The sequence below is a fragment of the Phyllopteryx taeniolatus genome, chromosome 1 (genome assembly GCF_024500385.1).
Source record: "Phyllopteryx taeniolatus isolate TA_2022b chromosome 1, UOR_Ptae_1.2, whole genome shotgun sequence".
Lineage (NCBI taxonomy): Eukaryota > Metazoa > Chordata > Actinopteri > Syngnathiformes > Syngnathidae > Phyllopteryx > Phyllopteryx taeniolatus.
This window is the reverse complement of record NC_084502.1, coordinates 15054733-15126821: the sequence shown is the minus strand read 5'-3', so window position 1 is coordinate 15126821 and position 72089 is coordinate 15054733. Positions and strand designations below refer to the sequence as shown.

At 40.6% G+C, this 72089-nt stretch overlaps 3 protein-coding genes across 7 annotated transcripts; 2 read left to right on the top strand and 1 right to left on the bottom strand.

Annotated features, from left to right (window-relative positions):
• Window positions 1–19495: 19495 nt before the first annotated feature.
• On the top strand, window positions 19496–22075 carry tac3a (tachykinin precursor 3a). The gene is made up of 7 exons (XM_061786183.1): window positions 19496–19801; window positions 20029–20144; window positions 20237–20342; window positions 20450–20479; window positions 20559–20612; window positions 20717–20783; window positions 21253–22075. Exons 2-7 carry the CDS (start codon window positions 20043–20045, stop codon window positions 21269–21271), a joined length of 378 nt encoding a protein of 125 aa, XP_061642167.1. The 5' UTR covers window positions 19496–19801; window positions 20029–20042; the 3' UTR covers window positions 21272–22075.
• A 5585-nt stretch (window positions 22076–27660) lies between these two features.
• On the top strand, window positions 27661–51434 carry b4galnt1a (beta-1,4-N-acetyl-galactosaminyl transferase 1a). 2 transcript variants are annotated; one of them, XM_061774706.1, is made up of 12 exons: window positions 27661–27844; window positions 31374–31424; window positions 31634–31848; window positions 31921–32103; window positions 37084–37190; window positions 38133–38170; window positions 38262–38442; window positions 40577–40669; window positions 40760–40947; window positions 41025–41165; window positions 46580–46817; window positions 48717–51434. In XM_061774706.1, the coding sequence occupies exons 2-12, from the start codon at window positions 31389–31391 to the stop codon at window positions 48929–48931; spliced, it is 1635 nt and encodes a 544-aa protein (XP_061630690.1). In that variant the 5' UTR covers window positions 27661–27844; window positions 31374–31388; the 3' UTR covers window positions 48932–51434. The 2 variants fall into 2 exon arrangements, with proteins under 2 accessions (XP_061630690.1, XP_061630699.1); XM_061774715.1 differs by lacking the exon at window positions 31374–31424 and having other exon boundaries at window positions 27662–27844.
• An 801-nt stretch (window positions 51435–52235) lies between these two features.
• Window positions 52236–64756, bottom strand: slc26a10 (solute carrier family 26 member 10). Of its 4 annotated transcripts, XM_061774672.1 has the most exons (18): window positions 64294–64753; window positions 62298–62408; window positions 62052–62209; window positions 61779–61943; window positions 61062–61214; window positions 58772–58854; window positions 58539–58686; window positions 58359–58472; window positions 55832–55909; window positions 55658–55753; window positions 55245–55351; window positions 54916–54985; window positions 53761–53943; window positions 53604–53658; window positions 53161–53249; window positions 53033–53087; window positions 52815–52921; window positions 52236–52736 (listed from the first exon to the last, which is right to left on the bottom strand). In XM_061774672.1, the coding sequence occupies exons 1-18, from the start codon at window positions 64559–64561 to the stop codon at window positions 52698–52700; spliced, it is 2079 nt and encodes a 692-aa protein (XP_061630656.1). In that variant the 5' UTR covers window positions 64562–64753; the 3' UTR covers window positions 52236–52697. The 4 variants fall into 4 exon arrangements, 3 of the variants coding, with proteins under 3 accessions (XP_061630656.1, XP_061630664.1, XP_061630678.1); XR_009788704.1 differs by lacking the exon at window positions 53033–53087 and having other exon boundaries at window positions 64294–64755; XM_061774680.1 differs by lacking the exon at window positions 55832–55909.
• Between the last annotated feature and the right edge of the window lie 7333 nt (window positions 64757–72089).

Here is a 72089-nt window from a genome sequence, read left to right as displayed (position 1 = left end):
GCCCACTGTGTCAGCATTGTTAAAGTCACAGAGCGCCACTGCCCTTTCCCATTTTCAATATCTACAGTATTCTCCTGACTAAATGGCTTCCTCACTCATCACTTTGCTGCTTTGACCTCTAAAGAACAAGGAAGCACAAGCAGTTCACTCACACAGGTCACACTGGAATCGTGACACCATGTTGTAAATGATCAATCTTTTAGAGACAACCCTTTCTACAACATTACAGTATATGATTGTGCTCCTAAAAAAGTAAAATAACAATATACTGCACCACAGTAATGATTTTATTAGCATAAAAACATCAAATTGCTCATGTCTCTGTCCTCTAAGACAGTAAACTGTGGATTAAATATCTCTTCCTTGAAGTTCCTCATAATGCCAGTTCATGTGCGTGGGGACAGACATCTGAATTAACCTCAGCTGAGAGCAATATCTCTTCATGCCAATCATGTTGGAATATCTGTGTTACACGCTCTAATTAGAATTTGCATGCTGTCGATTGTTGGGCTCAAAGACCTGAACATGCAACAGCTTGATTTAGCTGCCTGACTCCTGTTTTGGAGTAGTTGTTTTTTGTTTGTTTTGTTTTTTAATTTATTTTTGTTTGTACCCCTCATTTCCCTCTTTCTTTCTATTTGCATAATGCGTCCTGTCGATTACAAGATGTCCTGTTCCCTCACCTACAGCGTTAGAACTGCAGATGATTGACATACACACACACACACACACATATATATATCCGACTGTACTGTGCCAATCATGATTGCTGGGTGTGGGTCGTTTAGTTTGACCTTTGGCAATGATCGTGTATACAGTCAGTGCTGAAAAGTCAGTGTCATTTCAAGCGTGATTGGACATGATTGAAAAGCTGCAACCATGACATTTATTAATCTAATACACAACTCTATCTAAGGGAATTACACACAATTATATTCCTGCTTTGCCGTTCACAGCAAAAATAAAACTCACATCTTAACAAACAGAAGTCTTGCGAGGGGCACCAAAGAACATTTTATCTTCTCCCGGGTGCAATATCCACTTAGAGGGAAGTGCTACCGTATACCGACATCTTCAGATTCCATTTGAAGACAAATGGAATTTGATTTTCTCTTTATCACTTACACATTATAATGCTGGATGTCTCCAGGGTGAAGATGCTAGACCTGCCTCGTCTTGCTGTCAACTGCAGAAGCGCCTTACAATATTGTACACACTGTGCAATTGTAATGAATACAAGGCACAAGCATGCTGAAACAATAACAAGATATGCTGTATGGTATAAAATGAATGGTATAACTAAAGCAGTTGTGGCATCTCCGGCTTCAGACCCTCCGATATACAAACAGTCCAAACGGTAGTCTAAATGTTACCTGATACACATTGTAATTGCTTTGCTATTTCGTCCATTTAGCCAAAAGAAAAAAGGCTTTCAGTATTTTCTGACAGAATGATCACCTCCATACATGTATTCATTTAGTTATTAGTTCAATAATTTAACATTAATTTTAAAAACTGATTTTGAAAAACGTAAAAGATTCTAAAAGGTTCACTAAAATATAAAAATTAATTTTTAAAGCCGGGTCGACTTTATGTTGGAACATTTTTTAACATATCAGAGTGGTATTGATCAATTAATGAATTAAAGAGTCTGTGCATGTAACAATATTGTCATTAGATATTTTTTTTCCTTGTAGTTCATTTAGTTTTACAGTGTTGTGACAGCCATGGCAATGAAGACAAGACAGTTTAGCAACCATCTGTCCAGTCAGCATGCGTGTTTGCATTGCACTTGCATCTAAGACCACAGTGCTGTACAGGCAGGAACAAAAATAAATAAATTATGTACGTATGCAGTGCATCTAGTGGGGATATGACTATTAACATGCGTCACGCTCAACTGTCATAATGGCATCAACAGAGCCAGTAAACAGCCGTTGACTCTTTCTGATAAAACTAATCATGATAACCTTGGCTCCAATGTGGTAATGTGTCCAATAAGCCATGACAGTGATATAGATCCATCAACTGTGATACGCTGGCAGCTACATAGAATTCAGCCAGCATTTGTTTTACCATTTAAGTGTGTGTCTTTTCACAAGAAAAACAAATAAAATAAAAATAAGCAGCCTATTGGTGGAGCGGAAGTCAGCAGATTGATGGTGGAGCAAACAAATCTCTCACATCCAAGCAGGTTGCCACAACTCCTGAGGCCGACAAGAGCATTTTAGTGGTGAAATTGAGCAGAATGTTTGCTTTGGGGTCTGATAAGTATGGTGACGTGAACAAATGATAGGTGTAGGTCATCAACAGGAAAGGAATCTTCTCAGGCATTGTCAGAATGGGGGCTGGGTCACCTACACTATAGAGGTCCATAATTATATTAGCTTGGACGCTGCTCATTTTGTGTTAGCACGAGTGTTGCATGGAGATCAGAAATTATTTATTTAGTGAGATGACTTAGGAGTGGCGGCACGGTGGAAGAGAGGTGAGAGCGTCTGCCTCACTGTTCTGAGGACTGGGGTTCAATCCCCGGCCCCGCCTGTGTGGAGTTTGCATGTTCTCCCCGTGCCTGCGTGGGTTTTCTCTGGGCACACCGGTTTCCTCCCACATCCCAAAAACATGCATGGTAGGTTAATTAACAACTCTAAATTGCCTGTAGGTGTGAATGTGAGTGTGAATGGTTGTGTGTTTGTATGTGCCCTGCGATTGGCTGGCAACCAGTTCAGGGTGTACCCCGCCTCCTGCCCGATGACAGCTGGGATAGGCTCCAGCACGCCCGCGACCCTAGTGAGGAGAAGCGGCTCAGAAAATGAATGGATGGATGGATTTACGAGTTTTTCTGAGGTACGAGCTGTCCTTTGGCCTATTTTATGCTTTGACTTGCGACCAAAAAAATTTGAGATACAAGCACTGTATGGTAGGGAACAATTCTTCAAATTAGAGGCTTTAAGATGTGACACGACCAGTTGGAGTTTACTGTCAAACTAAAACATAAAAACACAAAAGAACGAATTACGTGCTGTGTATTTAAAACAACCACATGGTTTTCCCTGAGGAAGGTCTGCTTAGCTTAATGCTATCAAACAATGCAAAACGCCATACAAAGAATAACAAATAGTATTAGTGTCATGTCCTTTAAGCAATGGATATTTGAACAAATGGTCTAGCAACACGTTTAGTCAGACAATGTAACCATACTCGTGTAATATTTCCCCTGTGAAAAAAAAGACTAATGTTACTGCGTCTTACTGAGGAGTTGTGTCCGTCTCATTGTATATCTGTAATGTGTTATTACCATGTTTTTATAAAGTACAATACTTTCGAGTGCTATTTTCCTTGTGAAGAAACGCATTACAATTTTTTTTATTTTTTGCGTGTGTGGGGGGGGGGGGGGGGGGGAGGTTGGAAACCATAGCAAGCCATGAACGGGGACATACCAGTGGATGAGCTGGTGAGGGCGAGTTGTGGGCGTACTCAATTGACGGGAGGAATTAGCTCCAGGAGGTGGGATTGCGTGTGGCAACGCAGCAAAGGGCCAATTCTAGGAACTGTTAGCAGTTACAAAGGCAGAGGGTAGTTTAGGGAGGGTCACGTAATGGACATATTTGGAAAAACGATTGACAATAGTAAAAATGATAGGGTTACCTTCATAGGGGGGTAGGCCAGTAACGTAATCCAAAGCGATGTGGGACCAAGGGCGGCTCGGGATAGGCAAGGGCCGCAACAGACCAGCTGGGGGCACGTGTGAAGACTTCACTTCGGGCACAGACGGCGCAGGCTTGGACAAACTCCCGAGTGTCTTTGGCCAGGCAAGGTGTTGTATGAATTGGATAGTGCAGGTGATGCCGGGATGACACGTGAGCTTGGAGTTGTGGGCCCACTGAAGGACGTCAGAGCGTGCAGAATCGGGTACAAATAGTCGGTTTGAAGGTCCGGTTTTGGAGTCAGGATGAGTCGTTTGGGGGTTTTTGACAATATGTTCAATTTTCCATGTGGCTGCACCAGCAAAGCAGGAGGAAGGGAGGATAGTTTCGTGTTCTGCTGGGCTGCAGGGGGATGAGTATTTGTGGGATGAAAGATGAAAGATGAAGCTGTCTTGGAATTTTTTTTGTTTAGCACCAAGCATACATAACACAATTAGGGTCAATTTACTTTTTAAAACCAGTCATAGTAGAAGCAAGGTCATACACATACATAGATGATTCAGTAAAATATGGAATCATCAATATTATATATTACTGTATACTGTTCCTACAAAGGTTTGCCCAATTTCTCCTCATGTTTTATTTCCTAATATAAATTTAGAGTATAGAATTAATATATGCCCTCAAACAGACTGAAAGATCAACATTGTTTTTGAATTACCTTTTCCCGTACGACCCTTTCATCAAGTTGTTCTTTCATTCAACTTTTTTGAGGGCATGCCCTTATTTTCATTGACGTTGAGAATACATGGCATGGTTAAAAACAATAATGAGCAGAGGAAAGAACAGACATACTGTAAATTTGAATAAATGAAAAATACAAAAGTCATATAATACAGCTCTTAGACTCTTAGAAGTGGTCATGTTTTCAGGCTCAAATCATTCAAGGGTAGCATTGTATCCCTTTCAACCCAAAACATTTTGCTTGATCACAGATAAACTATGATTTAGGGTGATCTTCAATAGAAAAGATATAGATATATATCTAAAACTATAGTAAAGCCTAGTTAAAAGTACAGAATAAATATGAATATATAGTAATATAATATTAAATATCCACGTGAAGGCCAACGGATTTAGATGTCCTTGTCGAAATATCCTGATCGCATGAGGGCCTGCGCCATAATGAAAGCTTGCAATCACGGGAAGAGGTGTGACTAATAACAATTTACGGCAGGATTCCGGTCACAAGGCAAATCTGTAGAAAGGACAACTAAATGGAAATGTTCCACCATTAACATTACAACACCTGTCTCTTTCCAAGCTGTTTGCCAGAACAATTGTTTTGTCATAAGTCAGCATCATGTCAACTGAAGCAAATTGTTTGGAACTGTTATTTTAAACACTAATAAAGTGGCAAGGATTTTACTCTACACGCATCAACTCAGTCCACTTGCCTTCAAATATTGGGTTATAATAAACAAATCATTATAATAATCAAGACGTGATGCAGCACATAGAAATCTAATTACCGAAGGGATTGCAGATTTCTAATGAATTACGGTGTATGTCATCATGAGAATATAATGAGTTTATAATGTCTCACAATGGACTTTAGTGTTCCTCCTCATATCTTATCAGCTTTTATCATCCTTTTCCGCCCCGATGTCCTCTGGCGAGGTCACTGCTGCTTCAGTAGGCGAGGGGAAATAAAGATGAAGCCCATTCGTGTGTGTGAGTGTGTTTGCATGTATGTGCATGTGTGTGTGTGTTTGTTTGCGTGTATGTGCGTGCATGTGTGTGTGTGTGTGTGTGTGTATGTCTATGAAAAGGCTATGTCAAGAAAGCTAAAACACAATGTATAATTTTACACACACTAAGCAATTTGCCTTCATGTCGAGCATGACAGACCTGGTGCCAGCTGTGTTTGCCAGGACGCCAAACGCTATGCACATAATCACTTTACCAGCCCCGGCCTGCCCGTTATGGATGGCACTTGTCATTTACAGAGTAGAGCCCAGGGCCACCTGTATGTATGAGTGTGTTTGTGTGTATGCATGCCACGGGAGTGGGACTAGGTGGGCAGACAGACAAACAGAAAAACAAACAGGTTGGTCTCCATGCATGCAATAAGGGAACAGAAGAAAATAAGAGATGTGCTGCAGTGAGAGCACGCACTAGTAAATAGTCATTTGCACACACAAAACACACACTGTATGTGTGGTCAGACTCATTTTTCTCAAAGGAAATTAGACAAATGTAATTAATTTATTCCAGGGTCAAACTGTTGCCATCATAATACCTATTAATTGTACACGTACCCTTTTTAGTAATATTTTAACATAATTAACTGTCACACAAGTACAAGTAATTAGAGTGAGCCTACTTATGAGTTTTTCGAGATACAGCCGTCAATTGGTTGATTTTTTGCTTTGACTTCTGAGCAAAAAAAATAGATATGAGCGCTGTATGGTGGCAAGGAACTCAATTCAACGCACTTCACAACAAGGACCACTTTGGCAGACAGTGAACATTTTTTTAAAAGAGGCTTCAGGTGGTTTCATTCCACTCCCAGTTGATGTTTACTGTCAAACTAAACATATAACAAAGGGAATTATACGTTGTGAATTTAAAACAACCACATAGCTTTGCCTTAGAAAAGCTAATGTATGCTAAGAAACAGTGAAAAACACCATAGACGGATAAAAGAATAGCATCACTGTCGTGGAGTTATAACCCTTTAAACAACTGATATTTGAACACAAATGTGAGCAACACATGTAGACAGATACCATAACAAACTTAAAGGCATAGATTATGTATCCTCTGCGTCAACTCCACCTCCATGCATATCCATATGTATGTATTCTACTGCCCCCTGGTGGTGATGGTGCGCAAACCAGAAGGAGCAGCACAGTGTCCATTGAATTGAAGCAAAAAATGTGGCAAAAACTATTTAATTATTTACATTCTATTTAATTATGTCTTTATTGTATGTTTTAAATTCCAGGTAAACAGATATTTTTCTCATGTTACAAAAAGTTTTGTTTTTGGGTTGGGCTCGAACAGAATAATGGCATTCCCATTCATTTCAAAAGATGATTTAAGATACGAGTGTCTTGAGTTACCAGCATGCTCACTGATCAAATTAAGCATGTATCTCAATTAAGGCACCATAGAATAAAACAACTGGCAATATGAAAACAACAAAACCTTTTTTAACTTACTGCGTGTCAATGATAAATGATGCGGGCGCAGTCACTGTAGTGTATATTTTTTAAACGTTTGTAGTGTACTTGGGTTAAATAAAAATGTAATTAATTTAGGACAAAAGAATGTGCTGGAAGCAACGCCTGCGTTACGTGCGGTTCAGCGTAATTTTAAATTACAGCGTGAGAAATCAAGCTATTTTATCTATTAAGAGGGGCACCACGTCGCTTTTTATGTTGATAAAATTTAGTAAACGCGACGAGAAATCGTGTTATCAGTCTCGTAATCTGAAGGTTGCTACGCTTTATGAAATTTTGATAAGAGTTCTAGACGGCCAGAGGTTTCTTTCCTCGAACCCAAACACACACAATAATGCAGGTAATGAATTTTATGGAAAATTTAATGATCTAACATTTTCATGCCTTGCATTGTCCCACGCCCATCCTCTTTAATACCTGTAGCGAATATTTCAAATGTTATGTGATTGTTGAGAACACTACTATTTGCAATGTGGTGTGGAGTGAAACATTTCATCTGGTTCAGTTGACAACAGATTCGACATCAGACATTCAAGTTTGCAGAAATACAGCCGCTAGTGGCGCTCGTGTAAAGTTCTTGAAATATTAACTCCCAGCCAAGTCCGGTAAAGACGGTTTAATGTGTCTTGCTTCAGATGATCATGGCTGGTGATTCACTTAGTGTCTGTATGTGAAGTTGAGTCTCGCGGGAAGAGCGAGTCTCGCCGAAGACTGGGGTGCTGGGTGTCATCTTTCCATGGCGTGTCCGCTACACATACATGTGCAAAAAGAATTTAACCACTGTAAATGTAAAAACATGTTTAAAAAAAAACAAAAAACAAAACTCTACCTTATCTTTGATAACAAGTGACAACATGTTTAGCAGCTAAACAGTCAACCTGCAACTAGCACTAACAGGTAACATAAGCAGTTGCTGCTGGACTTCTGTGTATAAGAGCCAACCACCTTTTAGTTTGGGGTCGGAAATGAAACTAAAAGGGCGAAATATACTAACTGTTAACCTCTCTGCATAATAGATTTAACCATAATTAACTTTTCAAAAAGCAAAAACAACTGCAAAACTTTCGAAATCCTGATCTGTACCATTGGAATTCATGGATGTGGCTTTGTGAAAGTTCAATTGAAAGTGAAGCTTATGAGCTGATATCTAACCTGTGGCAGTTGCACCCAATGTGAGATGATGCCAATAGAAAACCAATTTCACATGGCATTTTCGTTTTTTAGGCACCTCCATAAACTACCCCAGCCACCACCCCTATCCCCAGAAATGCTGATATTGCAGATACCAGAAACCAGCACTTGCTCAAATTAAGTGGTAGTAGTTGAGTAAGTGTTAACAAGTGTTACCCGACAGGTATTCTGAAAACTGAATTGCCCTGCCATTAACTTCTTTGAATCTTGAAGTGTTAAACTAGTAAACTTGTCTAGTAGGTTCCACCAAACCCGATTGCAGCAGTTCTTGCCACGCCTAAAAATGTCACTGAAAGACATTTAAAAGTTGCCATAAATAATAAGTTGAAGGAGTAATGCCATTGACTTGACAATCAAAACAAAGAATACCTTGCTAAAGTGAGTAGTAGTAGTTTAACTATTAATCAGACACGCAAAGTTTGTCCTTCTGAATCACTGCTGCTGCTTTCATTTCAGAGAATAAACAGAACTCTGTGGATGTGTCTGAAACAATCAATAGGTGACCCCTCATACTGCCAAAGCAATAACAGCTGTTACTTGAAGGTATGTGGCAAACTTAGGTGAATGCACCATGAATAATGACTTTCATTGCCTGGGTCTCTTTGGGACGGAAAAAAAGAAACACAAGACTAAAAGGCCAGCAGTCATCCAAAGGCATTTTTATTGTCTCACCTTCATGGAAGACTCACCTCCCATTCTACGAAATTAGAACTGGACCACGCACTCAAACCTTGTTATGCATCTGACATTTGAACCTACTGATCATATTAGCCGATGTAGAACAAAGCAATTTATTCAGCTCCCGGAGGAAATAACATCAGACAATTGTGGAATGAGTTATATGCAGCAGATGAATATTTCACTTCGCACACCTGAATAAAAGGTGCTGTTTGTTTTCAAATTGTGTGTCCAAGTTAGGGTTTCATTACATTGGGAGGCAACTAGGAGCTGCCTCCTCAGTGGACATTTAAAGATTGTTTTTGTTTAAGCAGACATTGCTGTAAATCTTTATTAAGATATTTATTTTGATTTGATTTGATCGATTGTGTTTTTTCTCATATTAAATGTAGAATGTTGTGATTTGGTATTTTGTACTGTACAATGCTGCCTTGAGATACAAGTGACCCGACTTACAAGCTTTTTGAGGCACGAGCTGTCGGTCGTATGATTTTATTTTTTTTTGTCTTGACTGAAAAAAAATTGATATGAGTAGTGAATGTTGATAATAAACTCAACTCACTTCACAACAAGCAGCACTTTGGCGGTTCTTCAAAAAAGAGGCTTCAAGCTTTTGAATGCCACTCCCAGTTGAAGTTAACAAGCCGGCTAAAACTAAAACATCGAGAATTATACCTTTAGCATATATTAGTTGAATAAAAATGTAAGTAATTTAGGAGAAAAGAATAAGTTGGAAGCAACGCCTGCGTTACTTCCGGTTTAGCGTAATTTTAAATTGCAGCGTTATAAATCAAGCTATTTTATCTAGAAAGGGGCACCACGTCACTTTTTAGTTGTATAAAATTTCAGGACAAAATGATGACAAACCTTTTATCCTCAGTCTCATAATTTGAAGGTTTCTACATGAATTAGATAAGAGTCCTAGATGACCAGAGCCTCACAGTTCTGAGGACCCGGGTTCCATCCCCGGTCCCGCCCGTGTGGAGTTTGCATGTTCTCCCCCGTGCCTGCGTGGGTTTTCTCCGGGCACTCCAGTTTCCTCCCACATCCCAAAAAACATGCATTAATTGGAGACTCTAAATTGTCCGTAGGTGTGAATGTGAGTGCGAATGGTTGTTTGTTTGTATGTGCCCCGCGATTGGCTGGCAACCAGTTGAGGGTGTACCCCGCCTCCTGCCCGATGATAGCTGGGATAGGCTCCAGCACGCCCGCGACCCTAGTGAGGAGAAGCGGCTCAGAAAAATGGATGGATGGATGGATGGATTTCAGATAACGAGACCATTTTCATTCATTCATTTGCATTGTCACGCACCCATCCTCTTTAATCCCAGTAACAAATGTTTCAAGTGTATATGAATGTTGGGAACACTAATATTTTCAATGTGGCATTCGTGTTGTGGGGTGAAACATTTCATCCGGTTCAGTTGACGACAGATTTGTCATCAGACATTCAAGTTTGCAGAAATACAGTCACTCGTGGCGTTCATGTAAAGTTCTTAAAATATTAGAACCCATTCAAGTCCAGTGAAGAATGTGATCAATTAATCCAGGTTGCAGTGGCTTTCCGCCACCTGTGGGTGTCGCTAGTACACCGTCCATTGTCCCAGCCCGGCTCGACAGGTGTCATGGCACACAGCGGGAAGGAGACATCTTTGTTGGTGAGCCTCTTCAGGCTGGCTGGTGGTGGAAGTGAATTAATTTTGCGTTCTGGTGCGAAACCAGATGTCTTTCTCAGTTTTGATGTTCCGTGGGCTTGTAATTCACTTAGCGCCTGTGTGCGAAGTTGTAGCTGCCGTGCTCCGTGGTCGTCCACCGAGGCGGGTATGCGGAACAGCACAAAACTGGGGGGAGCTGGGTGTCATCTTTAATGGCGTGTCCGTTACACACCTCATGTATTAAACATAAGTAGTAAAGTAAGTAAAAAATGTATAAAACAACATATACAGTAACAGCCTCAAAGCCTGCTAGCTTAATGCTAACACATAAAGGGAAACGCCATAGACAGCTAATGAATAGCATGAGTGTTGCCATGTTACTGCAGCAACAGATATATGAATACAAAAATTGGAGTAACACATAGAGGCAGATAATATAACAATGAAATACTGGAGCATAAAAATGTGGCAAAAACAGTTTAACTTCATTGCATTCTATTTCATGATGTCATTAATTTATGTTTCTTATCAAGTACAATATTATAGAGTGCTATTTTTGTTATTAAAAAGCGCATTACAAACCTTTTTTTTTGTAGACTGGAACGGATTAATGGGATTTCAATAGGGAAAGATGATTTGAGATACAAGTGTTTTGAGTTATGAGCGTGGTCACAAAACTAATTAAGAAGAAGAAGAAGAAGAATCATCTTTTATTGTCATGAACATGCATGCATGCATGCACGCACACGAAATTTGTTCTCTGCATTTAACCCATCACAGTGAACACATACACATGTTAGTGGAACACACTGGAGCAGGGGGCAGCTGAAGCGCCCGGGGAGCATTTCGGGGTATCGGTGTCTTGCTCAAGGACACCACAGCCGTGAGTCCGGAGGATGTTGGCGGATGGTCCCGTCGGGGTTTTGAACCTAGGTCCCCCACGGTGGCAGGCGATGATCTTAACCATTGGGCCACGGCTGTATAAGGCACACTGTATACGTATGACTGCAATATGAAGCACGATGTGAGTCCTCTCTGTGAAAAGAAAGCTATATAAATACAATTTACATCCTAAAATTGCAGTAGCTGAGAATAAAAAACACATTTGACTCATGCTTCACATTGAATCACTCGAGTTCCTCACTCAGTGATGTAATTTTGTGAGCAATGAGGAGCAGCAGAAAGGTGGCACGTGAGAGCATGCGTCGATCAGTTAAATATCCACGTATTATGAACTCAATCTTTGCCACTGTCAGTTGCATGATGCTAGTGATACATTGCAATTCCAAAAAAGATGAGAAAAATTTGCAGCAGTTTAGTGTTGTAGTGTGAGATTAATGAGGTGGACAACACTCCATCTTTCATCAGTGAGGGCTTTTTTCTTTGATTTGGTGAGAGCATTGCTTTGCTCTTGCGGTAACAATATTGATGTGATAATTCCTCAATTAGACATAGCCCTCACCTTCTCTTCACTGATGATGCCTTCTGAAACAAAATGAAAAGTCCTCCCGCGGTGGTGCTTTCGACAACAATTAACAGAAGGCATTCACAGAGAATGCGAAACACAAAGCACGCGTACGGTAATTTGTCAGCAGCCAAAACAAGCACCAGATGAAATAAATATGGAGCGACGGGAACCATTGTATTTCAGCAAAACAAATAGATCAGACATCCCTGCATCATTTTTTTAATACTCCTTATTCGGGGTTGCGGGCAGCGGTCAATCACATCCTCAATCACATGGTACATATTAAGACAGAAAACAATTCATACTCACATTCACATCACTCATAGGGAACTGAACCCACGCTGTTCACCAAGTGTACCACTACAACATGAGTGACCATGAATGGAGGAAACATGTCAGTGCAAAAGAAATATCCGGTCTGCAAGTACCAGATAAGAAATGAAATGTGATGGGAAAATATTTTCCATTCCTAGTTTTTGGGAAATCCCAGTAGGTGAAACAGTTGAACAGTAATATACACTGTTGGATTTTACTGGCCACACAGGAGGGCCTGGGCTGGGATTGAAACCCACAACCTCTGAACTGCTAGGCAGTCATGCTAACCAGTTGGCCATGTGAACTCTCGATTCTAATTTTTTTGGAAAGGGTCTGTACATTATATATATATATATATATATATATATATATATATATATATATATATATATATATATATATATATATATATATATATATATATATATATATATATATATATATATATATATATATATATATATATATATATATATATATATATATATATATACACACACACACTTGCCTCACTTCTGCTTCGAGGCACATCCACTGTGGGCGCGATGGAGGGTTGTAGGCAGCCAGAGACCGGACTGCAGTTCCGTAGCTCCTCAATGAGAGCAGACATTTAATTCCGTAAAAGTAGTTTTGCCTGTGTCGAGCAGCAACCTACGACTGTATCTGTATCAGAGCGGACTTGGTGCGTGAGAGTTAACTGTTGGGATAAACCCGTATTTTAAGTAGGACTCCTGATATAGTGTTGTTTCGTTCGCGAACGTTTTGTTCAAAAGAACAAATCTTTTCAGTAAACGTAATGAACCGAATTAGTTCATGAAATTATTTTGTTCTTTGAGCTCTGCCGTCGTTAGCCAGCCCGCTCGGACCGGAAACAAAAGCGTTCGAGCCGGCTGGAACCGGAAACAGAAGCGTTCTGTGCAGTCTCGACGTGTCAATTGAAATGCGCAGCTGTTGGCAGTTTTATCATTTTTCAAAATGAAACACATTTACACGCGAATTGCAATACAACAGAAATTATATAAATTGGTAATTCTTTCTCTGCGGCCCGGTAGAAAATGCCTCATGGCCCGGTGCCGGTCCGCGGACCCGTGGTTGGGGACCACTGTTTTAGAGGACTTCATGATTCCTTCTGCTGAGGATCTGTATGGAGATGGGGAGTTCGTCTTCCAGCAGGACCTGGCCTCTGCCCATACCGCTAGAAGCACCAAAACCTGGTTTGATGCCCATGCCATCACAGTACTTGACTGGCCATCCAGCTCGTCGGATCTAAACCCCATTGAGAATCTATGGGGTATTATCAAAAGGAAGATTTGGAGCATCAGACCCAAAAACAAAGAAGAACTGAGAGCAAGCATCAAGGAAATCTAGGCTTCCATAACTTCCAGCCAATGGCACAGGCTGATTGCGTCAATGCCACGGTGAATCGAGGCAGTGATTAAAGCAAAGGGATTCCCAACCAAATATTGAAGATCAACATATTGTTTTGAAAGTACCATATTTTGATTGATTGAATGTGACCCTAATTTCAAAAAGGTCTCGGATATGATCATTGAACTTCCATCCACAAACTGATAAACTTACATAGATGTGAGGGAGGGAACAAACAAAAATTGCTTCTGTTTACAGTAATGTCTGCATAAATACAGTATAAATGAAATAAGCAGCATTGCCACAAACACGACCAAAACACTTTTGTGAATGTGCAGGGTGAAACTACAAGAGCGATTCAAGAGTGCAAGCTGAGTGTTGTATTTTCCCCAACAAACGTTCAGATTAAGGTATGGGGGAACAATACTTGGGATTGCTTTAAAACTGTGAAATCAAGGTATCTTTAGTGTCAGCATATCTCAGTTTCACATCAAATGCACATAGTGTCTGGAAGGGGATCGCATCCAGCATCCCTTCCTCTCAAAAAAAAACAAAAAAACACGGCCTTCAAATTTACATTTAGATGGGAGTGACGTTTATGAGGACCTCACGAGTCAAAGCCCAGGGAGGGGTGCATTGAAACTAAAACGGCATCCATCAAAGTCATTTGCCATGCCTCCAAGTAAAGATGAAGATGCATCAATGTTATATCCCACAAAGATGATGCAAGCCCATTAACTCAATTAATGACAGGTACATCTTGTGATCTGGTGGGGCTTGATATCATTTTAATTTGCTTATTTTAGTCTTCATGTCGCCACAAGCAAGAGCAAACAGCAGGGATGGCCTGTGAGTGTCAACGACTGCTTTCCACTTCACACATGTACAATACCCTTTGGACTTCTCGCCGGTAGAACTCAAGAGATGTGCACGCAATGTCAAACAAACAGAGAAAATATGTATTTTTTTTTCACACGTCATTATAGTCTCCAAATTTTCGCATCGCTCTCGCATACTTTTCCCCGCCTCTCTCCAATCACACGTTCTTTCAAAACACCTCCCTTCCGAGCTGTGGCGTCACTCTGCCCTGTCAACGTCAGACTGGAACTCACTTGATCTTCTCCGTCTCAGGCCATGGCAGCGTGAATAAACAAATGATTGCCAGCTCCATCAGGGAGGGCCTTCAACACACGCAAAACGGCATGTGCACTTCCGTGTGCTTACACTGACCCAAAATAAATTGCACTACTTGAGCTTGTCCACGTGTTGTGTATGTAAACATTTTTTTAAAAACAACAACAACTTTACCTTAATGTCCACTAGCTTAACGATAACACTGGCAGACTAATAAGAAAAGCTAATGGACTCATAAAGGACCCGTCTCACTACGGACACTTACTTTTTCTCTCCTGTTCCCTGTGGAAAACGCCACAGGACATTGAAGTCTTCTAGAACCACCAGGCTTAACAACGGCTTCGACCACCAAGCTGTGAAATCCAGCTGTCCCCCACTTCAACTGTAAGAACTAATGACTACAGCCCGCCCACAGCACCCACTCCACACATAAGTGCAATATAATGAAAGGCCCTACAATATTGTCTCAGCATTAACTGTGCAATAACCAAATCCGATAATATAATATGTGAACAATTGTGTAATATGGGGCAATGTTAATGTATGTATTTAATGTATTTACATTCTATTTGATTATATCACTACTGTATGTGGGCGGCATGGTGGACGACTGGTTAGAGCGTCAGCCTCACAGTTCTGAGGACCCGGGTTCAATCCCCGGCCCCGCCTGTGTGGAGTTTGCATGTTCTCCCCGTGCCTGCGTGGGTTTTCTCCGGGCACTCCGTTTTCCTCCCACATCCCAAAAACATGCATTAATTGGAGACTCTGAATTGCTCGTAGGCATGACTGTGAGTGCGAATGGTTGTTTGTTTGTATGTGCCCTGCGATTGGCTGGCAACCAGTTCAGGGTGTACCCCGCCTCCTGCCCGATGACAGCTGGGATAGGCTCCAGCACGCCCGCGACCCTAGTGAGGAGAAGCGGCTCAGAAAATGGATGGATGGATGGACTACTGTATGTTTTTAAAAAATACACGAGTGCTATTTTTCTTATTATAAAACACACTACATACATTTTTGTTGTTTTTTAATTCATGGCATTCCGTTCATTTCAATATGGAATGATGATTTGAGATGCAAGTGTTTTGAGTTGCAAGCGTGGTAATAGAACAAATTAAACTCAGATTTCAAGGCACCACTGTATATGAATATGACCTTGTTAATTCATAATCCTCTGTTGGCAAACACATTTCATAAAATATACCCAAGGTTTCTGTGACACACAAAATGCCTGAGTGATGTTGCCACAATTACCTTTTTAAAGCCTTTTCCCCACCACATATGACGATGAATTGTGTTTGACGAGGGCAAAGACAGTGTGACACGAGCCGCATGAATCGACCCACACGTCCTCATGCGTATTTATATTCACTGGGCTCAGCATGTTGGAGCGCTTTGTCTCCCACCCTCTGTTCTCTCCAGTTATAACTGCAATGTGCCCTCCCACTGTTACGGATCAAGGCATTAGCATCCTGCTGGCCTTTATCGGGTGAGAAATTATCCATTCACCTCACTGACTGTCGGAGCTCTGAGAAGATGTCAGGTGCACACTAAGTATTGAGACTCATCTCTTAATCGATTAACGACTAATTCTCGGGGGATTGACTCGATCGCTACTGGACTGTTCTGTTTGTCTTAGAATACTTTTCGCTTCTCATCCGAGCAGACTTCATCAGTTCATGCAACAAGCCTTAGTTAGGACGCACTAGCCAGTGTTAGTCTGGAAAACTCAACTATTTATGCTCCAACATATAGGTGTGGGGCATGCCTGTAAGTTGGAGGATAAATAGTTGCGTCTTCTCAGACAAACAGAACAGTCCAGTTGCAATCGATTCAATTTCCTGAGAATGAAATCACCTGGCTAAATGAAAATAAAATAAAATAAATATTCACAGGCAATTAACTAATCAATCAGGGGTTAATCAAGGACATGGTGTCCAAGGGGTTTCCCCATCTGATTCACAGTTCTAAGGTTCGGGGTGGACTCTCAGCTTAGGTCTTCCCATGCTTCAGTGGTTTTTCTTCGGGTACCCCAGGTTCCTCCCACTGTCATGGTCTGTGTTTTGGTTTGGGTTGTGTTTAGTTTTGTTCCATGTTTTCCTGTGTTCCATGTTTGTCATGTGCTCATTTGGTTGTTGTGTCCCCCTGTTCTCGTTTACTTTGTGTAGACCAATCAGCTCTCTCCACCCACTCGTGTCTTGTCCAGGTGTTCCTCGTTGTCTCGTCGATCTGTTTGTATTTAGTTCCCTGGTTCTTGTCGGTTCATTGTCGTTGTCTTTGCATTATGTCATTGTCAGGTGTCATTGTCCCTATCTGTTCTACGTCCTACTCACCTGATAGTTTGTTTCCAGTTTTAGGTATTTAAGTGTTTCTTTGTTACTTTGGTTTGGTTGTGGGACTTTGTTTAGTTTTGCTTTATCCACGTTCCTTGTTGGCCTTTTTTGAAGAATAAATATTCTTTTTTTTGAGACTCCCGCACTCCTGCCTTTGAGACTCTACTTCCCTGCACTTGGGTCCTCCATGTTCTTGCCTTGCGTTCCTCGCCTTCGACCAAACCCCAACCGTGACACCCACATTCCTAAAATGTGCACGTTAATGGAAAACTGAAAACGACGTCAAACTCAATCATGCGGACAATATCGAGCCCACATTTTGTGGCCCACTAAAAGCAAGCAATGTGTGTCTACTTCATGTTTGTTGCTAAATGGATTTGATTTTTTCCCCATTTTGGCAGAACATCTATAAATTCAAATTGCAGTTTATTTTGCAGTTTCCCTTTATACAGCTATTACAAGCATTTTTTTTTTTTTGCCAAATCCCTTCTGCAGATAAACTGAAAAATAATATTTATATTTATTTATTTGGTTTTGGAATGTTGCGCAGAAATGGCTTTTAATGCCAAAATAATAATTGTTGCTTTTTTAAATGGCATTCCTCATTCACTATAAACTGCGTCATCTTTTTCTCATGACACACACTTTCTACGAAATGAAATCATGAAAAATGCTGCTCCATCCAGTGTGAGAGTCCTGTCGAGCCAATGGGAATGGATCCTTTAATGGTGGCTAAAATGAGTTTTTTCTGGGGTCCATGAGATATGATGATTTTCACCAAAATTGTGGTGAGACCCCAGTTGTACAACTTCTTGAAGTTCAAGGTACCGGTGTACATAAAATAGCTGTTGCAGGGATGGCTGATCTCGAAACAGAATGTTAGTCTTGGGTCATGTTATGTCACTGAAGGTACCCTATGTGAAAGCCGCTTTGGCATGTGGAAAAACAGCCCCTGGCTTTGGCTTATTCCGCTTTGATTAGCAAGGGTGACAAAAACACTCATCAATAATGTAAAAACACAATTAATGACTTCCCCACTTCTGTCAGATCACTCATCACCAACCCCGCCCCTGAGCTGCTGCCATCCCCTCGCCTTGCCTGCACGTTACTACATGCAGCAACAGGACAGATATGGTAAATGGAAGTCATCACTAAAACATAGCAATGGTAACCTGTTGTGAATTGACGCTTTGTTTTCCTCTACCGGTGGATCAAAAGCTACGTTTATAGGGCAAAAGCAGCTGAGGTTTGCAGTTGTACAGTACATCCTACTGACTGTTTTGTAGCTGTGATCTCAAACTTTGATTTTATGAAATATTCATGTTGCTTTGCATTTTGAATGGGCGCAACAGAAAAGTAATTGCTCGTGTAATTGCAAGATAAATTATGGGTTTAGTGCGAGCATGAAATTTGAAAGTTTGAAGCTCCTACAGAGAGGCGAAATGGCTAAACTTAATTTACATAAATACTGAATATTATTGTCTTTACAGCACATGACGGCAATTTTTTTTTTTTGCTTTGACTTGCGGGTAAAATTGGAGAAACGGGTGATGTATGGTGGCAGGGAACTCAACTCACTTCGCAACAAACATCAGTTTGTCAGATAGTGAACATTTCTTCAAAAAAGAGGCTTCAAATTGTTCAATGCCACTCCCAGTTGAAGTTTACTGTCAAAATAAACATAGAAAAAGAGAATCCCATGTCATACTGTAGCTTTGCCTTTGATAAATCTGCTTAGCGTAATGCTAACAGACAATGTCAAACGCCATGGAAGTGCTAACAAATAGCATCTGTTAGGCAGTGAGTGTTACAACGCTTTAAGGAACAGTTATTTGAACACAAATGTTGCAGCAACACATGTAGACAGACATTATAACAATACTCACAGGCATATATTCTTTACCCTCTGCCAAAAAACACCCAATCTTACAACAGCATACTGAGTCTCTTACAGGAGTTATGAAACAAATGGCGACACCGGGTAACAACATGGCATTCATAAATCATGTGGTGTGGATTCAACCAATGGCACAGCAGTGTATTTACTTGAAATAGTGTCCAGACTTTCTTTTTATTTGCAAACTGTGAAAACATTTTTTTTTTAAGAAATATATATGTATTGTATAGGCTCCAGCGCCCCGCGACCCTAACCAGGATAAGCGGTGTTGAAAATCGATGGATATATGTATTGTTAGTCATTTATTTAGTGGGCAACTCAGCTCCCAGCGCAGCTGTGCGGCCCATCTTGTCACATTCATCACCATCTTGCATTGTGACATGCAGAGGCAGCTGCTATCTTTGTAATGACTTCCTAAAAAGATTAGAATCTTGACAGTGACCATGTCAACTGGTCGATGGAGTGGAAAGGCACCAAAGGGAGCACAGCAGCATCGCTGCAATGAGATGGATGCACGACAGTGAAGACAAGAAAATTGACGTTTTCCGTGATTGTAATGTTCTTGCTCCTCAATTATCCTTCCACAACTGCGTGTGGGCTTTGTGATGATATCTGCGTCCATACGTGCGTGCGCGCGCGTGCCAGGGGGTGGGGAGAACCCATCAATGAGCTGGCTACCATGGTTTTTCAGCCCAGCATGATATAAGACCTTCTACTCCACCTACGTTTCACTTTCTGATTGGCGTTCCGCAGGTATCCAGCTATTATTTATTGCCCCCCAAAGGGTAGACCCCCCCCATTTATCCGGAGCAGCTTTCACTGCACTCTGCGCTTGAGCACGCAACTCAGCAACTTCTCGCCACACACCAGGTAAGAAAAATTACTTTATATCATATTGGTGGTGGGTAATTCTATAAAATTATTACCTTATAGTTAGAAAAGACCGAGTAATTTTGCGTGGGGTGCGTTTGTCTTTATTTAGTGCGTATTTACGCACTAAATGCGCAACAAGTGCAGCTGATTCCAGGATAAAAGAATAGTAATCAGCAGTAAATTTACCTTTATGGCGAGTTAAGGCTTCTAGTGTTGTTTTTCAGGTGTTGCTGGGAAAATGAGAAGGGTTTTTTTACTGGTGTCTCTGCTCCTCCTCGTCAAACTTCGTTGCAGTCAGTCCAGATGCGAGGAGCCCGAGTCACGCAAAACAACTTCACTTGTAGGTTCCCACCCCTCCCTCTTATTTTCCAAATGTTCATGTATTTCAGACTTGTTGACTGATTGATTTTATTTGACTGATCTTCGTTACAGCACCAAACCCTTGGTTTAAATTACCCCAAACCGAACCTCATTAAGAGGTATAGCGATTGGGATTATGACAGTTTTGTGGGTCTGATGGGCAGAAGAGATGCTGCCGGTGAGTCGCTTTGTTTTATGTATGTGTCTTGGTTTATTTAATTATAAGGATTCATTCTTTCGGACGTTGCTTCAATGTTATGAATTTCCCCGAAATCATTGTTTCAGGTGAAAACACTGTGCAGCACCCACAAAAAAGTAAGTCGATTTTTTTTCCTTAAAAAGCTTCTCTCTTTTTTTGTATTGAAGGACGATATGTGATTGTGCTTCTTTTCAGGGGAAATGCATGACATATTTGTTGGGCTAATGGGAAGAAGAAACTCTGAGCCTGGTGAGTGTGCCATCTGACTTCACTGGATCATTTTTCGGTTGTTGTACAGGTGTGCCTAAAGTTATGGCCAATGTCATTTTTTTTTTTTTTTTTTTTACACCCAGATAACGGTGCCTGGAGGAGAACGCTACCTGAGAGGAGAAGGATATTTGTGAACAAGTGTAGGCTGAGGTGAGGGACTTTTCTCTTTCAATGGGTCTATAGAATGCACTCTGCCGAATTGCTGCTGATATATGGTGAATTTACAACAGTATTCTATTGTATTTCATAATAATTGTAAAGTACTGTTAAATTGTCATCCCTTGCAGGTAAATTAACAGTTAGATTTATCATTTAACTAAAACAGCATTTTTAATGAATAGCTGTAAACTAATGGTGGATCCATTCATCCAGCCATCAAGCCATCTTCTTTTGTGCTTGTCCTCATGGCGTCGTGGCTGAGCTGGACTGCGACTTTGGGGCAGATGTGGGGTAGATACTGTGGACTGGTCATAGACAAAGCCATGTTTTGCAGAGTTTTTTGGCAGTAAACACAATAAATAGCCCTTTGAAAACATTTGGATTATGCAACTATTGGTTTGAAATGTTGAAGTAAAAATAAATTCTCATTTCAAAACTGCCTGGTGTGGTTTTGCTGCAGGTTTCTCCAGGGGCTGTGACAGAACTGAAAGCAACAACATCCACATCATGAAGGAGACGACTCACGGAGAACATGAGTAGCGATATACTGTAAACCTGTCAAATGGCCAATGAAAAAACATGCCTTCTACTTTATTACTTGATTCAAAGTTCCAAATAAACGTACTTTTATATAAAATGTATTCTTTTACTGTGATGACGAATACTCAGTGACCAACTGTATTTGTTCTCATAAAATTGCTCCACAAGGATTCATATAATGATTTATTAGTTTCGGGCTTAGGTGCTCTCAGATGAAAATAAACAGAGCCTCATAGAGGAAATAATTTTTTTTTTTGTAATGAAACAATTATTCTTCTCTTCTCCTGCCTTTGGATTTTGGGGCAAATGAACAAGAAACACAACATTCAAGACATTTTCAAGTAAAAAAAACAAAAAACAAATCATACTGAGTGACCTGACCTTTAGAATTTGAAAATCGTACTAATTATGTTACATTGTACATGTCACCTCAATTTAAAGGAGGATTCTTTATATTTTTGGTGTCCCCATCATGCAATGCTCATGAGATGAATTGAGGAGGACGTCCAACCGCTATCCTTTACTCATTTGTGCGTCACTGGTCACATACTGCTTATGACAAATGATGCGAAATGACTTGTGGAATTAAAATGAATGGAATATCACACATGACAAAGAAATCAGGCATGCAAAGTGATAGCGTGTGCCATTAATACGCCACTTTGTGTTACAGTAAGATTGAAATCTACATACTGATGTTGTCCATCATTGCTACGCAAAATCCAAATAAAGTTGCTGCTTCTAAGTCCAAATGTTATTGTGCAATTACTGTCACACCAGAAAAAAGCACCATTACCATCTGAGAGAGAGAGAGAGAGAGAGATCTTTGAGGTACTTCTGTTTACCCAGCTATTAAAAATGGCGACAAATGTCTTCTGTTTTTATATTCGGTTAGTATTATAATTGGACATCAAAAGCCAATTAGTTTTTTTTTTTTTATCTGTTCATCGGGTTTGTCAGGATGAATAAAGTGGCAATCCCATGGGTGCCAGGATCAGTAATGGATCTGTCTCATAGGAATTGCAAATGTATTTAATTGCATCATCAACAAGAAATTGACCAATTATCCCTTTGTTGACAGGGCAGTGTGTCCGCTGCAATCATCTACTTTAAAATGAACTCGTCTCTATGTCGATGTCTGAGATCTGAGGTGCGGGTCAGGTGCACAATTTCAATGCATCAGATACTCACATGTTCAATGAGTTTGTTATCATCTCTATTATAGCAAATTCATATATCATTGCAGGACAACTTCAGTTAGAAAACACAACTTTGCTAATAAAAAAAAATAAATAAATCATTTTCCAGCTAGATGGCAATGATATTAAAGGATTTTCAATATTGTTTTTTTTTTTTTCTGTCATGAATACTGTACTTGGATATTCACGAAATGTGTTCTCTGCATTTAACCCATCACAGTAGTGACCACAGAAAACAGAAGGTTAAGTAAGTGTGATTCCCACTAAGTGAGATCACATTAGTTAAGTGTTTTATTTATTTTGTCAAGGTTTTGAGTGTTTGTAATTTATTTTTGTCTTTTAAAATCCAATTGGTGTCTCATATTCTGGTTTTATTGTATAACACGCACAATACAAATTTTGGTCAGTAGTCTATTGGGCATGCATGAGGCCATTTCTTCATGGCCAAATTTAAGTATGTTGTCATATGATAAACTTTAACGCTACATTTTTGCAGAGAAGGGAAATGTGCACATCGCAGTGATTTTTCATGAAATATTGAGTTTGGCCCGCGACGTTGTCCCAATTTTTTATTTGGGCCCACCGTGAATTTGAGTTTGACACCCCTGGTCTCGGACCTCCCAGAAGTGGAAAAGTTGTGTGATTCTTTTTAATGGCCATGTGAAATCAGTGGTAATGACAGACACATACGCTGAGTTAAAATGAATTATTCTGAAATACAACATCAGCTCCTTATAAAAATTCCTGGGCCGCATCGTCTTGTATCTCACGCAAGTGGAATGGTCAAGTGATAAAAAGGGAAAATATTTCTAATATGACTCTTAAATCAGATATACTTACAGACTGATAGTCAGACAGATTTCAAAAGGCTTAAATTTTGAAATAATAAATGAGATCAGAGTAACTGTTAATGGATCTAAATGCCTCGCTGTACCGATCAGTCACATGTCAATCCAATTCATCCATTCATGTAGTGCGTTGCACGCTGCCTGAACTCGGGCAATAATTAGACAAATGCTACAATAATGTCACATTATCCAGCGTCACGTGTTTAACTCTGAAAATGCAATAAATAAATACATATAATAGCATAAATATAGAAAAAATAATAATTAGCTGGTTAGCGATGACATAAACAACCAAACAGGAAGCAGCCTTTTGTGAATACGAGTACTGTGCTGCAAAAGCATATAGTTGGGGGTTTATGTATTTTTTTTTTAAATCACTTCATTCCAGTTGGAAGGCAGCAAAGGCTGAAGAGGGAAAGCACTAAAATGGTGTTCTAACATTCCTGACCACCAGATGCCCCCCTCGCAAAGCCAAGTAGAACAATTACTCCTACTGTCAATTGAAAACTCTATTTTAGTATAGTTACAGTACTTTTACACAATAAATGAATGGCACAGCTTATACAAGTCAACCAATTAACTCAAACTGTTGCATTAAAAGAGACTTGCTAATAAAGCTTTGTTATATGGAGGATATTGCCCAAGATTACCGTCATTTACACTATTAATATAGGCAATTATTTAGTCAGAAAATTGAGGGGGGCATCAATTACTCGCATTTTTTTCACTATTCACATCAGGGTTCCGTCCCGATCACTGTACTAGAACACAACGTAACATGTTTTCTCCAAAGGGAGCGTTAGATTGGAAGGGAAATTCCACAACTGAATTCAAATGGATCTGCTTGAGTCACATGATGCAAGTTACTTGGCAGGAGTTTCAGTCTTTCCTCTTCCTGTCCGTGTGCTCAGAGCTGCACTGTGACATCTGCTGAGACAAAGGTTATTTGAATTTCCAGGAAAAGGCACTTTTTTTAAAAAAAAAAAGCTTTTTCCTTCCACAGAAAGGCCTCTATCTCAATCTACAGAGAAAAGTCAACCTGATTGTTCACATTTACTCTGACATCCTTTATGTAACAACCAGCTAATTGTTTCAAATCTACAGTATGTGACGTGCATCCTGTGTGAAATTTGTCACAACAACAAGCTGTGGAGACCCGATCAGTCACATGGGTTGACACATCAAAACAGACAACCACAAACTAAACACTGCACCATCTACAGTATATGCTCAATGATGACTTTTGAGACTTCCATTTTCTATTTTCTGTACCGCTTATCCTCACTTGGGTCACGGGCGTGCTGGAGCCTATCCCGGCTATCGCTGGGCGAGAGGCGGGGTACCCCCTGAACTGGTCGCCAGCCAATTGCAGGACAGACTTTCGAGACTTGAAAAATGACATTTTAATTTGACTAAAATCGGATTTGCCATTCATGGTGGACATTTAACAGGTTTTTGTTTTTCCTGTCCAAATGACTTTTGGCAAAAGGCGGGTACCCTGCACTGGTTGCTAGCCAATCACAAGGCACGTGTAGACAAACTACCACACTCACAATCACTATATGGACAATTTGGACTCTTCAATTAATTTCTTTGCATGGTTTTATATCAAGACTGGTTAGCACATCTGCCTCACAGTTCTGAGGACCTGGGTTCAAATCCGGCCTCGACTCTGTGGAGTTTTCTTGTTTTTCCAGGTACTGCGGCTTCCTCCCACATCCCCAAAACATACATGGTTGGAAAATTGAAGACTCTAAATTGCCCGTAGTGCTATGGTTGTTTTTTTTTATACAGTATGTGGCCTACGATTGGCTGGTGACCAGTTCAGTGAGTACTCCGCCTCTTGCCCGGGGTCAGCTGGAATAGGTGACACTAGTGAGGACAAGTGGTATGGAAAATGGATGGATGGATGTCAGTCACAAGTGTGTCAGAAAGGTTCCAGGACTGGTGTCCCAAAAGATATATTTCAAACCCAAACTATAAACTATGATTTTTCCTCTTCGATGTGGGCCAGATGATCAAGCAGTAAATCCACAGAGATATTGCGATGTTTGCTTGGTCGAGTGGACAAGAAGAAGCGATAGTTTTGGCAGAACAACTCGTGGCTGCTCACAATGTCGTGAGCATCTGACAGTTCCTGGCTGAGAAGAACATCTGGAGCAACCTCCCTTTTCACCTGATCTGGATCTGTGTGATTTTATCCTCTTTCCCAAACTCAAGGGTCTCAGCAAGGGGACCCTTCTTAGAGACGTGGATGCAGTGGCGTTATTTGGTATGTGCGAACTGTGCAGTTGCACACGGTGGAAAAAAAAACAAAACAAAGCAGCCGATTGAAACATTCCATAATTGACCAGGTTAATTGGGAACAGGTGAGTGTCATGATTGCGTATAAAAGGAGCATCCCCAAAAGGCTCAGTTTCTCACAAGCAAGGATGGGGCGAGGTTGACTACTTTGTGTACAAATATTCCAACATCTTAAGAACGAAGTTTCTCACCGTACAATTGAAAGGGATTTCAGCATTTCATCATCTGCGGTCCATAATATCATCAAAAGATTCAGAGAAGAGATAGGTTACCTGTTGCAAACGTAAATTACGGCCAGTATCCTTTCTCCCTTCCAACTAATTGACCTCATGACATTTCACACATTCAAACTACAGCAGCAGAAAAGGCTAAAATCATCATACAAGCCATTTCCCCTGTGTTCAAAGTCGCTCTGCCTTGGCCGAATGACATAGAAGGGTTTGTTTACTAGTGTTGCCATCAAGATCGCTTGAGCTTTTGCCATCCAGAAGTACATGAGACATCATGGTGAAAAGTTTGATTGGAAAAGAGGACGACTTTCACCACCTGCCACATACTCTAGTGGGGATGTCCCTCAATTCCTTCATTTCTATTATTATCTTTTTTTATATATATGTCTATTGAAATTGTACGTTATGTCTTCACTTGGTTACTTTGCTGTGTATAACACACAAGCGCACAACTGCATTGAGCCAGACTCACAACATACAAAATAACAAACAAAACAAAACATATATTCACAGCTACACCCATGGGAGACAGATGACACAGAAGCATCTGAGATACCAGAGATGCTGCAGCATAGCAGGACACACAAAGCTGCAGCCTAGGGCCCTGAGCTGAAGTGGGGCCTTAGATACAGCTCACATTGGCCCATAACAATGACAAAAATATGGCACTGCTTTAGACACTGCAACAACAAAATTTTGGGAATGTGGTAGCGAGTAGGAGGCCCTGACAGATAACTGATATTGGTCCATATCAAGGACTACCATGTTTATCGTCACGTTCAGCACTCAGGTGTCACCAATCTGGTATCTGCGCAACCTGCATCCGCATTGTGCAAAACTGGTCTCAGCCCTTCCTCCCGGTTCGGGTGACAGGAGAAGGGACCAGTGACAAAGCAACTTTAAATGTCTACAATTTATTTTCTTAACACAAGATTTCAGCACAGAGCCACCAAAAATGTATCACTTATCTCAGGTGGCTACTCGCTGCAGAGGCATTACAGCGATTGAGTTCAACAAAACAAGCCTATATACAAATGTAATTAACCTCCCAATTTTCACTCATTGTCTAAAAAAAAAAAGTTTAAAAAATCCACTTTGAATATAGGCGACAATTACACCCCAGGCTTGTGACCCAATCAAGTATATTGCCTAGTATGGGAAAATCAGACCTGCGTCTGCCCTTCGCGTCACAGCTCAAGTAGGGTTTCTACCAAAATATGGGTGGACCAAGATCTGTAAAAAATAAATAAATAAATAAAATAAAAATAAAAATAAAATAAATAAATAAAATCTAAATACTGAGTCTTTCTTAGGGTGGGGGCTTCTTTCTGTAGAAAAATGTTTTTAAGTCCAGAACTATGGAACACGTGCCAATGTCCACTTTTTTCTTTCTTTCTTTTTTTTTGAACTTGGTGGCGTTTTCATGATTGTATAAAATGTTGCACTTTACATGTTTTTCGGAAGTTACTAATACCACGTATGTAAAGTTAGCTTTCATTGGTGGTAGTTCGTATTGATTTTGTGAGTCAATTCTTAAATAAAATCAATCGCCCTGGTTTTGTTTTGAAAGAAACGCCCCTCCTCTCTGTACCTTGAACTTTCGCCAACGAAAGTGTTTTTTTTTCATTTATTTATTTATTTTTCTGCAGTCTTGGGCGCGTTCCACGTTTACTCCCCATGCGTGCACCAGAGAGCCGCCGTCTTTAAAAGATTCCTTTTTTTTTTTTTTTTTTTTTTTTTTTTTTGCCACGCACCTGCGGTCAATGTCGCGCTCTTGTCAAAATGACAGCTAAACTGCGACTTCTTGACTTCCGCTGTGCGTGGGGGTGAGGCCCACCCAGAGCAGCAACACGTTTATCGAGCCACGAACGCGCCGCTGCGCCCAAAGTTGCATTGCAAGACCGCACAAATTCATCCGGCTGCTGCGCACGGTAAGATTGCCACACGCGACTCGCGCTTTTACATGATAACCCTTAAAAGTAGCTACTTTTTGCTCAACACACATTCAGAATGCTCGTAAGAATAAAAAGTAAACAGTTTTTGTTGTTGGGGACCTTCAAATAACATGACGAAAAAAAGTCAAATGCGCTTTGCAATATAAATCAAGCGGTTTCAACTTTTAAAAGCTAAATTTGACTCTCCGGAATGAACATTAATGTGCCTTTGTGTCCTTCCGATTAGTCGTAGTTACATTTTGAATATTTAGAATTTTCATTGACGATATCTGAAGCGACACACTAACTCGTTGGCGAAACGACCGATATATCTGCGTTCAGTTTTGCCCTGTCATAACTGGATTACAGCTGCACTGCATCTGCAACGTCAATTCGTGACGTCATGTTTTTGTTTTTTTTTGGCCATTCATGCGTATGGCGGTTTCTCATTAGAGATATCTACAATTCAGTTGCACATATCAGCTAGTGAATGACAAATACTGTTTGTGCAACCGCATTGTACGTATCTGCAACTCCAGTTTGGGATATCTATAATGTTATTTTGACTAGTCAACTTGGAATTCCATTTGCATATGTATAAATATAACGTAATTTTGCCCAGTTAAACCTTTATTTAAGATATCTGAAAAGGAAGGTGAATTAGAAATATCTTGAATTGGGGATTATGATTTGACAGAATCAAATTGTACATGGGGGGGGATTTTATAATTAGCTACTCTTGGTCAAAATTCTGTTCTGTGTAAGTCACTTATAGTCAAAAAGATGTAAGCATTTATACGTAACCAGTTGAGGTTTACAAATGAGGAACTTTCTTTTGTCATAATTAACATTACAAATTTATGGAAAAGAAGAATATTGTAATCCTCTACACTGCCCATTTTGTCACTTTGTTCGTAAATCAGTTTAACAAACTTCTTGAGGGGTGTAGAAAGAATGTACAGTATATTTGCATACTATATGTCATTTTTATCAAGTTAATATTTTCTGAATATGTGACAATGACTATCGTTGTTTATCTTCGGTGGTTGTACAGTGACTGGAGCCGTTTTTTTATCCATTTTGATTGAAATGAATAAAAACTGCTTCTACTCGTAGTGTAGATAAACGTTAGTGCTAACTAACCAGTGTGAAGACTACAATATGTTTGAACTTTGACTTTAACACAAACAAACCAAACAATTTCCTCATGATTTTTTAAAGATCTTATCTTATTTTGTTGCATGACTAACTTTCCGTTCTCATACAGACACCTTTCAGTGCAGTTATGTCCATGGTGTATTGTGAAAATCTGGTCTTTTGCACACTTGTGCAACCATATAAAATTAGTTATTTGCTTTTACTTCCCTCTCCAAAATGTTTAAAAAAAAAATGTTTTTCAGTTTAGTCATAGAAGATTATAGGGCACATTAATTGTGGAAAAAGTCTTTGAATTATTGGAACAATTTTTTATAGCACAAAAACCTGCCATTTGAACAGTGGTGTGTAGACTTTTTATATCCACTGTCGGAGTCCTTGTTACTTTGCCGCAATTCAGTGAGGCATGGGACACAACTGAATTATAAAAAGTTATATCTCACATGTATAACTAAACATGTGCGATATACATGTAACTTTTCTCTCACAGTCTTGAGTCTAAGCCATATCCTTATCAAACCAAATTTCCGTCATAGCTCATATTCCAGCACTGAGGTCCAAACACTTTTTCTGGATATTTAAGATTTTTTTTTTAAATTCATCATCTTCATACACACCCAATATCGTTTTGTGATTTATCTTATTTTTTATTTATTTCTTTGTCAGTGACAAAAAAAACAATAGTGTACCCAGAGACCACTTTTTCAACCGCTCTCATTATGTGCTTTATTGTGTACTGTGTTGTCAACATTTAACATAAACCACACAAGGGGAGTAAGCTGGGGAAATTACACAGTCGCTTATTAAATTCACTCTCAAATTTGCCTGAGAGATTCACTGCTACTAAGATGAAATATGGTGATTATAAAAAGGAGTTTTGTATAACAGTACTTTTCTAAAAAAAAAAAACATTTTATAAGTGAAGAGGGACTCAAGCACATCTTAAGTCAATACTTATTGGCGCTCCCCTGCTATTTTTTGTCAATATCTCATATGTGCAGTACATGCTGTTATTTTTTTTACACTTCTTATTAAGCAATCTAAAGTGTTGAAAATAGCTTGAGAACAAATCAATTAACTCTCTTGAACGCTGAACCATCTGAGAAGTAGGCCTTACATGATCACGATTTTTTGGGGCCGATCACCGATCAGCGAGTTGAAAAAAACGATAACCGATCACAAGATGGAGCAATGTGTTTATTTAAATGACTTGTTCATTTACTTAATCGCGCAAAAAAATTAGATTTACAATAAATATATCTTTATTCATCTATTTATGCTCGTGAAGCACAGTGACAGAACAAATAAATGCTCTTCTATTAGAGGGCAGGAGGTACATACAGAAATGAATGTATCCAGTTTTTGTGACATTTTTGTTTGTTGGTGTGCCGTGAGATTTTTCAATTGTAAAATATGTGCCTTAGCTCCATAAAGGTTGGAAATCAGTGCTCTAGTCAGGTCATGTATTCTAATCACTCAGGTCAAACCAACACTACAACATGACAGAAATAATGGTGCTAATTTACTGTAATTACTTCAAAAACAGTGGCAAGTTTACATACAACCGTTAGTGCTAGCAGTAGCTTGCTAAGCTACATAACGTTTTGTTGCCTGCTTGCGAGCCGTATCGTCTTAAAAGTACGTGAACATACCTCAAGCAATCCTTGAATTAAAGTCCTCTCCCGAGCACCGGTGACCACCAACACACGTTTTTTTCCCATTTAGTGCTTATACTACACACGACGCGATCGATTGTTGTTGTTGTGGCCGTGGTAACGAGTGTATCCGGTTGCATTTGTGCTGACAAGATAAAGCCCAGTGATCTTAAAAAACGGGATGTGGCGGTAACGGAATACAAGATTTTATTGCAGTAGTCTGACATAGTGCAATCGTGAAAGACCAAATTTGTCTTGTAGTCTGATCCACGCATTACGTGTTGTGTGTCCCACACCGCTGATGTTTTTTTTTTTTTTTTTAAATAACTTTATTGGTGGTCAGATATTTACAGTACTAGGTCAAAAGACACGCGACGAGGCTACAAATAAACTAGCTTTTGGATTCAAATATACCGTACATGATGACGACGCAGTGTAAATGTCTTTTGCGGAGCCGATCAATGACATCATTGATCAGATGGGCGAATTATGACATTAAAGCCGATCAGCATAAAACTATAATTATCGGCCGCTACCGATCAGGCCGATAAGATCGGTGTAAAGTCTACTGAGAAGTATCGTAAAACTCCACCTCCTCCCTCACACTGCGGGAGATGTGCAGCATTATGTTTCCTCAAGATTGAAAGTGTGGATGTTTTATTGACATTAAAAGGTGAAAATACTTTCGATACATTTGAGTAAGCTTGTTTTGTTAGGAATGGACTGCTGTAATGGTTTGGTGCAGAAGGAACTGGGCAGCCACAAAGGTGAGTGAGTGCATGCAGATTCATTTCCAAATATTATTGGTGTTGTGTCGATGTGGGTGCCGAACGGTATATGATAGCAATATAAGGTATAATACCAACTTGAACAATTAGTCTTTGGTAACTCAAGCAAGATGCATAGTGTTTTTGGGTACTATTTGTATATTACATATTCTTTGAAAAGTTACTTTATGTTGCAATCTGCCTTCTAGATGCGTATCACCTACAAGAAGTGTCTTGGACTGCTTGTGATCAGTGGTTTCATGCTGGTAGCGTTGTTGAATTCATGGAGCCCAGGAGGCGGCTCAGGAGTTGACCTATGGCCAGGAAGGACCATTGAAATGGAGTTGGTCATCAGGGAGAAAATTCAAGACATCTTTAATGACTATAATAACATTTCCTATCATATAAAGAAGGATGTAGCATGGTGGGTTTCACTAAGTTAATTTGATTCTGTAATGGTTGATCCTGGTCATCACTTATTTGTTTTCCGGTACAGCCGCTTGGCAACGAATACGTGTGTCTGCGTGGCTGATAAGGAGACTTTTCGCCTGCCTTTCTCCAAACTGCTTTTTCCACGCGTAAAGGCCCACAACCTGGACATGAAATTCTTACAATCACATCCCGATCCCGAGGGTGTGAAGCGTCACAGAGATCAAGAATACAAGAGTATTCAGATGAGGTAAAGTAAGGTTTTTTTTTTTGTTTTTTTTTAATGAATGAAAATTACAAGTTCATTACATCAGCTGTCTGTAGAAAAAGAGTTGTCATGATGGATCTATAGCTCAGTGGTGTGCAAAGAGATGTGGGGGTCAGTGGCCCCTGGCATGCGACCGGAGGGGGGCGTCCAAATTTAATTATTGCAAAGTGTTCTAGCATAAGTTTGGCTATACCTGTATATGTATTTAATTTTTGAGCAAAAATAGCTTTAATAATATTTTGCGTGTCTGCTTAAAAGCAAATTCTTCATTATTATGTTTGTTAGTTAATGTTAGTTTATTTTAGGGTTACATTCAATCAATAGGCCCAAATCTCCAGCTAATTCCAATTAATTATCATTAACTATCATTGAAAGTAGCCAACTAAATACTTCCACAGTTCCTTAAATTGCAATTGAAATTATAAGTTTCCAGAACTTAACCTGAAATGTTTTACCCCTTTGTACTTTCCCTGTTGTCTTCAATACACCTTAAAGAAGGTTGAACACTGAACACAATATTCTACTGTCTTTAAAAAGACAGTTTTCATTGTTAATAAGTCATTGTAAAAGAGCCCATCCTTGTGTCATCTTTCAGTCAGACAAGTAAAACCTGTAACCTGCATCAATCATCGGGCCCTGACAAACGTTGCAGTGTACAGAAATTGCACCACACCACCTCTCACAATGTCTGTTGAAATGAAACCAAAACCAAAAGGCATTGCAAACTTGGCAGCATTCTTGCTTTTCTTGAGTTCACTAATCACCAATTGTTTTCTGTTGTTTAGTCGTTTGAAATGTGTGAACTCGGCCCTCATCTCAACAACGTCAATAACTCTCTCTCCTCTGGAATTGTTACCTCCTCATTCAAAATTTGCTTGAATTAAACCGCTGCTCAAAGAAACCATACCTCGACCCTGATGTTTCTTGAGAATCGCAACCTTCCATTTCTCTCAAATGTTCTGGGGGGGGAAAAAAACTGTTTGGAAAAAAATTGACCAACTATCTCAACTCAATCATTTTGAAACTTTTCAATCCGGCTTTAGGACACTTCAGAGTAATGAAACTTCTTTTTCCACACAGCGTGTCATCCTTTTCCTTGTAAGCCTATCTCCTGCATCTTCCTCTCTAACACCAACTGCCCTCATGTCTTCCCTCACGACATCCATCAACCTTCTCTTTGGTCTTCCTCTAGCTCTCTTGCATGGCAGCTCCACCCTCATCATCCTTCTACCAATATATTCACTCTCTCTCCTCTGTATGTGTCCAAACCATTGAAGACTGCTCTCTCTAGCTTTGTCTCCAAAACATCTAACCTTGGCCGTCCCTCTGATGAGCTCATTTATAATTTTATCCAACTTGGTCACTCCGAGAGTGAACCTCAACATCTTCATTTCCGCCACCTCCAGCTCTGCTTCCTTTGTCTCTTCACTGCCACTGTCTCTAATCCGTATATCATGGCTGGCCTCACCACTGTTTGATAAACTTTGCCCTTCATCCTAGCAGAGGCTCTTCTGTCACATAACACACCTGACACCTTCCTCCACCCGTTTCTTCACTTCCTGACCACACTCACCATTGCTCTGGACTGTTGACCCCAAGTATTTAAAGTCCTCTACTCTTGGTATCTCTTCTCCCTATAGCTTCACTCTCATTCATGCACATATATTCTTTCTTACTTCGGCTAATCTTCATTCCTCTCTTTTCCAGTGGATGCCTCCATCTTTCTAATTGTTCCTCCACCTCCTCCCTGGTTTCACTGCAGATTACAATGTATTCTGCAAACATCAGGGTGCACAGGGATTTCAGTCTAATCTCATCTGTCAGCCTATCCATGACCACTGCAAACAGGAAGGGGCTCAGGGCTGATCCCTGATGCAGTCCCACCTCCACCTTAAATTTGTCTGTCACACCTACAGCACACCTCACCGCTGTTCTGCTGCCCTCGTACATGTCCTGTATTATTCTAACATACTTCTCTGCCACTCCAGACTTCCGAATGCAGTACCACAGATCCTCTCTGGGTACTCTGTCATAGGCTTTCTCTAGATCTACAAAGACACAATGTAGCTCCTTCTGACCTTCTCTGTACTTTTCCATCAACATCCTCAAGGCAAATAATGCATCTGTGGTACTCTTTCTAGGCATGAAACCATACTGTTGCTCGCAAATACTCACTTCTGTCCTGAGTCTAGCCTCCACTACTCTTTCCCATAACTTCATTGTGTGGCTCATCAACTTTATTCCTCTATAGTTGCCACAGCTCTGCACATCACCTTTGTTCTTAAAAATGGGCACCAGTACACTTTTCCTCCATTCCTCAGGCATCTTCTCACGCACTAGAATTCTATTGAACAAGCTGGTCAAAAACTCCACAGCCACCTCTCCTAGATGCTTCCATACCTCCACAGGAATGTCATCAGGACCAACTGCCTTTCCATTTTTCATCCTCTTTAATGCCTTTCTAACTTCCCCCTTACTAATCATTGCCACTTCCTGGTCCACCACACTTGCCTTACATTACTCTTCTACTCTCCCTTCTCTCTCATTTTCCTCATTCATGAACTCCTCAAAGTATTCTTTCCATCTATCTAGCACACTACTGGCACCAGTCAACATATTTCCATTGCTATCCTTAATCACCCTAACCTGCTGCACATACTTCCCATCTCTATCCCTCTGTCTGGCCAACCTTTATAGATCCTTTTCTCCTTCTTTAGTGTCCAACCTGGCATACATGTCATCATATGCCTCTTGTTTAGCGTTTGCTACTTCTACCTTTGCCCTACGTCGCATCTCAATTTATTCCTTTTGCCTTTCCTCGGTCCTCTCAGTGTCCCACTTCTTCTTAGATAACCTCTTTCCTTGTATGATTTCCTGTACTTTGAGGTTCCACCACCAACTCTCCTTCTCTCCTTTCCTGCCAGAAGATACACCAAGTACTCTCCTGCCTGTCTCTCTGATCACCTTTGCTGTAGTGGTCCAGTCTTCTGGAAGCTCCTCCTGTCTCACCTCTTCCCGAAAAGCCGCACAACACTATTCCTTTCTCAGCTTCCACCACATGGTTCTCTGCTGTGGCTTTGCCTTCTTAATCTTCCTCCTCACCACCTGAGTCATCTTACACGCCACCATCCTATGCTGTCTAGCCACAGACTCCCCTACCACTAACGTACAGTCAGTAACCTCCTTCATATTGCATTGTCTGCACAAGACGTGCTTCTACTTCCACTCTTGTAGGTCACCCTATGTTGCTGCCTCTTCTGGGAAAAAGTGTTCACAACAGCCATTTCGATCCTTTTAGCAAAGTCTACCACTATCTGTCCCTCCAAGTTCTTTTCCTGAATGCCGTACTTACCCATCACTTCTTCATCACCCCTGTTTCCTTCACCAACATTACAATCTGCACCAATCACGACTCTCTCTCTGTCTGGGATGCTCAGAACTACTTCGTCGAGCTCCTTCCAGAATTTCTCTTTCACCTTTAGGTCACATCCTACCTGTGGGGGATAGCCACGAATCACATTATACATAACACCCTCAATTTCAAGTTTCGGCCTCATCACTCGATCTGATCCTCTTTTCACCTCCAAGACATTCTTGGCTAACTCTACTCTACTCTATTTCTCTTCCCATATACACCATGGTAAAATAATTTAAACCCTGCCCTTAAACATCTAGCCTTAGTGCCTTTCCACCTGGTCTCCTAGACACACAATATACCAACCTTTCTCCTAATCATCGTGTCAACCAACTCCTGAGATTTTGCTGTCATAGTCCCAACATTCAACGTCCCCACATTCAGTTCTAGGCTATGTGCTTTCCGCTTCTCTTTCTGCCTAAGAACCCGCTTTCCACATCTCCTTCGTCTTTGACCAACAGTCGCTGAATTTCTACCGGCGCCCTGCAGGTTAACGGTGCCCGGGGCGGACGTTGTTACCCCGGGCCACGACCGATCCGGTATGGAATTCTTTCGATGAACGATCATATTTTTTGGGCAAAGTTTTAAGCTGGATGCCTTTCCTGAAGCAACCTCTGCATTTATCCTGGCTTGGGACCCGCCTACAGTTTGCACTGGCTTGTGCCCCCCATAGGGCTGCATTTTCATAGTAACGAAACTGCCCTCACCAAAGTAGTAAACAACCTCCTCATAAACTCCGATTCTGTCATCTTCTCTCCTCATTCTACTCGATTTTAGTGCAGCATATGACACAATTGACCAACCCATTCGGTTAAATTGTCTAACAACCCTTCTCCGTATTAGCAATTCTGCACTCTTCTACTTATCAAATAGAAGACAACATATCTCTCATCGATGCTCTCTCTCTGATTACTGACCAACTGTGGCCTCCCACAAGGCTCAGTACTTGGCCCTCTCCTCTATATATGCTTCTTCTAGGATCCATCCTCTGTCACTATGATATTCAATTTCACTGTTATGCAGACAACACTCACATTTATATAAAGTACCTCTCACTCCCGACGACCACTTAAAAATCACTCATCTTGAGTCCTCTTTGCATGCCATCACAAGCTGGATGTCTCAAACCTTGCTGGTTATTGGGCCAAAAAAACCAAACTCACTTGTTATGCAGACCTCAACCTCACCCTCAATAACTGAACAATTACGTGCTACAGTTAAAAACTTGGGCTTCTCTCCTTCACTGCTCACATTCAAGACTTTTACAAAATAGCCTTCTTTTACCTACGTAACCCCTCCAAGATTTTCTCAATGATAAAACCAGATGCCGAAACTCGAATCCATGCGTTCGTTTCTTCTCGACTCGACTACGGCATTGTCCTTCTTTCCGACTTACCCCCTGAGGACCACAAAAAAAACTTAAACTCACAACATGCAAAATAGTGCTGCCAGAAAGTTCACTGGCACCAAATGATTGGATCACATCACCTCTGTCCTTAAGTCCCTTCATTATATAACATATAACATAGAGTATTTTGTATATGAAGGTCCTCAAGCCCTGCAGATATGCTGATTGTAAATGAGGCGAACAGTCCTCTTCAGTTTCCTTCCCAAGGTGTGGCGGTGCGACCCCTCAACACAATCATCATACCAGGTAATGGTGGGATTGTCAAACTGTAGTGCACGCCATGGGGTGCGTGAAATTAAACGCAAGTTGGCGATCTGGTGTAATAATTGCACATTTACATTGTTTGGTTTCTTATTTTTTTCATTACTTTTGTATAAAAATACTGTACGTTTTGGACGTTTTCAGTAGATTATTGACACTAAAGGTATGATTTTGCCAAAATGAGTCAGAGTGAGGCGGCACGGTGGCCGACTGGTTAGAGCGTCAGCCTCACAGTTCTGAGGACCCGGGTTCAATCCCTGGCCCCGCCTGTGTGGAGTTTGCATGTTCTCCCCGTGCCTGCGTGGGTTTTCTCCGGGCACTCCGGTTTCCTCCCACATCCCAAAAACATGCATGAATTGGAGACTCTAAATTGCCCGTAGGCATGACTGTGAGTGCGAATGGTTGTTTGTTCCTATGTGCCCTGCGATTGGCTGGCAACCAGTTCAGGGTGTACCCCGCCTCCTGCCCGATGACAGCTGGGATAGGCTCCAGCACGCACGCGACCCTAGTGAGGAGAAGCGGCTCGGAAAATGGATGGATGGATGGAGTCAGAGTGACACATGCAAGTTGAAATTGGCTGAGTGAATCTGGCATTACCCTATGAATTGAGCTGAAAAATGTATTTTGGTTTTTCACTTCAATTATTGTATCATTGTATATGCTTGCTGTGGAAAACAGACACATTTCCAACATGTTCATTGACCTAGCTATTGTCATGTATTGTGGATTCACATTTCTCAGAATTTACAGTATTTGTATAAACGCCCTGTTATCATTGATCAAATATCGTGTCATATTGTGCATTACTTTGATTCCTACTCTACTCTATATCCTAAAATACATGCTTGGGTGGTTTTTTTGTGAAATAACTTGACCTCATCCTCATCATTCAGGGCAGTAAATCAATTTTCACTGTCTTTAATTTAGGTTTGGGTCTTATTGAAGAAGCAACATCGAATCATACGGTAAGTTCAGTCCCCCCACACATGCATGCCTTTATGTACAAGATGTAAAAATGTTCAATGCTTTTATTCCTTTCATGAAATGCCATTCAAGGTATATTTGACCTCCACACTGGGAACTTTTGATGTCGCTGCTACAGTGGATAAGGTCTCCGTTAAAGGAGAGGGAAAGATGCACATGAGCCTCTCAAGTGCTTCTCTCTCTGCGTTGAACAGGCAGCTCCAGTTTCTCACCTATACAAACACGGTGTTCCATCCCAGGACAGCAGACACAGGTGCAGTGATCTCATGTGTGAACAATGTCATATATTTTTATAAAACAGACTTTCTAAACAAATACTATTTGTCACATAGCTACAGTATGTTGATTGCTCTAATTTACAATTTCGTATTAGCACTGCCCCAGAGAAGATATCAGAGACACTGTGACTCTAAGAGACATTGTTCAATTCAGGGCTATATAGTTAATGATCAGCCTTTGAGCAGAGGATGACGTTTGATAGGAAAACAGTTACCACTAGCACCCTTGTAAACATACCAGAGACAATAAAAGGACTTTGGCCCGCCCTTCTGGTTGAACCTTGGTCACAAACCACAGAGAGATGACAAGAAACTTAAGCATCACACATTGCATTTGATTACAAGCAAGAGCTGAATATACAGTGGAACCTGAAAATTGAAAGTTTCTACAACAGAGTATGGCCTCATGTCTTCAGTAATAAATACCCCAAAAGCTTTTATAATAGCTTCAGCCTGGTCGAATTCTACAGTAAATGGCTCCTTAAATGCTGCGATGATAAGCGGTTGTTGGGCAGTCTTCGTCTTGGCTGAATATGTCACATCCCCAGTGTGTGTGTGTGTGTGTGTGTGTGTGTGTGTGTGTGTGTGTGTATAAACAAACTCGTTAAATGGAGGTCAGGCATTTAAAGCGCCTCTGACTAACCCCAAATAAAATTCAGATGTTCTAATGGGCTTTTCCTGACATTTTCATTGAGCATCTTTCAGCACAAGCCATGGTCCACAGCACCAGAGGGATCTCATTGTTCAAAGGTATAGGTCAGGAAAATGATACAAAAGAATTTCCAAGGCATCATATACCATAGGTCACCTCATTAAGTGGACAACATATGACACAACAGTTACATTACCAATAACTGGATGTCCCACCAAAGTTGATGAAAAGATGAAGAAAACTGATCAGGGAGGCTGCCAAAAGAGCTGCAAGATTTTATGGCAAGTACTGACTGTTTAGTACAGTTGAAAACACGGTCCCTTCTTCATATGTCTATCCTATGGGGTAGGGGGACAGGATGGGAGCCTTATCTTACAAAAGAAAAACATCTAAGCCTGGCTATATTTTGCATCACAGTTCTCCCAAACACGTAGTATGTATTATGGTCTGATAATAATTCTAAAATGTATATTTGGCGAAAAAAAAACTCTGCGCATCGTCAAAAAACAAAACAAAACACCGTAACTACAGTGAAGCATGGTGGTGGCAGCATCATGCTTTGTGCTTTGGAGTTGTTTCTTTAAATGGAACTAGGGCTTCAGTCAAGGTGGAGGGAGTTATGAACACTTCTAAACAGCAGAGTTAGCATAAAACCTTCAGGGGTCTCCTAGAATGCAGAAATGTCTGGAAAAGCCTACTGGTGCACCTGAACTTTAGGTATTTTGAGGCAATTTAAATAGTGGGAGTTGTGTGCTCACTTGAACATGAGTTTGAATGTGATTGGGTAATTCTGTACACAGCAGGGTGTCTACACTTATGAAACCATATTATCTCAGTTGTTTATTTTTACTTCCAAACTTGGAAATATTTACTTTTTTTTTTTTCAGTTGCGTTGTACAGATTATCGGTCAAAAAACAGGTGAAAAAACAGATTTTTTCATATCACAAAAAAACCTGGCATTTGAACAGGGGTGTGTAGACTTTTTACATCCACTGTATCTTTGCCAGTGTCATATAATAACAGAGAACAATGAAACCCTCTCCCACTCAATTTAATGAATATCAACCTGTTACTAGTAATACAACTTCATAATAGCTTTTGTTCAACTAATCAGGCTTTGATTTCACTCTCAGGGAATTTGTGAGTACGGGATCACCATTATGAGTTGAGATGTTTCTGATGTAAAATGTGCGGCGTGGCTCAGTAAATGTTGCAACACACTGAGTTAGAAGCTTGTCACTGTAGTTGCCTCTGCAGTTCTAGATTAGGCTGCAGGCCGATGCTATCTATGCCTTGCTCGCGTGTGATGTGTTTGAAGTACATTGTAGGTGTGGCGCTTGCCTACTTGCATTGCACTCCTTTTGCAAACAGTAAAGATGGTAGCGGTGAGGAAGGGCAACAGACCCTTAAGTTTATCTGAGAGCTGGTTTTATTGCAGTTGGTTTCTACTCCACAGTTCAGTTTGCAACTGAAGGTCACCGCTCATTTTTCACCATAAAAATTGGACATTCTGCCGTCCCAAGACTTTACAACACTGGCTTTCCAAAAGGTGGGCATGTTTTCTCTTCTGTATTGTTTGATCTTGTTTTATGTCATATTCTGAAACTTAATCAGTGCTTTTGTGTTTCCCCCTCCCAAGAGAACAATATTAGCACGTTTGTTACCATTGTGACGAAGACATTTCTACGTTATGGTAAACTCAAAGACCTCATCGATAGCATACGACAGTATTATCCAACCATCACCATAGTGATAGCAGATGATAATGAGCAGCCTCAGCCAGTGACTGGACCTCACATTGAACAATTCATTATGCCCTTTGGAAAGGTAAATATTTATTCAATAAGTATTGAATGTCGATTTAAGCAAACACTGCAAATTCCAGGTCCTTGTTTGATCATCAGGGTTGGTTTGCTGGGCGAAATCTGGCAGTGTCTCAGGTGACCACCAAATATGTGCTTTGGGTGGATGATGATTTCCTCTTCAATGCAGACACCAAGTTGGAGAAGATGGTGGACATACTTGAGAGGACCGGTCTGGATCTGGTAAGATCAATGCAAGAAAATACGGGTATATTCAGCAGCACTAGGCTAACAAAGAAGCCTTGCGGAATTGAGGTAATTTTATGTGGAACAAGTTGTGAGTTTGATGGACTGTATTTCCAACACATCACTGTTCCTCCCATTCGCTGTTGCAACTAGAGAGCTCCAATTTGTAACCACGTTTTCCTGCAGCGCATCTATTCTTGCCCAAGCGAGCATAAGAAATTAATCAGAGGTGGGTAGAGTAGCCAAATACTGTACTCAAATAAGAGTACTGTTACTTTAGAATAATATGACTCAAGTAAAAAGTAGCCCTCCAAATAATTACTTGAGTAAGAGTAACTAAGTACTCATTCAAAAAAAAACTATTCAAGTATTGTAGTACGAGTGAGTAAATTCTGATACATTTTTTTAAATGAGAGCATGAACCGCAAATTAAATAAAATATGAATGTGCAAATTCAGATATTTGTGAACTATATTACTTAGTCTAAAACATAAATAAAATCTTTATGAAATTACAAATTAAGTCAAATTTAGCTCCAAGAAATTGTTAAACAGCACCATACTGTCGACTCACAAAATAAAAACAGGAACAAGGCTGCAGTGGATATCAAAAGTATACACAGCCTTGTTCAAATGCCAGGGTTTTGTGTTATAAAAGAATTTTGACCAAGATAAATCATTTTAAAACTTGTTCTACCAGTAATGTGACCTAGAATTTGTACAACTCAATTGATTCATTTCATATCATTTTGAGAGGGGATGTGAAAATAAACAACTGAAATAAACTTGAATGTGATTGACTTGGACTTGACGTTTAACTTGCTGCCTTGTTGGCCAGGTCACCATTGCAAAAGAGGATATTCTGTTTTAACTGGTCTTTTACCTGGTAAATAAAGATTAAATAAAATAAATATAAATCTGGTTGCACAAGGATGTACTCCCTCTTTTAACTGGCATGTGGCTGAAGAAGTAACTGATTACATTCAAACTCCTGTTCAATGGGAGGCCACACACGCCTGTGTACAGTATGTGTGTATGTGAGCGCGAGAGAGAGAGAGAGAGAGAGAGAGAGAGACTGAGGGCGGGAGAGAGCGAGACAGAGAGAGAGAACAGAAGATGCATGTTATCCTCTTGTAACAAAGATATAGCTAATGTTACCACCATATGCACAGCCAAAACAACAGAAAAAACTTACAACTTACCACGAGGTGTGTTCTCAAGTTAGAAGTGGGCTGAAATATCCAAGTTTGGCGCCAAAACTACATTGCATGTTAAAGCTTTTCTTTTTCATAGTCTGCAAACACGAGTCGCGCACGACTCACTTTGATTGGCCAGCAAAGCCCAATAGAAGACTTTGTGTGTGGACATGTGACTTTCCTGTGTTGTTTGATTAGTGAACTTGAGTCAAACATCACTGTGGTAATCACGGTGCATTGGTGCAACGGCGTCCAATGCGGAAGTCAAAAACGAAAGTTTAAAAATAGATTGTGCACACAATTATTGATAAATGAACGTCGCGAGCGGCATATAGATTATTGTAACATAGTAAAAGTACCGTTCCTTCATAACATAAATTCTCCAGTAAAAGTAAAAAGCATGCGGAATTAAAACTACTATAACAAGTACAATTTATCCAAAATCTTCCTTGATTAAATATAGCGGAGTAAATGTAGTGCATTACTACCCACCTTTGGAATTAATACATAGTGCTGCACAATTGCGGTAAGGACACGATAAGTAATATGCAACAAACAGCAGACTGCAACTTCCCATGTTCATTCTTCCTATTGAACAAAATGGACAGAAACAGACAGAAGCATTTTTATATTCCAAAGCCGCAGAATGCTGTGGTGCTGAGAGAACTCACTGCCTTCGTTGTGACTTCCTCTAGATAACTAACAGTTGTCAGCGATGCGTTGATAAATAAGAATGAAATTGTGGCTTTGTTCTGAATCATTGAATATCAAATATTGGTCTGGTATTGAGTTGTCCACTTAAATAAATGCTGCATCTCAAGATGCCCCTTTTTTTTTTTTTAAGCTCAGAAAAAAAAATTACAGGTGGCGCTAGGTGGCTGTACACATTTACGGCAATATTAATAGCCAGATATTCGCTGAAAAACTCACCAACAGTGATGCCTTGAAGTGTATTTTTGTTTTGTGACTACGCTCGTAACTCAAAACACTCTCAAAGTATCATTCCCTATTGAAATTGGTTTGTGCTTCAGGATTAATTCTTTGTGATTCCTTCTGTTTTGGGCAAACTGGCCACTGGGGGCAGAATAATTAAGTCATGCTGACACAAACAAACAAGAGTTTCATAACTACTGTTAACTGCAGTAAAATGAGTTTTTGCAGATGCCTGTGAGTATTGTGAGATTGTCTGTCTACACGTGTTGATGCACTGTTTGTGTATAAATATCTAAGCTAGCAGACTCGAAGGCAAAGTTAGGTGGTTATTTGAATCACACAACTCTTGTAACTGGCGGCATGGTTGCCGACTGGTTACCACGTCTGCCTCACGGTTCTGAGGACCCGGGTTCAAATCCGGCCTCGCCTGTGTGGAGTTTGCATGTTCTCCCCGTGCCTGCGTGAGTTTTCTCTGGGTACTCCGGTTTCCTCCCACATCCCAAAAATATGCATGGTAGGTTAGGTTAAAGTCTATAAATTGCCCGTAGGCATGAATGTGGGTGTGAATGGTTGTTTGTTTATATGTGGTGCAATTGGCTGGCGACCAGTTCAGGGTCTACCCCACCTCTCGCCCAAAGTCAGCTGGGATAGGCTCCAGCACGCCCGAATGAATGAATGAACTCTTGTAACAGTCTTTGTTTTATATTTAGTTTAAGGGCAAATAAACAGCTTAAAGCCTGTTTTTTGAAAAATTGTCCACTATCTATCAAAATGTTGAATGTTATGAAGTGAGTTGAGTCGAGTTCATGAGTCAAAACAAAAACATCGACCCAATGTCAGCTTGTATCCCGTAAAAGTAATTCAGGTCACTCGTGACTCAAGTGGACTATTTTCCATTTTGTGCTCTTTCTGAGATGCGACAAGATGGTACCACAACCCTGTCTGAATAGGAAACTAGCAAATCGGTGTCAAGGAAGTACACTATACTGTAAAAAGTATTTGCTCACCTGCCTTGAGTCATATGTAATTTTAAGTACTAATATCCCATTCTAAATATAGTACATATGTGTTAATATGATATAACAGCTTTCAGGGAAGGCTTTCAACAAGGTTTAGGAGTGTGTTTATGGGAATTTATACCCATTGTTTCAGGAGCATATTTGTGGGGTCACGCGCTGATGATGGATGAGAAGGCTTGGCTCACAGTCCACTCGAAATCAGCACAAAAGTGTTCTATGGGGTTGAGGGCGGGACTGTGCAGACCAGTCAGGTTTATCCATACCAAATTCTCTCAACCATGTTTTTATGGAGATTGCTTTGTGCACTGGTGCACAGACATGTTGGAACAGAAGGGGTAATCCCCAAAACTGTCCAAAATCTCTTGGAATTCTGAAGCATTCAGAGTTCCTTTCACTGGAGCTCAGGGGCTAATATTTTGGACATTTTCAACTTTTGTGGGAACAGTTTGGAGATGGCCCCTTTCTGTTCCATCATGATTGTGCATCAGTGCACAAATCAAGGTCATGATTGTGCATCAGTGCACAAATCAAGGTCATGATTGTGCATCAGTGCACAAATCAAGGTCATGATTGTGCATCAGTGCACAAATCAAGGTTCATAAAGACATGGATAAGAGAGTTTGATATGGATGAACTTGTTCTCAACCCTATAGAACACTTTTGGATGAATTAGAGCGGAGACTGAGAGCCAGGCCTTCTCGTCCCACATCAGTGTGTAACTTCACAAATGCACTTCTGGAAATAGGGTTATAAATTCCCATAAACACACTCCTAAACCTTGTGGAAAGCCTTTCCTGAAGAGTTTAAGATATTATAATTGCAGAGGCTGGACCAATGTCATATTAAACCCCATGGATTAAGAATGGGATGTCACTTAAATTCATATCTGAGTCAAGGCAGGTGAGTGAATACTTTTGGCAATATAGTGTATGTTTAAGTGATCCATCTGGATGTAGCGAAAAGCTTTGTATATCAGGGAAGAGCTCAATTTACATTTTTCCTAAAAAAAATTGTCTGTCTGCCATTTTTAAAGGAAATGTTACATGTGTTTCAGATTATATTTTGCAATCATAGTAATATAGTTACAGTTTCAACTATTAATATAGGCAATTATGAAACACGTTGAGGGGGCATCAATTACTTTAGTTTTTAAGCAGATTTTAAAGACTTATGGTTACCTTTATATCAGAATCAGAATAATCTTTCTTTTTTATCTTTAATCTGGGTGGCCGGTTGTCGGGGCGCCTCGGTGTGGCCGGCGGACCGCCCTGGGTCCCTCGCTGTGGGACGCGACCTCTCTTACCAAGGCTCTTCTCCCCCAATTGCTCAGTTTGGCCAGATGGCCAGCTCTCGGAAGGGTTCTGGTCGTCCCAAACGTCTTCCATTTCAGGATTATGGAGGCCACTGTGCTCTTAGGAACCTTAAGTGCAGCTGAAATTTTTTGTAACCTTGGCCAGATCTGTGCCTTGCCACAATTCTGTTTCTGAGCGCTTCGGGCAGTTGCTGTGACCTCATGATTCTCATTTGCTCTGACATGCACTGTGAGCTGCAAGCTCTTATATAGACAGGGGTGTGGCTTTCCTAATCAAGTCCAATCAGTATAATCAAACACAGCTGGACTCCAATGAAGGTGTAGAACCATTGTAAGGATGATCAGAAGAAATGGACAGCACCCAAGTTAAATATACGAGTGTCACAGCAAAGGGTCTGAATACTTATGGCTGTCTGATATTTCAGTTTTTCTTTTTTAATAAATGAGCAAAGATTTCAACAATTCCGTTTTTTTTTTCTGTCACAATGGGGTGCTGTGTGTACATTAATGAGGAAAAAAATAACTTAAATGATTTTAACATATGCCTGCAATATACCTAAGAGTGAAAAATGTAAGGGAGTCTGAAAACATTCCGTACCCACTGTAGGTCGCTCAAGTCATTAGCGTAATATAATCACGTCAAATCATTTTCAAATTACTGTCACAACATAACAACATGCGCTTACTAAAAATGGTTTTTCTTTATGAACAGTATTTGTAGATTGAAGCAACTGAACTCTTCATGTTTGTTAAAATTTCCTTGTTTTCCAAAAATGTTCAAATATGGCCTTGGCTACTATGCTGTTAGGTTAACGAGACTGTCCTTCAGTTCCTTGCTAACATCCTCAGTCAGCTGCATAATTTCTATCATGAATCTATGCTTGCATTTTTACTTATTATTATAATTTTTTTAATGTATTGTTAACCTTATTTTGTGTCTTAAATGCCACAGGTTGGGGGTGCGGTTCGAGAGTTAACAGGCTGGACTTCAACCTTCCGTCACACTATTTCAGTGGAAACGGGGGGAGAAGATGGTGATTGTATACATATAAGACGCGGTTATCATCATGCCATAGAGGGATTTCCTAATTGTGTGGTCGCTGATGCTGTCATCAACTTCTTCATGGGGAGAACAGACAAAGTGCAGCAGGTTGGCTTTAACCCCCGCCTGGCTCGACGCGGCCATCTGGGTGAGTAGCTCTGACTCCTGGCCACAAAAGTTGAATGTCGAATGATTGAGCTGCATCAAAATTTCTGTGGCGCCTCGAGATACGAGTGTGATTTGTTATATGACCAGGCTTATAACTCAAAACTAGGGTCTGCTAAATGCTGGGCGAGGAGGGGGGCACGGCTCTCTCAAACATACCCTCAAATCAAATCCGCGGATGCTTCCTCAACTCCTCTGCTCCGTCCTGTGATCAGCTGTCTGCAAGGGAGACTATAGAAACAGCCACAAAGTCACCGTAATGTATTTTGTTTAGGGAAGTATGTTAATCTTTAAAAAAACAAGTGCCTAAAACATTTATTAATTTTGTATGTTTGTATAATGTTGTTTGAGTCGAAATTACGTAATTTGCACAGTGTGGCGATCGTCAAGTTAGCCTAAGTCCGTCACTGGAGTTGATTGCGATTTTGAATTTCAAAATAAGAGCAAAACCAGAAGTGTTATGTTGGTTACTTGAGTCTTGCTGAATTAACATCGTTTCGATAGATTTGCTTTGTAAAGTCTCCTGATTGATCTTGTAATGTGCCCTTGTCTAGTTCTTCTGTTTTTGTCCTCACCCACACAACTAAACAAATTTATGAAGAGATGGGAATTGTATTCAAGGGGAAAGCTGAAGTAAATGAGAAAAAGTTACACCAAATTTTAATTTGCAAGTATATTCATAAGTGCCATAGAGTGGGTTAATCTATTAAATTGGGGTACCTTGAGCGTTTTTTGTTTTTCTGCTCATTTTTGTATTGTTATTCAAGCGTTCCAGTTCACATTATTTGTGCATGGGTTGTAACATCACAATGGCTGGAGAAGTGAAGCTTGCGATGCAAGTGGTACAAGTTTTTTTTCGTGTGCTTTAATGGCAAATGAGTAATGACACACAAATAACAGTGCCCTGTTAACAGTCATTAACTGCGTTCAGCGGCAATGCTGGCCTTCAAACCCCAGGCCCCTAGATTGCGCCACCCCCCCTGCCCCCATCGTTCATCAACGATTTTTCAATTTTTACTGTTGCTCCAAATAATATATATTAATAATTGCACTTCGCACATGCTGATTTGCGCCACGCTGGCTATACCTTTAGTCACTTGCCTCGCGCCAATTGTGTTATTAGAGTGAAAGTAGTTCAGTAGTGAAAGATGCCGTGTAGCGAGCGCTAAGATAGCATCATAATAAATAATGATAATAAATAATAATATAAAATTAAAATATGCTGCTACTTGAAGCCCCCTGAACATTTCTGCCTGCCTCCTCAATAATGCATCCCTTGACTGCTCAAAACACCCGTATCGCCTCAAAAAAACCAACCCAAATCTTTGTGATTTTTTTTTTTTTTAAGTTTTTTTTTTTTTTTTTTTTTTTTTTTTTTTTAAATAAGACACACATCATTCTATAATATTGTACTTTATGTAGGTACTGTATGCTTTTACAATAATTACATAATTAGATATAAGGTAAATAAACGATTTTGTTTTTTTTTTGCTTCAGTCTGACGGACATTGTGCTGCTCATTCTGTTATGCGCGCCTTACCCACCTGTGAGCAGTTAGCTATAGCGATGTTCCCCTGAGCTGTTGTTACGGATTTCACTGGTTTAAATATCGTGTTTATTCCTAGCTTGACGAAAACCATCGTGAGTGGCTGGCATTTCTATCCTCTCGTTCAGCAGGAGAGGATCTGATTACAAATCCAACGTTGTTTTGAATATTTGGGATTGGGTGAGAGGGTATGTGGAACTTTGGTATATCCAGTATCTTCAGTTAATTGTCCCTAATGAAGTGTTCAATGAGGGGTTTTTTTTCGGTCTTGCTATAGCTGTAATGACAAAATTGCTTTATGATTGAAGTGTGTATGTGTTCTTTTTCTCCCCACAGAGTTCTTCATTGACGGGCTGGGGTCTCTGCACATTGGCTCCTGCAGTGATGTCATTATAAACCACGCGTCAAAGATCAAACTGCCGTGGAGTGGAACAAAATCCGAAAAGGCCTATAAAAGGTTTCGATACTCCAACAGCAATGATGAAAATCATATTCATGATGAAGTCTTCTACTTCACAAACAGATTCAAATGCATGACCAGGCATGAATGAAGCCTGCTCCTCCTTTTGATGCCAATAGCACTGTGATTGTGTTAGAAAAGTGAATTTTTTTTTTTTTTTTTTTATATGCCCAAATATGTATATATAACAGACGTTCACGCACTATATGTAAAATTGACTCTTGTTTTCAAATGCCTCAAAAGGCATATTTGTGTGGTTCTGCCTGTGGCCTGCTGGCATGGGCTCCACACGATGGACCGGCCTATGGCGCCACCTTGTGGTTGATATGTGAGGTTCATCCATCCATTTTCTGTACCGCTTATCCTCACTGGGGTCGCGGACGTGCTGGACGCTATCCCAGACAATATTTCATATAGACTGGAGCCTCCAAAGCCGAACACCATCTGTTCTCTTCCAACTTTATTTTCTATTAAGTTCAACTATAATTGTAAAAGTGTCAGTGTCACAATCATAAAACCACTAGTAGTAACTATGTGAGCTTTAAGTAACATCTCAACCTTCTTACCTGTCATACAAATAAATGAAAAGCAGTAGGCTTCTTAGGTGGCTACAGTACATCAATCTAAAATAAAATGACTAATGTCTTTCATTCAAATCTTTCATTCCAACTTTATCTCAGCTTACTGATCTTACTGATTAATATGAAAGTATCTAAAGCAGAGTAATTGTTCTTTTTCTGCCATGATGCCAGAATGTGCTCATCTGAACAAAGAACGGCAGGCAGTAAGCGAATAAGGCTTCAGTCCTGTGACACTCAATGGCGTAATATAGTTGTCAACTTCATATTACTGGTGGTTTATTAGCACGGGTTAAGGCACAGGGGTGTTACCCTTTATCGTCCTCAAGCGCACCAAAAATGTTATAACTACAACCCTGCGGAAGTACTAATTAATATTGCATTATAGTATTATTTTTCTACCTTGTTTTCATATTTTAATGTGTATTGACTGCACAGTTGGTGTATGATGCAGGGACCTCCTTTCTGTTAGCAGTAGAGTACATTCACTCGTTATCACTCATTTGAGTCACGTTTCAAAGGTTTTTATGAGAGTAGGATATGAGTTGAGTCCCTCAGCCCCCCTCATACTGTTTTCCTTTAAGAGACACAGAAAGTTGATTAAGCACTATGTTGTGAGTTAAAGTTGAGCTTATTATGCATTTGTGTGTTTCACCCGCCGCATTGTCAGTCAGTAGAGAATAACAATGTCAAATATTGTCTCCCTCGTGAATATTTGCCTCAGGTTTTATTAAATGAAAATGTATAAAATGTAATATATTCTTCAACACGACAACAATTTTGAAAGTAACATTGTAATGTGTACCCAGTTGAATTAGTGTTTTGCCATGAAACATATTCCACAATTGATTTTCTTAAAACATGTTGCTTGGTTTCAAACTCATTTTGCCTAAATAATTTCATTATAGAGGATTTTTGTTTCATTAATAATCACACTGTCCTGTGTGAGCTTAAATATTTGAAACTTGTAGGGAAAATATCTGTTTCAGTCTGAAACTGAGAAGAATATAGTGCTCTACAAGCTGCCAGGTAGCATAATTATCAGTTACAGTTATAACGATGACTATCAGTATGAGCTCTTAAGTGTTGATGAGGTAAACGTTAACATTCCCATGCCCCCAGAGTCGTAATTTCTGCCATTTCCAGCATGGCAATTGTTTCAGGAAGTTTTACTGCATTCCTGTATGTAGCACCTTTTCTTGCTTCAAGGCGCTCAAAGAGCATTTTACAAAGGCACTTTGGTGTTATTCACTCCAGAGGAAACCGCTCATTGACGCGCTGATGATGGGGTTATTCGCTCCTATTCTCTCTATTATAATTAGGCTCAAGCATTTTTCCTTTGTCATTTTCACAGGCCTCGCCACATCGCCGCTATTCTAAACCAATTCAGTCCTGTTTTCTTTCTATATGTATTTTAATCAAATTAAAGGCACTACAAAATAAGATAGTCATCAGGATCATCCAAAGGAAACTAAAACTGCAGTGACATGAGTTCACTTGTAGCTCTTACCTGTAAGCCATATACTGCAGTGAATATTATTTGAGGGATGAGTCATACAAGTTAATGCATTGTACGATGCTACAATGCTTGACTACAGTGTAAACGGTGTGTGCCTGTGCGTTATTTATGTTTGGTTGTATCAACCGTTTATCAGAAATAATGGCAACTAGATGACATATTTTGCTAGTATTTTGACTGTGCTTAACTGAAGCTTTTTTTTTTTGCCAACTTAACCACTTTTTTTTTTAATGTGATGTAACGTGATGTGTTCCTGTCCCTTCATTGAGAAGGGTGAGCCTCTTGTTCTTTCAACTGGTGGCCACAGATACCGTAGATCTGCAATTCTTTTGCGTTTACAAATATTCTGTTGTAATGGTGATGTGTGGGGCTTAAATTATTTGATGCATGACGTCAAGCAGTTTTTTTTTTCTATTGCTATTGTTTTAAGTTAAGTTTGTCACAATACTGCTGTTATTTCTGATTGTTGCTATTTTGTATAAATGACTAAGCATTCACGATTTGAGTATTGCGTTTTTTGTTACAAGTGCTCTATAAATAAAGTTGAGTATTCTTGCTCACATTGTAGTTCAAATTCGATCTTATTGGTATTTAACTTCAATTTTGAGTCAGTTTTGATGTGATCTAATGGAAATAAAGTACCAGTACAGAATACTGTAATGCAGAGCAAACAAATAAGCATGTTTTTGTGTGTCTGCGATAATTGTTTGTTTAAAATATAGGCCAGTGTGCATGTTAGTAGGCCTGCTTGTAGAATCTGGCTTGTACATAGTTGGCCAGAACCTTGTGTACCATCCTCTAATAGGAGTGGTCTACTTCCTGCCAATTAGAGAAACACTCCTTGAGCTTAAAAGGGAAAATCCACAGGGTACAGTGTCTAGAGAGCTCTTTGAAATGTGGACTGGAAAAAAATAAATTGGCTATCTAACATCAAGCGAGAACATAATTAGATTTTTGTCTTTTCTGTCCTGGTTTTTATGCAGTTTTATTATTAGGTCAAGGTTAACGTGTCTGTGAGGACACACCTATTTTGACCACTAGAGAGCAGCAGAGAGCAGATGAGCTAATGTTTTGGTAGACTTTTCAAAAAATTCACTTGATTAAAATGTTTCCTTCAGTGTGATCACAGCACAGGTTATTTGTTTCTGTTCAGGCTTTCCGTGTCACAATCATGCGGATATTGTGGTAGAGTCGTGTGTCTGTTTTTCATCAAGTTTTATAATCCAAGAGCCTGGCATGCTTCACATTCCTAACCTGTAATAAAATGTAACAAAAAAAAAAAGTCACCAGATAATATATTGGTGAAGAAACTCATCATTTCCTTTAATAAAATATAGTCTCATAATCCTTGAAAAGCGATATATTTGTTATAAAAACAGCCGCTGGAGAACAGTTGCAGACAAATACCAAACAGTATTGCACGGCATGTCCTGTACACATGTTCATATTTAAGCACATATAAAATATATAAATATACAAAGTATTTAACCAGTTCAGTGCACTTTTCAGTATATTTGGCTCTGGATTACAATCAAATAATATTCTCTGTTAAAAATCCAGCATAGATGGCATGGCGATGCTTTGCTTACATACAATAAGTAACAGCGTAAAGCCTCAATAATGCTACAACAGGCTACTGCTTCTTAGAAACACAATTAACAACATGCGAGTCCGATTGTGATTGTCCCTCTTCTGTCCCAAGCACTTGATTGAGGAACATGAGCCATCATCGGTTTGCCTTTGCACTTTGCCACTTTGCATCACACCCAAACAGTCGTGGTGTTTTCTGGATGTTTTTCCTACAATAAATGGCAATAGTTTGAGCAATTGACACATCTTTAAATCCAATATGTGGTTATTGCTGCTTTCTATCATACCTTCTGCTGCTGAATGTACATCACAGCATCGTGTACAGTGACGAAAATATGCTGGGGGTTCATGTAGTTCATGAGACCGCTTGATGTGAGGATCTTTAAAACACTCTCTGGGGGAACAGAGAACTTATTCTGTATGATGCACAAGTTATCTATCAAGAACATTCACCATAACCCAAGAATAACATCTATGAAACAATAAAAACATGCAAAGGCCTTACCATTACAGTTGGACAAATAAACATGAACTCCAACTTTTTGGCATTCAATGCACATCTGCAATTATTAAAGGCAATATGTTGGCATGAGGCACCGCCAAGAGACGTTGACATTGTTTTTGCACACTAACCTGAGTAAAGAGTCTCGCTCCTGCAACATCAACAAATATCACGCTGCTGCAGTCGATTAGCACGACCTGGACCTCATGCTCGGATGCTTCTGCAGACAGCGAGAGGGGGAAAAAAAACAAAAAAACATTCCGGTGAATTATAAGAGTTAATTGTAATTACAATCATCTCAAAACATTAGAAGTACAATAATGCCATAAGTGAATCATGTCTCCATGTTTAAAATGACAAAACAGACTTTAAGTATACCTGCAAAATCTAACACATTCCACAACAATTGTTATCTTTGTAAGTGCAGAATTTTGCACACACCGTACATTGGTGTGTATTGGATCGTATGTGCAGCTGTACCTAATGAAGGAAGACTTGACTAGATTATCATACGTTTACATTGTGGTTTTTTTCCTATGGTGAGTGAGTGTGTGTGTTTACTGTATGTCATCACCTGATTTAAAGAACTCATTTTCTGAAGAAAATGATGCGTTTGCGATTCCTCTTTCCTTAAGAACGACAAAAACCAGAAATACAAAATAATTATACAATTTTACCATATTAAGTGCCTATTTCTGACTGTGGTCATTGGGTGAGTGCAGCAGACGTACCACCGTGTTAACGTTGGTCTCTCTTTCACGCTTCTCCAGAGCTTTCCGGGCCTTCTCTCGGCTGCGGATCTTCTCTGGCGTCAGGCCCAACAACCTACTCATCTCCTCCCTAAAAAAACTACGGTTTCCATAGTAAATAGGTCCGTTGTATGTCAGGATCTTCATCCCTGGCACCTCATAGCACTGGAGGGAACACAAGATGCAAGCCGCTTTCTAAAATATCCATAAGGTAGGAAACTGAAATGTTGCTAAACAAAACATCTGTTTAAATTGGTACTTAAAGAGCCTGTAAAGTGAATTCAGAGATTTGTTTCTAAATACATTATACATACTGTATGGTATCGATTGCTAAGAACATGAGCCCTGACTGAGAACTATAAGTATCTCTCTGAATTGTGGAGATGTAGCATCAAAACCGTTTTAGTTTTCTTGATTTTTCTGGCCCCGCGACACACTTGGGTGTCCCGCATGAGTCCCCCCCTCTCCCACTTTATAAGAACTGGAGCACCTTCGTTTGCATCAGTGGTTATCCGGCGCAATTGTGACATGCAGTTAGCTAGCTAGTGTTGCCTGCACCCCCAGAATGCATCTTCCCCAGACAGTCCGCTGGTGTGGCCGCTTTAGAGCGCCTCATTGTCGGCCGTGAGTACGAGCACGTCACAAAGAAAAAGGTGGAAGAGCGAGGAGAGAAAAAAATAAATAAATCCGACATGTCAGACAGCGTGTGGACTGGGACTTCATGCAGACGTGGTAGCTTTAGAGAACCTCGTTGTCCAGGTGTGGAAAAGCCCCGCAACAACCCAGTGAGATATATTCCAGTTTTGGGGGATATATTTTCACGGGTCAAACATGGAGTTACAGTACATTTAGGCATACAAAAGATTCTAGCATCCATTTACCAGGTCGTAGTAATGGTGCTTGCTTGACAGTTGACAGTTGAGGGGGGAATCGTGTCACACATTCAGCGGACATGCCCGCAGCGTTTAAGAGTGGAGAAAATGGCTTGATTTTGAAGCCTTATTTTATATACTTGGCAATTCTTTCAGTCATTCAGATTCAGCAGAATTGTCAACATGACTCTCCTCTGTCGATTCTCAAATTTAGAAAACATTTTTTATTTTCACTTTACAGTTCGGTATTCTGGCATCCTCTCACCTTGCTATGATTCTCCAGAGGTCTGTAAATTTCTGTGTTGCTGGCACGGCCGAGCACGGAGCAACCAGCCCTGATGAATGAACCATGGTTCAGAGGATGCAATCAACAAGCCTGACAGACATTAAGCAAGCTTTTTATCATTTACCTAATCAGCCACAATATTATGTACATTTAAGCCAATACAAAAGTGCTGCGTACAAAAAAGATAAGTCACTGAGAAGAAAACAGACTTGCACCTAGGAAGAAACAAATGGCTCTTTTACTGGACGTGGTAGCGTTATGATGTGCAGAAAATAATAATACAAATTTGAAAACAAAAAAATAATTACCTTTGCGTGCGGCAGATTACAGTCATCATTGAGAACACCACCCCGATGGCTAAGCCAAGATCCACGTTGAGAACCACAACAGACAGCCAGGTGACCACCCAAACCATCTGTATAAATGCAACATTCTTAAAATGATACCAGGACACATTTTGCATCAGTAGACAACCGCGTGAACGGAATTTATGGGTACATCTTGTTGCTGTTTCTTAACAGAAAGAAAGATGACCACAGCTTCAATACAAATTGAAAAAGCCCAATTAGCTGGGTTTTGGGAATCCGTTGTTGATTGGACGGTAACCGGGGAACTAATTAGCCATCTTCAATCCCTGCTCAAGGGAGTCTCGTCGTGCCTGGGGATCACATTCCAGAATAGATCCAATAACATCTAGTCCTTCACTCTTCTGTGGCCTTACAAAGTCAATTTTGCTGATTCTCCACAGTTCCGGTAAGTCCTGGAACTGCAGAAACATTTGCCTGAGGCTGGTCACATTGATGCATGCCAGTACCGCCTGTGGACAAACAAAACAAGCAAAATTTGGTGAGCTATGTCACAACTCCTTCACCTCTGATACTGGACAATAACACACCTTAGGTAGGAAGTGGAACAGAGGTCCAATAAGCAGCAGAACAATTAGTACAACAAGACTGGTGAACAAGCCAGAGAACTGCAGAAACAAACACAACAGAAGCCACATCACTCACTGAAAATCTTAATGCAACCAAGGCGGTCGGTGTGCTATAATAATTACACATTTACATTCGTCCCCCCCAAAAAAAATGTTTTTTAAAATGATCATTCCATCTATGAACCACCGCAGTAAATATGAATTGGCACCAACTGATATGCATTTGTTAACAGTAAGCTAAAGAAGTGCTAATTTTAGTGAAATAACGAGGGGTGCGCGGTATATGCGGCAGACAACATAAATTTGGCCTACAGTATAGATTTGAACTCTAGCGACCAATCGCAATGACGCTTGTTGATAACATCATTGTATCGTCCTCAATGTGGAAAAGGCTTCGAGCACGTCTGACCACGGAGCTGGAGGAGCCGCTGGCACCATTTTTGAGCAGGTTAAAAAAAAAACAACAGTGCCTCTTCATCAAACAGTTACCATTCACCCCTGCTCCTGGCTGCTCGGGAACTACCGGGAAATGCTAGGCGCTAAGCAAACTTGCTCTGCACCAGCTATGAGCTGCAGCTGGCTAGCTAGGACAGCTCCTTTAAGTTGCTAATCCTCACCCCAATGGTGACACATAAACTACAACTGTAGAACCAAATTCTGGGCCCCCATACAGAAGCCTCATGAAGGACAGCCAGTCCCACCCTAAACCAACCCTCGCTGACCCCCATAAACTGTAATATAGTGATTCCCAACCAGTGTGCCGCAGCACATGGGAGATCATCGGTGTGCTGCAGGAAATCCAATTTCACTTAATTAGTCTTAAAATGATTTATTGACTATGAGTAATGTACAGTATCTTTTTTCAATATGCCGAAAACGTACAGTGACAGGCAGAACAATTGCTCTTCCACCATATGGTCGATGGTCCATAATTAACTTGTGACATTTTAGTTCAGTGGTATGAGTGATATTTTTTCTCATGTAAAATACGTACCTTTGGATCAATAAAGGTTGGGAAACAATGCTGTAGTCTATCCTGAAGTTGTTCTACTATGGTTTATATCCATCAATCCGTTTTCTACACCGCTTATCCTCACTAGGGTCACGGGGTCGCGGGCGTGCTGGAGCCTATCCCAGCTATCTTCGAGGGAGAGGCAGGGTACACCCTGAACTGGTCGCCAGCCAGTCGCAGGGCACATATAAACAAATAAACATTCACACTCCTATTCAGACCTACGGGCAATTTGGAGTTCTCAATTACCCTACCATGCAAGTTTTTGGGATGTGGGAGGAAGCCAGTGTACCCGAAGAAAACCCAAGCAGGCACGGGGAGAACATGCAAACGCCACACAGGCGAGGCCGGATTTGAACCCGGGTTCTCAGAACTGTGAGGCAGGAAAAGAATTTTTTTAATTTCAATTCAATGATTACTCAGTGATGACCACACATTTTTGTGTGGATTAACTTTAAGAGTACTGTATTCTTTTTTTTCTGTACTCTGGCAGGTTCGATTGCACCTACAGTAACCTAAGGACTGCATCTGTCACTTGGTTAACTATCTCTATGTAAATAATATAACATAATGTTATTTAAAACAAAACAATACAATATAACAGAGCGAGAGCTGTGCTGTTGTCGAATGTAGCGATTGTGAAACAAACATTAAAATAACGTATTATTGATCTGATTCACCAGTCGCTCTCTTGATTTTCTCTCTACCGCACACCAGCCCAGCTGCGACAGCGTCCCGTGCGTTAGCTACCTTACTGACGTAGCAGCGCTGTCCCTCCATATGTCCCAGACATTTTACATGAGGCGCATTAAAGTACTGTACTAGTATTCCTGGATTGAACGGACTGAGAGCAAATGAGAGACGAAAAGTGACGGCGAACAGCAAGAGGCAAACGTTAGCTGCTTCTCTCACAATCGGCAGCGTTGCAAAAGTCTATCTATCTATCTATCTATCTATCTATCTATCTATCTATCTATCTATCTATCTATCTATCTATCTATCTATCTATCTATCTATCTATCTATCTATCTATCTATCTATCTATCTCACTTAAGAGTCTTTAAAGAAGTGTACTGAGTATGGTCTGCTTGTTTACATTTACATGTAGGTGGCTATTTGGCATGTCAAGTCTGGACTAAGTTGCTCATTTAATGTGGCTTCAACTACACTATTTAAGTTATTTGTTCATGTTGATGACATCATTCTGTAACTTGTGTGGCATACATTATGTGGCATATGGATACAGTTAAGCTAATGCTTTTTTGTACTGTGGATAAGTGTTATTCCTGCCCCTTGACAGCTGCTGAAAGTAACTAAAAAGTTACTTTTTTCTAACTTAGTTACTTTTGAAATCAAGTAATAAGTAAAGTAAGTTACTTTTTCAAGTTAACTGTGGCAATATTGACAGTGAAGGGATTCTATTTGTACCGTGATATGAATTTTAGAGTGTATCGCCCTGCCCTACGTATGACCTACCTGTGTGTATCCCCCTGCACTTTCCAGTATGTTTGTGGTGGCGAGAGTGGCCGAACTTGGGAAGCAGGTGAAAAAGGACGACACGGTGTTGGAGATACCATGAGCCAGCAGCTCCTGCAACCACAAGTTTTCAAGTTACTAGACTGGTAAGAAGCTTCAGCAAGCATTTCTGGGCTTTACCTGGTTCGGATGGATGGAATATCCATGCTTGTCAGCATAGATCATTGCCAGTGACACAGACACAGCATAGCCAACAAAGGTGATAGCAACAGTGTCCCCAGCAATGTCAGGAAATGTGTGCAAGGAAGGCAACTGAGGCCTTGGGAAACTGAAGAAAGGACAAATACAAGTAAAACAACGCAAATCTGTTGGGTTGTTCGTGTTGTTCAAGATTTTTACCACAGAAAAATTACCCTGCTGGAATGTGGCCAACAATCTCAATGGCGTAAAAGGAGTCCAGAGAGAAAGCATAGGCCACACTAGTGGCAATAATCACCTAAAGAAGCATAAACCAAAACACAAAATGTTAATTCACTGGCCCCTAGAGGCTGTAATCAACATAGTGAGAACATCAAGTCATCATTGCAATGTCGTTGTGATTTTGTTTACGATTTTGCCTTGAATCTTGCGGAAGAAACTCCAATAAAGTGGTATTTTGACATGGAAAAAAATGTGCTAAATACAAAGACAACTCTTTTACTACTCATAATATTTTCCTGTTAGGTCAATGCTGGTCATTGCCAGTTTTATAGGAGCAGTATTGTTTTGTCGAGCCTAGATCAGACTACAGTATTTTATCCTCAATACTGGCCCGATTAGCTGTCGTGGGCGAGTTCCCAGATTGGGGCCGAGATATTTTGTCGGAAACGACAAAACGTCTTGTAGTGTGACATAATCCACGACCCAACAATAACCCTACGACGCCAAAATGAAAAGTCTATCATGTTTGATTTTTTGGGGATATCTTCCGTGTAGTGTGACATATCGACAACTCTGCGACAGCGCACCTTGACGTCGACCAATAGGATTGCATACTGCTACCGGTGCATGGCCTCTCGTGCTTGCTGGTGTCAACATACTTGGTCGCTGTTGTCAACATTTACTCACGCGCACAAACCAACGTTTACCAAAGCTTGAGAGCATGGTTCGACAGAACGCCGGCTTGTTTACATACAAATGTTTGTGCTAGCACTAGCTTGCTAGGGTAGGTAACATTATGTTGCCTGCTTGCGCATCGTATTGTATTAAAAGTACGCGGACATACCTCATGTTCTTCTTGAATGGACAGCCCACGCCCAAGCACCAGTGACGACACCACGCTTTCCCTCTTTTTTCCCCCAGCACAATACGATACATTGGCCCGATCCATTGTTGTTATCGTTGCCATGGTAATGTGTGTATCTGGTCATGTTTACCGGCGACATTTTTTCTGGTTCTGCCTCTCCGACAGTGTTTGATTTGACAAGATAAAGCCCAGTGATCGTAAAAGACGGGATACTGTGCTATCGGAATAAATGTCACTGTTTACCCAAGATACGGCAAGATTTCTCAGTCGCTTTGGTACATTTCTCATATCAGAATTTAAATTTTCAAAACTAATTGTTTAATCTTCACATCATTGTGTCATTTGTGCACATCAAAAAAGCAGTTGCAAAGTTGCAAATGCTCAGCCACATCCATTCAAATGATTATGGACAATTCTCTGCTGTTTCCTTAATTATCAATTGCTTTTGTCATGTCGATCAAAGTGTTTCAGTGCTCTCAATTGATCAGTTCCACAACATTTAAGGATTCATAGTATTTACATGCAAAATGGTTCAACAAGGTGTCATATATCAAGCATATTTCTGTACATTCCGATTAGACTTTCCAGCAGACTTTTTTTGCAAGGTGAATATTGACTTTCTCTAACAAAAGGAAATGTGTGAATCCTTATATCAACCAATGATCAACCAGTTTTCTGAAATAGCTCATCGCAGGAGAAGATAGCCATTGTGATGTGGATACAAATTTGTGGCCCAAAAGCCAGAAACGTCAAGTGTAGGAAGACTGCACTGTAATTCCTACAGTGTTGCATGTTTTGTTTTCCCTGACTGTACTGTGTTCAATATTTCTACTTCTGTTGTTTTTTTTGTTGGGGGGGGGGGGGGGGGGGGGGTTCTTTGCGCTATACAGTGCTGTCTTTTTCTTTATGCATTGCCATGACAAGGACTATCAACAAATTACAGAACAAACAGCATAAATGTAAATGTCAATCTTGTCCAGTCTCTTGCAATCAATCTCCCACATCCACTAAGGTGTAAATTACAATTTAGAATAATTGTCATTAAAACTTTAGCCATACTTTACATTAGAACATCCCTTTAGAGTATACTGTTATACTGTTAAATATAAGATATCCAAACACAATGACACAAGGACTCTTTCTGATGGCGCTGACATGTTCATGGACACCGATAGGCCTGCTTACTTTAGAGAGATGAACTAAGGATTTTGAGCAAGATATTGACTTTTCCAGGTAATTAATTTGTTTGGAGTAATGCACTTACTGTTTCGCAAATGTTGAAGTTGATTTGAGATATGAACCGAAGCGATTGAGCGAAACGTGTAATATCCATTGCCAGGCGATGCAGTGGTTGACTTACACTTTCGTGTTTATTAGTAACACAGACTCACACTACTATGGACATGACTTGAACTGACCGTGAGGATCTCCACAGGGATGGGTGTACGCAGGCGCTGTCGGTAGCGCATGTTGATCTCTTTCACTGGGACCAGAACCGCCAAACATACCAAGGAGATCAGCAGCTCCGCCATGTTAGTCTGAGGCAGGTTCTCCATCACAGACGCTAAAGTCTGAATACACAAGTTGCTGAGCAGCAGGCAGGTGGTAGCCAATCACATATCATAACCCACCCCCGTTGACGAATTTGAAACACCGACTCATTAGCACTCCTCAAATCCAGACTCAAGACTCACCTATTCCGGACTGCCTATTCACTTTGATGTGTTATGTTCTATTATTTTATTGTACTGCTTGTTTTCTTTTGTTTGCACAGTGACCTTTGAGTGCCCTCAAAGGTGCCTATAAATAAAATGAATTATGATTAGGATTATTATTTCAAGCAGGATAAATTTTGGCAAGTGCAAATCGTGAGTGGCTACTAACTCTAGGAACCCACGAGCCACAGTGGGTCATGAGCTAAAAGGTTAATGTCTAATGAGCCTTGAACGCCTTGAACGTGACCCCCGCGATAAATGTGGGATTGCTGGAGTACAAATAAATATATGTTTTTTCAGCAAACAGCTGATGATAGGTTCCACAGTAAACACATGAATATGTGGTATTCACTGTTTTCTCTACTGCCCTTTATTTCCCCTTACTGACCACAAGGGTCTCATGTAAAAAGCTCTGCTCACCTTGAAGATGGAGAAAGTCCCCGTGTGGCGAGAAAGGCGGAGCCCTAGCATGCTTTGCAGCTGTGAGCTGGTGACATGGAAAGCAGCGGCACTGGTGAAAGCCTTAACAATTGGCTCTGACAGATAGGTGGAGAGGAAGCCCAACTGAAGACCAAACATACAAAGCTGGAACACAAAATAGTTCACTTGGGTTATGATCCATTTTTGAGTAAACTTGGGTCAAATAGCAGTGGGCTTTATCCTCTGTGATGGTCCACAAATTTCCTCACATACCATAATAATTCCAGAGAGAAGTGCTACAGCTGAGGCCACACCGATCCTTTGGAGCTCAAAATCGGCCCCTTCGGGAGAACTTGAGTTCAACTCCAGAGGTGTGGGGACCAGCTGCTCCACAACAGAGCCAGTCATGAGACTCACCACAGCAAATGTACCTGCGAGAAATCCTTTGACCTCAGTGACAGTGACACAGATTGTATGGCTAATAAGTAATATTTCTTTGAAGATGAACTGTATCCCTACCTGTGGATACATGGCGACCAGTGCCAAAAATCATATAGATGATCACAGGGAAGAAGGACGTGTAGAGACCAAATATCGGCGCTACAGAAGTGAGAAGTGCAAAAGCCATCCCTGTGTTGGGGAGAAAAGTCAAAATCCCAGTTTCTATCAGCAGCATGGATTTAAATAATAAGGGTTAGGAGAAGAAGCACAAGGAAGGACAATACATTAGGTACAGTAGTGTTTTATGCTCGTATTTTCCGTGTTTGCAGGTTACGTGGAGAGCAAATGTTATTTGTGTATGTTTATATACAGTACAATACTGTGGAGTACAATTTTGCTTATATAAAAAACACGTTTAAAAAAACAGATTTTTGGTTCGAGGGTTTAAGGGGCAGGGCTGGAGTGGATTCATTTCATTTACAGTACATTCCTTTCAATGGGGAAAGATGAGCGATTTAATTTGACCTACGAGCATGTTTACAGAATAATTTAAACTCATATCCCAAGGCACCAGTGTACACTGCTAATGAAATAAAGTACATTTTTAATACAATTATAATAATGCAGGGGCGACACAGTGTACAACTGGTTAGCACATCTGCCTCACAGTTCTGGGGACCCGGGTTCCTAAATTGCTCATTTCTTAACCGATTTTCATGAGATTTACTTTTTTGTCAACATCAATGCATGTACTATTAATACGCAACATTTGAAAAAAAAAGAGCCAAAAAAAAATGTCTCTTCCACATGAACCCTTTTCAAGGATTGTAGCAATAACACAAAGAAAAACAATGGACTTTGTTGTGAAAATGATATGAGAGTGGCACTTGCCAAGGAGAAAGGCAACAGCAAAATTCACATTAATTTACGATAATATTTATAGAATTGAATTATTTGTGTTTTTTTGTGTGAAATTCATGTTTTGTTGCTATTGTTCTTTGAACATAATGATTTTGTGTGTAACTGATGCGTGGTTCATTTTGTCCACAAATAAAATATATATCTGCAAAGGTTGAAACATGGCAACTGGACAGTTTGTTTTTGTTGAACAAACAAACAAGAACACTCCATTCGCCATGATTCAACCTTTGCGGATTACCATGACTTGATGACGGAGAAGCTACACAGAAAATAAAATATGCAGTATAGCTCTTTTGAATTTGAAATAAACCATCTTTTTTTTCTAATTAGGAAGGGTTCTGTGAATGCGCGTATGACACTTGCGGGATTCCATACCTCCAACAATGTTAAGAACCACTGCTCTAAATCGTGTGAATGTGAGTGCGAATGGTTGTTTGTTTATATGTGCCCTGCGATTGATTGGCTGGCGACCAGTTACGGGTGTACCCCGCCTCTCGCCCGGAGTCAACTGGGATAGGCTCCAGCATGTCCGCGACCCAAGTGAGCTAAAGCCATACGGAAAATGGATGGATGGATAAAATAATGCACAACAGTAAGTAGTAGTTGTAGTAGCTGTAGTACAATAGTCTTTATTATTAGTATTTTCTATACCATAGACTACCAAGCAATCACACTCACATTCAGACCGATGGACTATAACTGCAACAAAAATGAGTTTGACACCCCTGCAATGGGTGACATTGTAAATATAAACAACATTGTAAATCTATATAACAATAATAAATAATATAGCTAACCTGACATAATAAGTAAAATCAAATATATTACATAAACATATCTTAAAAAATAATTTTAAAAATGAAGTATTGTAACTACTCGGGTGCTACTACAATTAACATCATAGTAATGATTATTAAGTAAAGCTACTTCTAATACTTGTAATGGTCATGTGTGACATATAAAAGATGTCAATCAAGTCCTCTATCTAATAAACTTGCTTTTGACTGTCCTTTTTAATTATTTGTATTTATCTTTTTTTCTACTAACGTGTTTATTTAATTGATCGATTGATTTTATTTGTTTGTTTATTGGTTTGTTTTACTGTGCTCATTGTAATAAACGTCTTAAACGTTGATAATTGATCATCGCCAACCTTGCGGGATGTGGAGAATGCCAACTGTCAGTCCGGCGATAGTGTCTCCTAAAAAGCATTTTTTAAAGCGGTATCCCGGCAGCCAGTTGAATATCGGGACTCTCTGACGGAGCAGGTGGAGGCACGCCCGCCGTGAACACCTGCACCGCCCGGCCAGCTTGTCCCGCAGCCGCACACCTCCATTCGTGCTGTCCTCCTCGGAGCCGTAGGCCTGCTTGAAGCGGTCCTCGGTGAAGATGCTCCGGTACACGGCCACAGAGGCACTCATGTTGTCCCGAGGGTGGGTGAGACGACCAGATGACCGCTCGAGTCCCGTCTATCTAAGTGCGTGCGCGCGTGGATTGCGTCATGACTTTTATAGCAAAGTCTGCCCCTGCTGCCTCGATGCTTTCTTGCCAGCCAATGACAAGCTCAACTTTTCTTGTTTCACTCTTGACTTCTTCTCAAGTGGACACTGGAGAGACACACACACACACGCACTAAAAAAAAAAAGAAAAAAAAAAAAGGTGAGCTGGTGCAGGTTGTCATCAGGTCGCCAGGCTCTCAAATCCTCTGGGTCCTATCGCCCAAAATTTCTCACATTTACTAAAGAAGACATACTGTAGTATTATGGAATACTGTAGTCACAGTGACTCCTGAACTGAATAGTAGGCAATGGTAAGCACATCTGCCTCACAGGTCTAAGGTTTTGGGTTAGAATCTCAGCTCTGGCCTTCCTGTCCAGGAGCAACCAATCCAACACAATCGCCACGTATGCTTGCGTGGGTTTTCTCTGAGTGCTACGCCTTCTCCCCACATTCCAAAATCATGCGTGTCAACTACATCGAAGTCTAGTCTAAATTGTCCATAGATGTGAATGTGACAGAATAGTGGTTTCTCTATATGTGGCCCGCAATTGACTGGCGACCGCTTTGACTACCGAGGACCTGAATTGAAACAATGATAATAACTTGTTGTGCTTGGGGTTGCACGGCCATTTACAGTGGATATAAAAAGTCTACACACCCCTGTTCAATTCCATGTTTTTGTGATATGAAAAATGAAACCAAGATAAACCATTGCAAAACGTGTTCCACCATTAACGTGACCTAAAACCTTTAAAATTCAATTGAAAAACATTTTTTCAGTACACAACTGCCACTGTTTAAAGGCTCTGTCTCTTGCCGTCTGGAAGTACGGGAGATGTCATGGTAAAAATGTCTGTTGCTTGTACAGTACATACTGTACAGTGAACCGTCGCTACTTGTGGGATTGGGGACCAAACCCCAATGGGAAGAGAAAAAAAAATTTCAAATAATGGATGCCTTCCAAGATAAATGTTTATTGTTGCCGATTGGTTATGTGGTGTGAAACACAAAAATGTGAGATGAATTGTCCCCGTGAGGGACTATAATGAGTATCCATCCGTTTTCTATGCCACTGACTGCTGACTTTGGATGAGAGGCAGGGTACACCCTGGACTAGTTGCCAGTCAATCGCATGGCACATACAAACAACCATTCACATTCACACCTAAGGAACAAATTAGAGTGCTCGTAGTGTCAACCTAACATGCATCATTTGGGCACGTGGGAATAAGTTGTAATACTCAGAGAAAACCCACGCAAGATTTTGGAGTCGATGTGTGAGATTTTTTATGAGATTGGATGTCCCCGGTGTTGGATGCGATTGCGAGCCAGGCGCATCCAAAACATGAGTTAAGATGAAGATTCGTCCAACGGTATTTTTACTGATGAAGAGTTCTCTTTATTTGGTATACCCAAATACACAGACCCATCACAATGTATCGACATCCATTCAGGTGACATGTCAACTATGTGGTAGGCGCAAGCTCAGACGACTCATGCAATGTATATCACTATGACACGTCCAAGGACATCAAAGTGCTATTGTTGGTGGAGCTGAGATGTAACCTCAAACCACTTGCGTTAGCGAGGAGTTCATTTCCGAGAAGGATGGATGTCTCTAATAGGCGGGTGTTTAAAGTGTGCAGCCCCAGGAAAAGAGTCTGGTACCCACGAGACCCCTGTGAAACTCAATCACACATGTCAGGCTGGTTCATGGATCAAACAACACTAGACTCTGATCAGAGGTTGTTGTGCCATGATTTGGAGTGCTGTTCTTTGTCAGACAGGAGCGACTGCAAGGAAGCTGTGGATAAACATTAAATGGGATGAACAGAAAAAGGATCTGTGTGTAGAGTATAAAGGAGTTTCCATTTACCTGACGAGTACAGCTACACTTGTAAATCTTTGCCTGAAATAACCATCCATCCATTCATTTTCTTGACTGCTTATCCTCAATAGGGTCGCGGGCTGCTGGAGCCTCTCCCAGTTATCTTCGGCCGGGACGCGGGGTACACCCTGAACTGGTCGCCAGCCCATCGCAGGGCACATAGAAACAAACAACCATTTGCACTCACAATCACACCTATGGGCAATTTAGAGTCCTCAATTAACCTACCACGTATGTTTTTGGGATGTGGGAGGAAACCGCAGTGCCCGGAGAAAACCCACCCAGGCACGGGGAGAACATGCAAACTCCACACAGGCGGGGCCGGGATTTGAACCCCAGAATTGTGAGGCAGATGTGCCAACCAGTCATCCACCGTGCCGACTGCCTGAAATATAACTCCCTTAATTTCTTGTGTATAATTTGCACTCGCACAGTCTACTTGGCCAATTAATTTGAGTATGTGCCTGTTATCAAAAAACTAACTGATAATGCTTTTAGCTAATGCAAATCTCTCTCTCAATCTCTTGCTCTCTCTCTCTCTCTCTCTCTCTCTCTCTCTCTCTCTCTCTCTCTCTCTCACACATCCTTGTCCCAGAATGGCAATAGTTTAGTGCATCAGGGATTGAAGCAGCAGTGGTTATTTCCAGCTAACCCTTGACTGGACAGTCTTTGGAACAGGTGTCACAGATACAGATTGAAGGTCTTCATGTTGAAATTACATGCTCTTTCCTTACTGCACGCTTTCTCACCAACTAGACCCTCATCCATCCATCCATTTTCAACACCGCTTATCCTGGTTAGGGTCACGGGATGCTGGAGCCTATCCCAGCTGACTTCGGGCGAAAGGCGGGCTACACCCTGAACTGGTCGCCAGTCAGTCACGGGCACATATAGACACGGACATCCATTCGCACTCACATTCACACCGTCACTGAGTGGGAACTGAACCCACGCTGTCTGCACCAAAGTCAGGCGAGTGTACCACTACACCATCAGTGACTACTAGACCCTCATATTCGCTTCAATTTCTCTCAGCAAGTGGTCAGGCATCATACGGTGCAGATGACCGAGCCACCGGAGGCGCCTTTGCCTTGTAAATGCAGCAATACCTGCCAATGCAGCGCGCTCTAGGACATCAATGTTGGGGACTCTGTCCTGCCATTTGATATGTAGAAGACACCAAAGTCAATGGAGGTGGAAACCATTGAGCTTCTTTACCTGGCTGGCGTAGGCAGCCCAGGCCTCGCCGGCGTAAAGAAGTGTGGACAGGACACAAGCGTGAGAGATCGTTAGTTTGGTCTTTTTGCTCAACAGATTGTTGTTCCGCACTCGCTTGGTGAGCACAACAGCTGTTGTGCAGATGTTCCAACTGTCCAGCAAAAGGATGTTTGAAACAGTAAGCCATAGGTAGGAGTCCACAACCTCCAGTTGTGTATTGTTGATGGTGATGACAGGAGAGGAGTCATAATCTTGCGCCATGGTTTTAGTTTTCTTGATGCTGATCCTGAGCCCAAATTCCTTGGTTGACATAGTTTGTCAACCAAGTGCTGCAAGCCCTTCATATATGCGATGCTAGAGCAGCACTGTCTGCGAACAGCAGTTCACGTATGAGGACCTTGTAGAATTTGGTTTTAGCGCAAAGTCTGGCGATATTGAGCAGTTTACTGTGAGGTCAGGTCTCATGTAGATGTAAACACCTTCAGGACAGTTGGCAAAGGCATGACGAAGGAGCATTGAGAAAAAAATCCCAAACAGAGTCGGTGCTAAGACGCAACCCTGTTTCACTCCACTGATGACTGGAAACGCATCAAAGTTGGTTCCAACAAAGCAAACCATGCCTTGCGTATTCCTGTGGAATGAGGAGATGGTTGCAAGGAGCTTTGGTGATTCAACCGATCCTCTGCATGATCTGGACAAATCAAATCAAATACAACTTTATTTGGTGAAAACGTTTCATACAATGATATGCATCTCACAATCCCCTCCCACCATCCACACACACATACACACACAAAGTTTTAAAAAAGTCAGAAAATAATAATGTAATGACCTATGGGTGGGCACAGCGAAACCAAGTGGGAAACACCATCTCAGGGAGCCTTCTGGACAAGCCCTATTCAACAAAGTAGAAAGCTTTGGTAAAGTCCACGATAGCGAGGAACAACAGCTGCTGCTATTTTCAACACTTCTCCTGCAGTTGGGGGAGAGAAAAGATCATGTCCACTGTGGACCTTTCAACTCTGAAGCCACACTGTTACTCGGAGTAGACTTCCGAGGCGAGTATCTGCAGGCGGGACAGGCTGACCCGGGTAAAGACCTTGCCAGTTATACTCAAAAGGGAGATACCACAGTAGTTTTTGCAATCATTACGACCACCTTTGTTCTTATACAGCGTGACTATATTGGCCTCTCTCATGTTTTGGGGATGTGTCCTTAGAGTCACCCCTAAGCCTCTACTAGCCTTGGTCCTCTGGTGGGTTCAGAATAACAAAGTTGAAGACGCTCTAAGGAGGTGCAGTGGGAGATCTCTGTTGCATGACATCACACAGGCACTCACGTTATGAACATTAAGCCACTTCCTAATTGGGTGGTGAGTCACCTCATCTGCCCAGATAGAAGAAAGTGTGCTAATCATCCCACATAGAGTGACCATGCAGGAGGCCGGTCAAATAATTTTACCCTGATGTTTACTTTTAATGACTATTGTGGATTTAAACCAGAGCATATGTTGTGAAAAAGAAAACATTGCAAAAGACGCTGCAGGAGACAGGTTGACGAGAGGCCCCGTGATGCATGACAAGAGGCGATTCACTGGAAGAACCCCTCTCATTGATGAAATCAACAGACATACATGTCTAAGGTTGTATTTCTTTGTCATATTCATAGAATAATGATGTTCCTAGAAGTGTGGAGATGCACTGATATAAGGGACTTCCTTTAAATTTCAGGAATGTAGGCCATTGTGTTGATCAGCACCGAAGGATTTATGAACATACAGTACCAACAGTGCGTTGTGTCTGCTAGCTGTTTAAACAAGATGTTAATCAGTGGTAAAAGGAACAATGTCCTCAATGGAAAAGGATATGGAATGTTAACCCCAAACAAGAAGAAACCCTTCTAGTTCCTTCATAACATAGAAAGCACTCTGTACTGTAACTTAAAACAACGGCAATGTGAAGTCGAGTGTGTAATTGTGCTAATCAGTGAATGCAAATAGCTTAAAACTGTACAAACAATCTTGGGTAAGGAACATATTGTGTAACCCTGCACAGCTCACTATGAGGAAGTGGAAGCATCCAAATACATTATGAATCTTTGGATCTTGCTGTATAGGCATAGCAGTATAGTTGTTGTCTATTAATTGATCTGTTAAGGCTTTTTCAAACTGCCCTTAGCGCAGCGTCTTGTGTTTGTGGTGTCGCGACAAAGTGGCGCAGCGCCCTGTGGCTGAATCTGAATGTGCACAGGGTAAGTGCCACGAAAACCAAGTGTAGTGAGTAAGTGCCTTTATTTAGACTTTTTGGTTGGGTCAGAACATATGACTTGCCTCCATGCCAACGATACACTGACTTCCTGCTGTGAGTGCAATTTTTAACTTTCGCTTTCATTTTTGGAGCAGTTGGCATACTGTTGAGACTTGGTCAGCTGTAGAAGCTTGTTCCAAGTTCGCTGCTAAAACAAAAGTGGAGAGTGAAAATTGCCAGTTCAAAGAAGAATGGACTGAAAAATGTGCATTCTCCCTTCAACTAGCACAAAACCAATGAGCTTAATATGCCAAGAGACAATAGCTGCGATGAAGATTTCCAACTTGAAACGGCGTGATGAGAATTTTGAAGTGTCATTTCCTCAAAATTCAGAGGTAAGAACAAGAAAAATAAATGCACTGAAATCGTCATATCAATCTGCAATCTGGATTCTTGTCACATCTATGATACAACAAAAAGCAATAGAGTGCTCACTTAGAGTGGTGTGGATTTTGGGTAACCACAAGGTGCCATTTTCTTATGCAGAAACAAAAGAATGCATTACTACGCTAGTGAAAATGTACACAATGCTTAAAGGCAAGGAAAAAGAGCAAATCCCCCTCTCAGTTTTATCCAACTATTTATTTTAACTTATGCCAAAATTGAAACAACATCTTTTTTTAGTTCATATTATTTGTTGCCATTTTGAATGAAAGGGACATTTTGTTTTTAATAATACATTATTATGGCATCTGGCCTGACAGACCTAAAAAAATGGATCTTTAACTCATTAAAAATATTATTTGTGGCCCAGTAAGATTTGTACTGAAATACCTCTGGCCTAGGCCATCTAAACTGCATGTAGAGCAAAAGTTCTTCTTTTTTTCAGATCCTCAGAGAGTTCTTTGCCATGCGGTGCATGCAACAACACCAAATTTAACACACTTGCTACCCATTTACACCGAAGACTTACATTACTGAGTCACATGACACCGGGGAGGGAAAATGGCTATTTGGGCCCAGTTTGCACGTTTTCACTTGGGGGTGTATTCACTTTTGTTATCAGAGGATATAAAGTTTATGTGTTAAATTCAAATATTATAATTACTGATTGTAATTACAACCCCAATTCCAATGAAGTTGGGACATTGTGTTAAACATAAATAAAAACAGAACACAATGATTAGCAAATCATGTTCAACCTATATTTAATTGAATACACTACAAAGACAAGATATTTAATGTTCAAACTGATAAACGTTATTGTTTTTAGCAAATAATCATTAACTTAGAATTTTATGGCTGCAACACGTTCCAAAAAAGGTGGGACAGGTACCAAAAAAGTTGAGGAATGCTCATCAATCACCTGTTTGGAACATCCCACAGGTGAACAGGCTAATTGGGAACAGGTGGGTGCCATGATTGGGTATAAAAGGAGCTTGCCTGAATTGCTCAGTCATTCAGAAGCAAAGACGGGGCGAGGTTCGCCTCTTTGTGAACAAGTGTGTGAGAAAATCAGTCGAACATTTTAAGGACAATGTTCCTCAACGTACAATTGCAAGGAATTTCGGGATTTCATCATCTACAGTCCATAATATCATGAAAAGGTTCAGAGAATCTGGAGAAATCACTGCATGTAAGCAGCAAGGCCGAAAACCAACATTGAATGCCCGTGACCTTCGATCCCACAGGCGGCACTGCATCAAAAACCAAAATCAATGTGTAAAGGATATCACCACATGGGCTCAGGAACACTCCAGAAAACCAATGTCAGTAAATACAGTTCGGCGCTACATCCGTAAGTGCAACTTGAAACTCTACTATGCAAAGCAAAAGCCATTTATCAACAACACCCAGAAACGCCGCCGGCTTCTCATCTAAGATGGACTGATGAAAAGTGGAAAAATGTTCTGTGGTCCGACGCGTCTACATTTCAATTTGTTTTTGGAAATTGTGGGCCAAAGAGGAAAAGAACCATCCGGACTGTTATGGACGCAAAGTTCAAAAGCCAGCATCTGTGATGGTATGGGGTTGTGTTAGTGCCAATGGCATGGTTAACTTACACATCTGTGAAGGCACCATTAATGCTGAAAGGTA

Coding starts and splice junctions, on each gene's coding strand:
- tac3a (XM_061786183.1), top strand. CDS start 20,043: ATGAGAAGGGTTTTTTTACTGGTGTCTCTGCTCCTCCTCGTCAAACTT. Junction 20,480..20,558: donor TGTGCAGCACCCACAAAAAA/GTAAGTCGATTT, acceptor GCTTCTTTTCAG/GGGAAATGCATGACATATTT. Junction 20,613..20,716: donor AAGAAGAAACTCTGAGCCTG/GTGAGTGTGCCA, acceptor TTTTACACCCAG/ATAACGGTGCCTGGAGGAGA.
- slc26a10 (XM_061774672.1), bottom strand. CDS start 64,561: ATGAGTGCCTCTGTGGCCGTGTACCGGAGCATCTTCACCGAGGACCGC. Junction 61,944..62,051: donor TTCTCTCTGGAATTATTATG/GTATGTGAGGAA, acceptor TTTGTGTTCCAG/CTTTGTATGTTTGGTCTTCA. Junction 58,855..61,061: donor TCCCTGTGGAGATCCTCACG/GTCAGTTCAAGT, acceptor ATGCTTCTTTAG/GTGATTATTGCCACTAGTGT.
- b4galnt1a (XM_061774706.1), top strand. CDS start 31,389: ATGGTTTGGTGCAGAAGGAACTGGGCAGCCACAAAG. Junction 38,443..40,576: donor TCCCAGGACAGCAGACACAG/GTGCAGTGATCT, acceptor TCTACTCCACAG/TTCAGTTTGCAACTGAAGGT. Junction 40,670..40,759: donor CAACACTGGCTTTCCAAAAG/GTGGGCATGTTT, acceptor CCCCCTCCCAAG/AGAACAATATTAGCACGTTT.